General features: G+C 51.3%; 5 protein-coding genes across 8 annotated transcripts; 3 read left to right on the forward strand and 2 right to left on the reverse strand.

The window, feature by feature from the left end:
- Window positions 1-281: 281 nt before the first annotated feature.
- LOC103159367 (MIA SH3 domain containing) lies at window positions 282-2,137 on the forward strand. The gene is made up of 4 exons (XM_035449491.1): window positions 282-1,090; window positions 1,179-1,312; window positions 1,736-1,874; window positions 2,103-2,137. The coding sequence occupies exons 1-4, from the start codon at window positions 967-969 to the stop codon at window positions 2,135-2,137; spliced, it is 432 nt and encodes a 143-aa protein (XP_035305382.1). The 5' UTR covers window positions 282-966.
- A 1,106-nt stretch (window positions 2,138-3,243) lies between these two features.
- Window positions 3,244-14,754, forward strand: Rab4b (RAB4B, member RAS oncogene family). Of its 3 annotated transcripts, none has more exons than XM_027430415.2 (8): window positions 3,244-3,407; window positions 5,211-5,291; window positions 5,541-5,655; window positions 8,657-8,719; window positions 8,809-8,963; window positions 9,881-9,976; window positions 10,077-10,207; window positions 14,374-14,754. In XM_027430415.2, exons 1-7 carry the CDS (start codon window positions 3,392-3,394, stop codon window positions 10,190-10,192), a joined length of 642 nt encoding a protein of 213 aa, XP_027286216.1. In that variant the 5' UTR covers window positions 3,244-3,391; the 3' UTR covers window positions 10,193-10,207; window positions 14,374-14,754. The 3 variants fall into 3 exon arrangements, with proteins under 3 accessions (XP_027286216.1, XP_035305289.1, XP_027286214.1); XM_027430413.1 differs by lacking the exon at window positions 3,244-3,407 and adding an exon at window positions 3,725-3,821; XM_035449398.1 differs by lacking the exons at window positions 3,244-3,407; window positions 8,657-8,719 and adding an exon at window positions 3,711-3,821.
- A 1,890-nt stretch (window positions 14,755-16,644) lies between these two features.
- Window positions 16,645-24,890, forward strand: Egln2 (egl-9 family hypoxia inducible factor 2). Of its 2 annotated transcripts, none has more exons than XM_027430410.2 (6): window positions 16,645-16,739; window positions 17,779-18,899; window positions 23,161-23,280; window positions 23,612-23,748; window positions 23,967-24,034; window positions 24,344-24,890. In XM_027430410.2, the coding sequence occupies exons 2-6, from the start codon at window positions 18,015-18,017 to the stop codon at window positions 24,397-24,399; spliced, it is 1,266 nt and encodes a 421-aa protein (XP_027286211.1). In that variant the 5' UTR covers window positions 16,645-16,739; window positions 17,779-18,014; the 3' UTR covers window positions 24,400-24,890. The 2 variants fall into 2 exon arrangements, with proteins under 2 accessions (XP_027286211.1, XP_027286212.1); XM_027430411.2 differs by lacking the exon at window positions 16,645-16,739 and adding an exon at window positions 17,009-17,141.
- Window positions 24,891-24,985: 95 nt separating this feature from the next.
- Window positions 24,986-28,683, reverse strand: LOC113837201 (cytochrome P450 2F2-like). Its single transcript, XM_027430412.2, has 9 exons — window positions 28,359-28,683; window positions 27,782-27,944; window positions 27,345-27,494; window positions 26,933-27,093; window positions 26,303-26,479; window positions 25,949-26,090; window positions 25,666-25,853; window positions 25,259-25,400; window positions 24,986-25,167 (listed from the first exon to the last, which is right to left on the reverse strand). The coding sequence occupies exons 1-9, from the start codon at window positions 28,536-28,538 to the stop codon at window positions 24,986-24,988; spliced, it is 1,485 nt and encodes a 494-aa protein (XP_027286213.1). The 5' UTR covers window positions 28,539-28,683.
- Window positions 28,684-43,348: 14,665 nt separating this feature from the next.
- LOC100771787 (cytochrome P450 2F2) lies at window positions 43,349-54,111 on the reverse strand. Its single transcript, XM_035449208.1, has 9 exons — window positions 53,941-54,111; window positions 53,674-53,836; window positions 51,413-51,562; window positions 48,015-48,175; window positions 47,368-47,544; window positions 46,919-47,060; window positions 45,916-46,103; window positions 44,369-44,510; window positions 43,349-43,530 (listed from the first exon to the last, which is right to left on the reverse strand). Exons 1-9 carry the CDS (start codon window positions 54,109-54,111, stop codon window positions 43,349-43,351), a joined length of 1,476 nt encoding a protein of 491 aa, XP_035305099.1.
- Between the last annotated feature and the right edge of the window lie 13,348 nt (window positions 54,112-67,459).

The following is a 67,459-nucleotide window of genomic DNA, read 5'->3' on the forward strand; positions in this document are numbered from 1 at the left end:
GTGGTGTATGCCTTACCCCATCACCAGGAAGGCAGAGGCAGGCCGAAGGTCTCCTGTGACTTTGAGGCCAGCCTGGTCTATAACCCTGTCTCAAAAAAGGGTGGGCTAAAATGATGGCTCAGCAGTTAAGAGCAGAGCACTGGCTGCTCTTCTAGATCCAGGTTTAAATTCCCAGCACCCGTATGATTGGTGGCTCACAACTGTCTGTAGCTCCTGTTCCAAAAGATCCAGCACCCTCCTCTGACCTTCAAGGGTACCAGGCACACATGTAGTACACAGACATACATGCAACCAAACACTCATACACACTAAAACAAACAACCCCCCCCCCCCACACACACCAATAACAGCAACACTTGACAGATACTGTTTGCTTTCATTGCTGTCTTTGCAGATGAGAGAGTTGAGGCTCTAAGACTAGAATAGCTTAGCTCGTGCCTTCCCATGGGGAAATGAGCCTATGGGTATGCATAGTGAGTTAGATGGGACAGTGCCTAGCCTGAGACCTGATATTCAGTGTTTGTTCCATACCTGGGAGCTGTGGCCGTGGCCGCTAATCAAAGAACTGCCTTGTTCTCAGGCCTCTCAGCACAGGAAATTCCAAGGTAGTTTTCGATGCTGGCCTCTCTTGTTAGGTCTCTGGAGGATCCTGGTACCTAAAATGACTTGAAGAAGGATTCAGTCCAGCCTGCCTATCCGGGTTTCTGATTATTGAGGGGGTGCTCTATTTGGAGTGGCCTGTGTTGCTTTGGGCTCAAGTGGGCATTTTCTTTGGCCCATAGCCTTTACCCTGTCTCTGAAATGGTTCTGGCTGAATAACAACCTTGGGGGAGTGAGTGGGGGGTGTAATTTGGTTTGGGGCGGAGACAGGATTAAGAACACAGTTTTCCTTGTGACTCAGCACGGAGGGAGAGGAGGGCAGGAGGAGTCTGGAGACCCTGTTTCTCACTTTGGTCATTCTCGTCCATGATGGTGTGGCTCCCAGTGCTCCTTGGTGTCATCTTGTCTGTTTTCCCTGGGCCTATCGAGGCCGAACGTGACATGCCCAAGCTGGCTGACTGGAAGCTGTGTGCGGATGAGGAATGCAGCCGTAAGACTCAGGGATGAAGGGCAAGGGGCTGAGGGCTTGGGATGCTGGTCTGTGTTGAAATTGCTGCCATTCCCTTCTCCTTCTCCAGATCCTATCTCCATGGCTGTGGCCCTTCAGGACTACATGGCCCCTGACTGTCGCTTCTTGAACATATATAGGGGCCAAGTGGTGTATGTCTTCTCCAAGCTGAAGGGCCGTGGGCGGCTCTTCTGGGGAGGCAGTGTGAGTCTTCAGAGTGTTAGAGGGATGGTTATGGGGTATGAGGTATACTGTTTTCCATCTGAAGAGAAAGTTTGGGTGGGAGTGGGGAAAACAAAAATTTTGGGGATAAGGAAATTTTATCACCTAATGCATTTTTTACTTTAGCAATTACAGGGCAGCTTGGTTCCAAGCTCTTTTCCAGGCCTCAGACACAACAGTGAACAAACAGTCCCTTTCAATTCTATGGGTAGAGGCAGGTGACCAGAGTGCCATCAGAAGTGGCAACAAATATCCATTGTGAGGATTAGTTAGGGTGGCTGCATTCTGTCCGAGAGCAAATGATGTTTAAGTTGAGATTCAAGTTAGAGAGAGAAGATTGTCCCTGGAGTTCAGCAGGTGCGAGCACCATGTTTTTCCCAGATGGACTTATAAGTTCTTCTCCAGGTTCAGGGAGATTACTATGGAGACCTGGCTGCTCGCCTGGGCTATTTCCCCAGTAGCATTGTTCGGGAGGACCTGATTCTGAAACCAGCCAAAATTGATATGAAGACGGATGTGAGTGCCTTGTGGTGGAGATGGGAGTGTGTGTGTGGGGGGCGAGGGCTCCTTCATTTTCTCACCTGTAAATGAGAAGTAATTATTTTTGTTGTTAGTAATATATATATATATATATATATATATATATATATATATATATATTTTTTTTTTTTTTTTTTTTTTTTTTTTTTTCTTGAGACAGAGTATGTACCCAGGCTGGCCTCAAAATCACTAGCCTTCAGCTTCAGCCTCTTGAGGGCTCCTTCGTTTTCAGGCATGTGCAACCAGGCCCTGCTCAATGCAGAGTGATTTCTAATTGGGAAATGTAAAGGTTACAGGGCTTGAGAAGATAATTTGCTTATTTTTATGAGGTCAAATCTGATCTGTTCCCCCCCCCCCTTTTTTTTTTCCAGAGATGGGATTTCTACTGCCAGTGAGCTCAGCCTACTGCTGTTGTCCCTGGAGTTTACCTTCCCGGCTTTGGCTTTATGCAAATACAACAGCCAACTGCAAACTGTTTGTCTCTTTGGTTTTTGAGATTGGGTGGACATATGCAAAGGAAAATAGTTCTCGGGTTCTGGAATGTAACCAATCAGCAGTGCCCTGAATACGGTAACGTCAGTGGTTGCTAGGCAGAGTTTCAGTGTTGTAAGCCCTTTGCTCCCAGCTGGGGTAACCTCTGGGGCCCCCCGAGCAAGGGAATGAACTCAACAGTACAATGCATGCTCTCCTCCCTTGAGGAGGAGTCGAACTACTGGCAACGATCCTTCCTGACGAGGGCCCAGATCGCACGACAGACCTTTTTCCTTTTTTGAGACAAGGGTCTCACTGTGTGGCTCTGGCTGGCCTGGAACTCACTCTGTAGACCAGGCTGGCCTCGAACTCAGAGATCTGCACCTGCCTCTGCCTCCCGAGTGCTAAGGTTGAAGGAGGCGTGCGCCACCACCATGCCCGGCCGGCAGAGGAGGTGTCCTTGCAGAGATGGGAGGACACACGTGCGCGCGTGTCCTCTCACTTTCCCTCCATCCTGCCCGTGGAGTTAGAAACCGCACCCAGCGGCTTGCGATCCGCGGCGGGACCCACTCGGTCCACCCTGCCCTGGCTTGCCACTTTGGGCATTCGTGTCCCCACCCCCGGGCTCACGTCTAGCCAATCCCGAGTCTCGTCTCTGCGCCCCGAACCCTGACCAAATCCGTTCCTCCGCGGGGCGCGCAGCATCTCCGCCTCCGCCCGCCCCGCCCCCCGCACGCTGGCTCCGCCAATCGCTCCTCCGGGCCACGCCCCTTCGGGCTCGGCCCCTTTCGTGCCGCCAATCGGCGCGGTGCGCCACGCCCACTGCCCGCCGAGTCCGCCAATCCCGGCGCTGGGCGAGCGTGGCCTGGTCTCCGCAGCTCGGGAGGCCCGCGCGGGAGTGGAGTGGGGGGGGGGTGAAGGCGGAAGTGGCGGCGCCGGGTCCGGGAGTGGAAAGGAGCTGAGGCTGCAGCCCGAGTGGAGCGGCTGCCAGCCGAGGAGCAGGCGCGGCCGCGGCGCCATATTGCGGCCCTGAGCGGTCGCCGCCGAGCCATGGCCGAGACCTACGGTGAGGCCGGCTGGGGCGGGGGCGGGGGGGGTTCGGGGCGGGGGGCTGGGCCCGTAGAGGATGCGGATGTGGAAGTGGGGCGGGGCCTTCCGTCCAGTGGGCGGGGTCTGCGGCGATGCGGGGCAGGGCTAAGCGGCTCTGGGGCTGAGCCTCAATCCATCTGGGTGGAGCCTGGGGCGGGGGGCACGGCTGTGTGAGTCCAAAATTAGAAGATCGAGGGCGGGATTTGGGGGAGCCAGTCATGGTGGATTAGGGTAGGGGGGCTAGGCCTCAAGGAGGGAAGCAAGCCCTCCTGGGCGGAGCGTGAGCGAACAGGGCGGGGCTGGCGGTGAATGGCAGGGGTCCGGCTTCAGGGCGCAGACGCCGCCGTGAGCCGTGCACATCCCATCCTGTGGGGCCGATCGGGTTCTCCAGGTCTGGAGTTGGATTTGAAACTCAGCGTCCAAGGATGCCACCTAAGTTTGAGGATCGTGGCCAACTGTTCTGGGCAGAGGATGGGGAGAAGAGGAAAGCCATTACGGGTGTTCATGTGGGTGGAGGGAGGTCAGAGGGCAGTAGAAACCTGGGGCAAGAGGAGCTACATTCAGTCAACACACATAGAAAACTCAAAGACCCCGAGGAGGGAACCAGGCACAGGCCAAATGTCAGAGGCCCCGACGGAGTGAATGAGAGGGTTGGAGGGGGTGACGTGAAGAGGAATGGAGGCCAGATTTAGTCATCGATGAGATGGGTTTTGGAATGCATCGGCTAAGGTCTTGCATTGTGGAGACCTTTGTTTACTCTGGGTCTGAATCTTAGCTCTGCCTAGTTGTGTGGCCTTGGGCAAGTTGGTTAGCCTTCCTGGCCTCATTCTCCTACTCTGGAAAGTAGGGGTGCCTAATATGCTTCCCTCTTTAGATCTTTATTTGGGATTAAATGAGCTGTCGACAAACATAACGATCTTTAGGACTGTGTTGGACATATATGTATAATAAGGACTATTTAAGAATAATCTTGCCAGGCGGTGGTTAATCCCAGCACTCAGGAGGCAGAGGCAGGCAGATCTCTGTGAGTTCCAGGCCAGCCTGGTCTCCAGAGCGAGTGCCAGGATAGGCTCCAAAGCTACACAGAGAAACCCTGTCTCGAAAAACAAAAACAAACAAAAAAAGAATAATCTTGTGTGCTGTAATCACATTTGGGAAACTGAGGCAGGAGGACTGCTTCAAGTTACAAGTCTTCCCAGACTGCAGAGTAATATTCTTAAGAAAGAAAGAAAAGTGGAGTATGCTGGCACATTCTGTAATCCCAGTAGTGGGGAAGCTGAGGCAGGAGAATTGGAATTCAAGGCCAGATAATGCTACACAATGAGTCCCCGACTAGAAGAAAAAGAAAAGAAATACAGGCTATGGCGGCATATACCTGTAATCCCAGCATTCCTTTAGAGGCTGAGACAGGAGGATTGCTTGGAGTTTGAGGACAGCCAGGCCAGTCTGGAACATATAGTGAAACTTTTTTTTTTTTTTTTTTTGAGACAGGGTTTCTCTGTGACTTTGGAGGCTGACCTGGAACTAGTTCTTGTAGACCAGGCTGGTCTTGAACTCACAGAGATCCGCCTGCCTCTGCCTCCCAAGTGCTGGGATTAAAGGCACGTGCCACCACCGCCCAGTGTAGATTTTTTTTTTTTAAAGCAATGTTTTACTGTTCGTTATGTATGGCTGTTTCTGCTTCTGTGTGTATCTTTCCTTCTGACTTCCCATTTTTCTTCTTATTCCCTGTGTCTTTCTCTCCCTGTGGGTATCCTTGATGTCACCACCATCTGCTCAGACTTCCTCTTCAAATTCCTGGTGATTGGCAGTGCTGGAACTGGCAAGTCATGTCTCCTCCATCAGTTCATTGAGAATAAGTGTGAGTTTCTGCCAGGACCCTGGAAGCGTGGATGGGGCCGTGGTGTGGGTCTGTGGGAAGTAGGTGGGGCAGGTAGCTGGTGTCATTGGTGTAAAGCTAGGCTTTGCCTCTGATCTTGGTGGATGCCCTTTGCTGCGTTCTCTGTCAACCCAGCAGTGAGATTGGGCTTGCAGAAACGGAGGAGGAGGCCTGCAGGATGGGGGGAATCCCAGGAACCCCTGCACTGTCTCCTCTTTCCCGCCTACTCAGTTAAACAGGACTCCAACCACACCATCGGCGTGGAGTTTGGATCCAGGGTCGTCACCGTTGGGGGGAAGACTGTGAAGCTACAGATCTGGGACACTGCTGGCCAGGAGCGGTTTCGGTAGGTGGCCTGGGTTCCCAAGGAAGGGAGAGGGGAGGGCAAGGTGTGAGGAGCCCCTGGGGGGCGAAAGAAGAGCGAGGGGGTGCTGAAAGGGCAGGGCAGGCAGGTGGAGAGAGAGAGAGAGACAGGACCCCTTTTCACAGGGTGCATAACCCTGATGAGAGAGGAAACCCTGGAAAGGACAGGCTAAATGTGGGGGCTCAGGTCTGCAGTCCCCACACACAAGAGGCTGGGGCAGGAGGACTGTGAGCTGGAGGCCAGTCTGGGTTAAAGTGAAGGAGAAAGAAAGAAAGAGAAAGGGAGAAAGGAACAAGAGTTGGAATCCTAGTTTAGAGGGAGAGCACTAGCCTAAGTAGTAGAAGGTCCTGGGTTTGATTCCCAATTAGGAAAAGATGGAGAGGTAGCAAAGGGAATCTTGGGATGTGGTAGTGCTCAGAGCTAGCCTCAGGCCTAGAATCCCCCAGTGAGGGGCTGGGGGCGTGGCTCAGTGGTAGAGCCCCTGCCTAGAATCCCCCAGTGAGGGGCTGGGGGTGTGGCTCAGTGGTAGAGCCCCTGCCTAGAATCCCCCAGGGAGGGGCTGGGGGCGTGGCTCAGTGGTAGAGCCCCTGCCTAGAATCCCCCAGTGAGGGGCTGAGGTGTGTCTCAGTAGTAGAGCCCCAGTCTAGAATCCCCCAGTGAGGGCCTAGGGGCCTGACTGAGTGGTAAAGCGCCTGCCTAGAGTTCACTAGAACTCTTGCTCAGCTTGCACAAGACCTTTGGTGCTGTCCTCAGGACCAAAGAGAAGGAAAAAATAAATAAAAGGCTTAAGGGTGTAGATAAGGAGTAGAGTTTTTTTTTTTTTTAATTAGCTAATTAAGTAAATGTCTTTGTGTGTATGCCTAAGCATACTATGTGTACTATATATGTGCAGGAGCCCCCAGAGATGAGAAGACTGAATCAGATACCCTAGGGCTAGAACTATAGGTAGTTGTCAACTGCCATTTGGGTGCTGGGTATATAACCCATGTCCTCTGCAAGAGCAGTAAGCCTTACTAACCAACTGCTGAGCCATCTCTCCAGCCCCAAGGAGTAGTGTAGTGTTTGAAGAGGGATTTTTCTTTAAAGATTTCATTTATTTATTATGTATACAATGTTCTACATTTGCCTGCGTGTCAGAAGAGGGAAGAGGGCACCAGATTTCATTACAGATGGTTGTGAGCCACCATGTGGTTGCTGGAATTGAAATCATGACCTCTGGAAGAGCAGCCAGTGCACTTAACCTCTGAGCCACCTCTCCAGCCCAAAAGCAATGCTACCATACTGCTTCTTTTTTTTTGGGGGGGGGTGGGTGGGTTCAAGACAGGGTTTCTCTGTAGCTTTGGAGGCTATACTGGAACTAGCTCTAATAGACCAGGCTGGTCTCGAACTCATAGAGATCTGCTTGCCCCTGCCTCCCAAGTGCTGGGATTAAAGGCATGCGCCACCACCGCCTGTGATTTTTTTATTTTTCTCTCGAGAAAGGGTTTCTCTGTGTAACAGCCCTGGTTGTTCCGGAACTCACTTTGTAGCCCAGGTTGGCCTCAAACTCACAGAGATCCACCTGCCTCTGTCTCCCGAGTGCTGGGATTAAAGGTGTGCGCCACCACGGCCTGGTTTGAAGAGGAATCTTAAAACAGACAGACACTGAAACCTTACAGCCTTAGAGGGAAGAAGAGACATAGACAGGGGAGACGAAGATGAAGGAGTAATGAAGGCAAGAATGGGCACTGAGGGGATAGGTCAGAAGCAGAGAGGTTCCGGAAGGGTTGGACAGCTGTACTTGAGACAGAGAGGTGAGTGGATTGCAGAGGGGGGATGTATGGGCTGGGCACCTAGTAAGTCTGCAGATACAGAGAGAGAGAGGGACAGAGAGGGAGGGAGGGAGAGAGAGAGAGAGAGAGAGAGAGAGAGAGAGAGAGAGAGAGAGAGAGAGAGCGCCAACTGCTAAGTTAACTCATGTGCAGATTGACCATGTGAGGTACTGAGAACCCGGAGGCAGAGAGAGGGTGACAGAGACAGGAGTGTGACATGGCCTGGCTTTGCAGTTCGTGCATGCATTCCAGAGGGATCCAAATTGGTGACACAGGGAGTTGGCCACACAGGAAAGGGGGCCTGCATCAGACAGCGGAGAGGGCCATGTAGAAGTTGTGTGGCACTTGGCCAGGACGGGCAGACGGGAGACACTGAGAAAATGCTGACAGACTCACTGAAAGGAATGAATGAGGGAAGGCAAAAGTGAGCATGGGAGAGACAGGGTAAGAAAGACTGACAGACAAGAAAGAAAATTAAGGAAATTATGGAAAATTACGCTGGGTGTGGTGGTAGATGCCTGTAATTTCAGTTCCTTGAAAGGCTTAGACAGGAGGACTGCAAGTTGATGACATGGTCTTGTAAGATGGCTCCGTGGGTCAAAGTGCATGGTGTCCACCCGAGGACCTAGCTTGAGCTCAGGAGAGAACCAGTCCTTACAAGAGTCCTCTGACCTCCACGTACACACTGTGGTACAGTGCACACCCACACACCCACAGAAAAGAAATAACTAAGTAAGAAAGTTCCAGGCTTGCCTGGAATACAGTGAATTTGGAGTCGGCCTAGGTAAGTTAGCATGTCGTTGAATTAAACTGAACTAAAGGGTTGGGGTGTCACTCTGTGTGGAGCGCTACCTAGCATGTGCCAGGCCCCTGGGTGTGGTGGCTGAGGCAGGGGAGTTGCCTTAATATTGAAGCCAGGTGGGCTGCTTAGTCGGTTTCAGGCCAGCTTGGGCTAGAGAGTGAAACTGTCTCAAAAACGAACCCAAATCGTAACACTAATTGAGATAGGCTGTGAACAGAGAAACTGTATCTCAAGAGGACCAAGGTCACGTTTTAGGGCATGGGCCAACAGTAAAGGGGGGTCTCCGAACCATTAGCCTCTCTCCACAGAGGGGGGCAATCCCTGGGCAGATCCCAGCCTTGGGGGTGACTGGGTCCCCCTGGCCCCACAGGTCGGTGACGCGGAGTTATTACCGAGGGGCAGCTGGAGCCCTGCTGGTGTACGACATCACCAGGTGGGTGCAGGGTCTGGGTGGCACGGGAGAGGCTGGGCACGGATGGCCCCACTCCTGGGCTGCCTCCCTCTTCTGTCTGTTCTTCACAGCCGAGAGACATATAACTCGCTAGCGGCGTGGCTGACTGATGCCCGAACGCTGGCCAGCCCCAACATCGTGGTCATCCTCTGTGGTAACAAGAAGGACCTGGACCCTGAGCGTGAAGTTACTTTCCTAGAGGCCTCCCGCTTTGCCCAGGAGAATGGTGAGGGCTTTGCTGTGGACCAGGTGGAGGGATGGGCCAGCCCACTGTGGCCCACTGTGCCTCTTAGCTACGGGTGGATGGTGGTACCTTAAGCGCGGAGGCCTCAGCAGGCCTGCTTTCACTCGAAGCACCGAGTCACGTGACTGCCGTGGTCTTCAGGTTCAGGGAGAAAGAGGATGAGCAGTGTGCTGGCCACGGGAACTGCCCATCACACCCTTAGCTCCTCCTGGTACAGGGCAGCTGCTGGTCAGTCTCTTACACAATGGGGAGGCGACATAAAGCAGGGGTTGAAAGTGGCTACTGCAAACTCAGGAGGCGGTGGAGATAGAGACCTTTGTAAATGAAGGCTAGCTTCAGACTCACTCTGTTGCCCAGGCTGACCCGGCTCTCCTGACCTTCTGTGGGGTCTCTGCCTCCCCTGAGGACTGTAGAGGGTGTACAGGCATGGCCAATTCATGTCCTCCTGCCTTTCAGACCCCCAGGTTTAGAAGAAGTTTTGTGGCCAGGCAGCTGTGGGCTTGACGGGAGGCCCTGCCATGTGACCTCTGGGTGGCTGAGGCGGGCTTGGGGCTGTGCTCAGTGAGTCTGGGGTCAGTGCTCAACTCAGGCTCGTAGTGCAGAGGCGGGCCTGCACAAGAGCCCTTTGCTGACAGTGACATCAGAGAGAAGTCACTGCTAGGACAGGGGAGGCACGGGAGACTCAGGCTGGGTCCTCAGGGTTTTCTGGGGCAGAGCCAGGGGAGCTGAGTTGGGAAGGACGAGGTCGGTGAGCTAGCTACACGTGTAGGTAGGGGACAGCATTCCCCACAGGGGAACATGTGTCCAGTGTCTGAGGTAAGGGCAGGCACGGGTAGAGCTTCTAAGGAACCCGGAGCTGGAGTGGTGGGTGGGGACTGACAGAGCCCCTGCCCCTCCAGAGCTGATGTTCCTGGAGACCAGCGCTCTCACGGGTGAGAACGTGGAAGAAGCCTTCCTGAAGTGCGCGCGCACCATCCTCAATAAGATCGACTCAGGTGAGGCCCATCCGCTCTCTGAGAGCTTGGGGGCCGGGGGCTGAGTAAAGGCCGTCTCCAGGGCCTCTGAGGACCACTTCTGGCTTCTCCCCGACCACAGGTGAACTAGACCCCGAGAGGATGGGCTCAGGAATTCAGTATGGTGATGTATCCCTCCGCCAGCTGCGGCAGCCTCGCAGCGCCCAGGCCGTGGCCCCTCAGCCCTGTGGCTGCTGAGACCTGCAGAGCCAGGTGGGATGCTGAGGGCTCAGGAGGCAAGAGGGCTTTTTGTATTGGGTGGGACAGGGCACAGAACAGCCATCAAGACTTGGAAAACGGGACAAGAAAAAACGGTGACAAAGAAAGACATAAAAAGCTCACGAACCAAAGGAGCCACTTTCCCAGCCCCAGGGAACCCAGGGGCCCTGTGCACCCCAGACCTCTGCCAGCCTCAGCTTACACTTGGCCCTTCATTCATGGTTCTCACTGGTGGAATGAACCTATGTTGTGTGCTCAGTCCTGGTGAAGCCTCTGGGGAGACAGCAGTGGATAAAACAGACCCAAACCAAACAAACAAAAATCCTTGTTTGTAAGGTGCCTACATTGCCTTGGGAGAAGACACACCATAGATGAGATACGTACATAAATTATATAGGAAGTCTCTAAGGCTCTGGGGAGGGTCTCTCACCTGTACCCTGGATGCTGCAGTAGCCAGAGGGGACCTCTGAGTGGAACGGGGAGAGGATTAGACTCCCTGCGCCACAGGGTTCCTCTAGCTAGATGGAAGGGAGAGACTGGGGAGCAGGGCCTGCTGGCGACTGGGGACCTGTGTGAGGAGGGGTGGAGGGCTGGCGATGGAGTTCAAGTGGTAAGGGTGCTTGCCTGGTGGTGGTCATGGGAGTGAGTCGGAGGCCAGCCTGAGATCCCTCCCTTGCTGTGGATAGGGAGAGAGAGACATACAGCCTGGGGGAAGTAGAGGGAGCACTAGGAGGTGGCTGGGTTCTCTCTTGCTAATCTCTCTCCAGTCTCGTCCCCTTTTATGGCAGTCAGTGGCTCTGTTTAAAGCTCAGATCCGTCCATGTCCCTTCTTGAGAACCACGCGTGGCTCCTGCGGTCCACAGGACTCTGCTGAAGCTGCAGAGCCTGGTGCTTGACCCTCTGCAGGGCCTGGGCCATGTCACCCTGCCCCCAGCGGCTCTTCCACATTTCCTTTGACTGCCCCAGTCACAGAAAATTCTTTGTTTCTTTGGGTCTTTTTTTTTTTTTTTTCTCCCAGCCTGTGTTTTCTTCCCCTTTGCCCTGGTAACCTCCTCCTCCCAGAAGCCTTGTTGGTTTTTCCATGCATGGTCCAAACTCCTTGACAGACCTGCAGGACCCTGCAGGGCTTGGCCCCTTCCTTACCTCTGTGACTATGGGTGCCCTTGCTAATTCTCCCTCTGTACTTCAGGAAATCCAGCCCGTCCCCTTCCTTTCCTTCCCAGCTGCTAGCCAGTCTAGGATGGCTGTGGGGAAAAATCCTTAGGCTTGGATCTGTTTTACAGGGAGAGCCAGCATGATTTTCTCTTCTTTCTTTCTTTCTTTCTTTCTTTCTTTCTTTCTTTCTTTCTTTCTTTCAAGACTTATTTATTTATCATGTATACAACATTCTGCTTCTATGTATATCTGCACACCAGAAGAGGGCACCAGATCTCATAATGGATGGCTGTGAGCCACCGTGTGGTTGCTGGGAATTGAACTCAGGACCTCTGGAAGAGCAGTCGGTGCTCTTAACCTCTGAGCCATCTCTCCAGCCCCTCTTTCTTTTTTTAATTTATTTATTTATTATGTATACAGTGTTCTCTGCATGTCTATCTGCACACCAGAAGAGGGCACCAGATCTCATTACAGATGGTTGTGAGCCACCACATGGTTGCTGGGAATTGAACTCAGGACCTCTGGAAGAGCAGCCAGTGCTCTTAACCTCGGAGCCATCTCTCCAGCCCCATGGTTTTCTTTTCTTTTTTAATTTCATGTGCATTGGTGTTTTGCCTGCATGCACATTTGTGTGAGGGTGACTCCCTGGAACTGAGTTGCAGACAATTGTGAGCTGCCATGTGGGTGCTGGGAATTGAACTTGTGTCCTCTTGAAGAGCAGCCAGTGCTCTTAACCACTGAGCCATCTCTCCAGCCCAGCCCAGCATGGGATTTGAAAGAGAGGAAAGTCCAGGGTGAGCCCTTTAGACAGTATTCTTGGTCTGTTCACTTGCTGCTCTGGGCCTGTTTCCTAACCCCGTGTCTGTAGAGTGGGGCCAGTCGCTCATGGGCTTGGAGAAGAGTAACATGTGGAGTGTTTAGAGCAGAACCTAACATTTGCCAAAAGCTCTATCCTGCTTTCCTTGTTGCCCATCTTAAAGACTCTAGGAGGGTATGTGTATTGGGTGTGTAGCTCAGTAGCACGGTGCTTGCATCCCATGCAAGTGGCCTTCTTGGGTGTGGTCTCCAGCACCACACACACACACACACACAAAAAAAAAAAAAAAAAAAAAAAAAACAATAGCAGAAGGAAACAAAAGGAACATTTTGGCTGTGTGGAGATAAACAGGTATCCCAGAAATTAGCACAGAGTCTTTTCCACAGTTTGCCCTCAGTGGTCACATGTAACGAGTGCATTCATGTATAGTGTCCACTGACTATCATGTCATATGCTTGTCTAACATGTCATGCCTACAGAGAAACTCAAAAAAACTTACTTTACTTTTTTTACCCCCTCCCCTTGGTGTTGGGGTTTTTTGGGGGGAGGGGGCGCAGCATTCCTGTTGTGTAGCTCAGGCAAATAAGGAACTTGTATATACACTAGGATAGCCTCAAACTTGCATCAGTCCTCTTGCCTTAGCCTTTTAAGGGCTAAGATTCTAAGTTTGTACCACCATACCTGGTTACCAATAAATCTTTTATTATTTTCCAGACAGGGGCCTCTGTACATAGCCCTGACTGTCCTGGAACTCACTCTTAAGACCAGGCTGCCCTTGAACTCACGGAGATCCACCTGCTTCTACCTCTCCAGTGTTGGGACTGGAGTGTGACCATGTCTGGCCTGATATTTTCTTTTATTCTAAAAGTTTTATAAGAAAAGTATATTGCCCACACATACCCTTTCTTTCTTTCTTTCTCTCTTTCTTTTTTTTTTTTTTTACGCTTGAGACATATAGCTCAGGCTGGCCTCAGACTTAACTATGTATTAGTAGTCAAGGATGACCTAGAACTTTCAACCCTTTAGCTTTTACCTCCCAAGTGCTGGAATTACAGTACCTAACCACATTTATGGGGTACTGAGGATGGGTCCCAGGGCTACATGCAGGCTTGGCAAACAATACCAGATGAGCTGTATTTCTCCTCCTCCTCCTCCTCCTCCTCCTCCTCCTCCTCCTCCTCCTCCTCTTCCTTCTCCTCCTCTTCCACCCCCTCCTCTCCTTCAGTCTTCTTTGAATGTCTGTAGCACAGGCTTGTAACTTGAGGCCTCTAATTTACTTCCTGAGTGCTGGGATTATAGGTGTGAACCCCCACACCCTCTGATTTTACTTCATTTAGACAAAAAGTTAGTCTGGGCCCTCTTTGGAAATAGCACCCATTAGAATAAGGCAGGAAGAAGGTTTACAACATTACTATTACTGATGCCAGGATTTACGTCAGATAATTTCTAGACATGTCTAGGTAGTGTTGTAAGCAGCCAAAACCTTGACCACTTATCTGTCTCTCCAGTTTGAAAAGCATTGGAATGAGACTTAACCTGGACCATTAGGGATAAGGGAATACAAAAATTTACAAAGGTGGGGACATGTATTTAGTTTATGATTTGTGTTGGGGTTTTTCTTTTTTGTTGTTGTTTCTGTTTTTTTTTTTTTGGTTTTTTTTTTTTTTTTTTTTTTTTTTGTCTTTTGAGACAGGGTTTCTGTGTGTAGCCTTGGCTGCCCTAGAACTCACTCTGTTTGACCAGGCTGGCCTCGAACTCACAGAGATCCACCTGCCTCTGCCTCCTGAGTGCTGGAAGGCATGTAACCCCACTACCTGTCATGTTTTGTGTTTTGAGACAGGACCTCACTATGTGCCTCAGGCTGGCCTCAAACTCACCATCCTCCTGTCTGTACTTTCAATACTGCGATTCTGTGGGTGAACCACCGCCTGGCAAGGGTATTGCTTGTTAGATATTGAAATGCCCCTTTACAGATGCACACAGCTAGCTGAGGCAAACAGATAGGGAGATGTTCAGAGACGGAGACCCTATGTAACCTGCAGAGGGCCAACAGAGTCAGACAGTGCACAGACTGGGAGAAAAAAGGCTACAGGCAGGCACAGGTCATGAAGATACCTAGTAAGGAGACAAGAGAGTCTAGCTAGACAGACCCAGGACCCCTCCAGGTCATAATACCCTTCTCTTTCAGCTCATCTGTTCTCCTGGACCAGCCCTGCCCGAAGGCTGGGGCCCAGAACCAGGCCCCAAGAGGCTAGGCCCCAATCTGCCCCAGCCCCAGAAAAGCTGCCCCATCATCCATCCCCCTTCCCTGGCCTGGTGGGGCCTGGCGTTGGGGCAAGATTGAGCCACAGGGGAAGGGGGAACCCATACCTGCTGCTGTCTCCTCTGACTTGGCTAACTATTCCTCCTGAGCCCCTAACCGTACCTGAAGAACTCCCAGAGCTTGAGACCAGGGCCGTTTGGCCCCACCTTCCTGCCTGGCCCTGCTGTTGCAAGTCTGTGTTATTTATTACCGGGAGGCCTGCTCCATCCTGTCCCGGCCCTCCATAAAAGCATCGTTTACACCTGTGTTTTGGACTCTGTTATTCTGAGATGAGGAGACAGAAGAGGTCCTTGACAGAAGTCATATGAGTGGGTTTTTTCGTGAGGAACCATGTTCCTGGTGGGGCTTGGCTTGTGTCTATATTGGGGTATACACATACTCACTGAGGCCAGGGTTTGCCACTGTGTATGTCTTTAATTTGGTTTTTCCTACACCCACCCCACCCTGTTTCTTTTTTCTTTTTTGACACAGGGCCTTGTTATAGCCCAGACTAACCTGGAATTTGAAGTCTCTTTGCCTTAACTTCCCACATGCTGGGGTTACCAGTGTGTCCATCCGTGCCCAGCTTGTGTGCGTACTTCATGGCAGTGCACAATCGCTCGAAGCTGGTGTGTGCAGCAATGACATCCCTCTGTGTCTTTCCAGGATGGGACATGTGATGCACAGGCACATGAGTGGTCTTTGTCCTGGTGACTGTGTTGGTGAGGCTGCTGTTGTGTGCAGCAAGACCAAGGAATTGGAGACTATAAGGGGGGCTTGGTCCTGGTCCTGGTTCAGCTCCCATATATCTCTCCTGTCTGCAGGGACGGTGGGTGGCTCACTGTGTGTTCTGAGAACATATGACTCTTGAGATTTGTGTGTGCTCTGGTGTAGATTTGTTTCCGTGTGTGTGTGTGTGTGTGTGTGTGTGTGTGTGTGTGTGTGTGTGTGTGTGTAAACCTGTGTGCCACTGTGGTTTTTTTTGTGTGTGTGTGCAACCGGGACTCCTGCTCATACTCGCTGGTGTGTATCTCCTTGTGCCCTGAAGTCTTTATATGGGCTTTTGGGGACAGGTGTAGCCCCTCGGGACAGCTTCAGCCGCTCTCCCCAAATGTCAGCAACCCATTGATTGCCCACCTGGTAGGCCCAGGAGTTGGTGGAAGGGGTGGGGCGTTCAAGTAACCCTATCCACATCGCCCCCCAGGAACAGTGGCATCGATGGTATGTGCGTTGCCTGTGCGAAGCTCTGGATTCAGTTCCCTCTACTGCATAAACAAACAAAAAAAATCTGCCTGGACTACAGAGGAGCCCGTTTTTTTTTCGAATGTCTGCCCCAGGTGGCTTTAATGTGACTCCCACGTTGCCCTGAGGGAGCAGCCGCGGCGGAGAGGGGGTCATGCAAATAGTACACATTTGCTCGTTTGTTCCATCCGACTTGGCTTCTCTTGAGGACATCCGGTACTCGCCGTTATTTCATTTTATTTTTATTTTTTAAAGTGCTTATGTAAATTACTGACGTAGGAATTTACAGACACTTTCCAGCTAAGTGCGCAGCCGTTTCTCAGTGTCCCCCAGGGCTGCGTGGAGGCGCTGCCTATGTAAATGACACATTTGCATAGCAGACTCCGGCACTTTCTCGGTGAAGCGCCGTCTTTGCACCCCCCCCCCGTCCCCCGCCCCGATTCCAAGGCGCCGTCTTATTTTTTTTTTTAAATTTTATTTATTATGTATACAACATTCTGCTTTCATGTATATCTGCACACCAGAAGAGGGCACCGGATCTCATAACAGATGGTTGTGAGCCACCATGTGGTTGCTGGGAATTGAACTCAGGACCTCTGGAAAAGCAGTCGGTGCTCTTAACCTCTGAGCCATCTCTCCAGCCCCGGCGCCGTCTTATTAAAAAAAAAAAAAAAGAAAATCCACAGAACTCCTTTTACCCCCGGAGTCCGCTGCGTTCCTGCTTTCGGCGTGGAAGGGGCGGGGCGCGGAGATGCAAATGAGCCTGGCGGCCCCGCCCCAGCTCCCTCCGCTCCCGTGCGGGGGGGGGGTTGTGTGTGGTGGTGGTGGTGTCGCGCACGCGCAGTCTGCTCGGCCGGGGCCGCGGTCACGTGCCCGCGGGGCGAGGCGGGGGCGGGGCGTCGCGGGGGCGGGGCGGGGCGTCGCGGGCCGTGGGGGGCGGGGTATGGCGCGCTGCGAGGCGCAGGGCGGCTGGCACAAACGGCGGCGCCGAGGCCGGAGGAAAAAGCTCGGTGAGGAGGTGGCGGTGCGAGAGGGAAGGACCCGGGGAGGGAGGGAGAAGGAGCCCGAGATCGGGCCGGCCCGGGCGGACGGGCGGGCGGGAAGCAGGAAGCGGGCGGCGGCGGGCGGCGGCGGCGGCGGCGCGACCCTGCGCGGGCGGTGCGGGTGCGGGTGCGGGGTGGGGGTGGGGAAGGAGAGGCGCGCGCCCGGCGCGGCGGGGCGGGGCGGGGAGGGGCGGGGCGAGCCATTGAGGACGGCGGGGGCGCGCGGCGGCCACCGAGGGGAGGGCAGGGCAGGGGAGGGGCCGGGCCGCCGCCGCGGAGGGGGTTGGGAGGGAGGCCGTCGGGTCTGACCCTCCTCCCGGCCTCCCTTCCGTCAGTCCGTCTGTCCGGCAGGACCTCCCTTCCGTCCGGGTGTGTGTCGGGCCCCGGCAGGCTCTCCTCCCGCGGGGGCACGGGCCGACCCCAGCGGTCCTCCCGCCCCCCCCCCAGCCGTTCTCTTTGTCCCTGGACCCCCCCCTCCCCGCCGCTTCTCCCCGCCCGGCCCGCGGGGCCCGTGGCCCTTCCTTTCCACCCAAGCGATCTGGTCCCCGCAAACGTGCGAGCTGGCACCCTCGATCCCCCGTCCCCGTTTTCTGTGTCCTTCTCCCCATCTGTCCCGAGTGTGTCTATGGAGCCCTCGGGCAGGTACCCCCCCCCCAACGCCCTCCGTTGCTCACTGTTGCTCCTCTTCTTCCTCAGATCTCTTGGATCGTATCTGTAGCCTGATCGCCTTCCTCTCTCTCTGTGGGCCCTCCTCGCAGCGTTTCCCCCTCTGCACTTTCTCTGTCTTACTCTGTCCGCCTGCCATCCCCCTCTCTCAGATTCCCAAGTTCTGCGCCCCCCCCCAAACCCCAGTGTCGCTGAGGCCTCAGCGCGTGTGTGTTATGTGTTTGCTGTGGGCCCTGTGTTATGTCCTTCCTGCTGGCACCATCCCCGCCCCTTCCCACCTGCTTGTCCCTAACTCCTCTTAAGTCCTTTTTTTTTTTTCTCCCTCCTCTCTCCCTTCCAGCCACCCTCACCAGTCCCTCCTGGAGCTCTTAGGGACAACTGTGAAGTTGGGGACCAGCGAGGAGCATCCCCGGGGCACCAGAGGAGCCCCTGCTGCCTGCCCTGCCTCACCCTGCCCCTTGCCAGGCCCGGCGGCCCCCGGCTGCATCCAGTGGAGGAGGAGGAGGAGGCGGAGGAGGGTGGCACCATGGGCCCGGGCCGTGCCCTCCATGCCCGGGGGATGAAGACACTGCTACCATGGACAGCCCGTGTCAGCCGCAGGCCCTGAATCAGTCTCTCCCTCAGTTGCCGGGGTCTGTGTCAGAGTCCTTGGAGCCTAGCCGAGCCAGAATGGGGGTGGAGAGCTACCTGCCCTGCCCTCTGCTACCCTCCTACCACCGCCCAGGAGCATCGGGTGAGGCCTCGGCTGGCAACGGGACTCCCAGGACCACAGCCACAGCCGCAGCTACCACTACCACCGCCAGTCCCCTTCGGGAGGGCTTCGGTGGGCAGGATGGCGGTGAGCTGTGGCCACTGCAGAGTGAAGGTGCTGCTGCTCTGGTCACCAAGGAGTGCCAGCGACTGGCGGCCCAGGGTGCCCGGCCTGAGGCCCCCAAACGGAAGTGGGCCAAGGATGGTGGGGATGCCCCTTTACCCAGCAAGCGGCCGTGGGCCAGGCAAGAGAACCAGGAAGCCAAGGGGGAAGGTGGTGTGGGCTGTGACAGCGTTGGCAGCGGCAGTGGCAACAGCAACAACAACACTACCAGTAGCAGTGGCGAGGCAAGTGCTAGGCTGAGGGAGGAGGCCCCACCCTCTGCACCGGAGCGCCTGGCCCTGGACTATATTGTGCCTTGCATGCGGTACTACGGTATCTGCGTCAAGGACAACTTCTTGGGGGCGACACTGGGTGGCCGCGTGCTGGCCGAGGTGGAGGCCCTGAAGCGGGGCGGGCGCCTGCGCGATGGGCAGCTAGTGAGCCAGCGGGCGATCCCACCGCGCAGCATTCGTGGGGACCAGATTGCCTGGGTAGAAGGCCACGAGCCAGGCTGCAGGAGCATTGGTGCCCTCATGGCCCATGTGGACACGGTAATCCGCCACTGTGCGGGCCGGCTGGGCAGCTACGTCATCAACGGGCGCACCAAGGTAAGGCACTTTTTTGGTGAGTGCCTCGTGCTTTGGCGTGTGGGTTTGGAAGCAAGTTTCTGGGGTTGTGTAGAACACCATGGGCAGCTCCACCGGAGGGTCTACAGTTACCTGCCTGTGGGGACCTGCGTGTCTTCCTCCCACTGGACTTTGAGTTTTGTACCTGCAAAGTAGTTGAGCCTAGATGGCAGTGGTCCTTGCCCTCGGGAGATCAAGAGCGGCTGACTCGTCTTAACCTTAGACCGAGGGTGGTTGAGGTTGGCGGGAGTGTGTTCTTGTCTGCTGGCCCGCAGATGGCAGACCCAGGAGGGAAGGGTGGCAGTGTTGAGGTAGCCTAGGCTGAAGATGGGGTTTGGCTTGTCTGCTTGAGCACCTGGCCTGGGCGACATTCTGCCCTGTGAGCCTACTCTTGGCATCTGCACCAAGAGCTGCTTCCTGGAGGTGACACTGGATGCCAGTGTGCTGGTCCAGGTAGAGCCCTTGTCCACATCCTCCCCACTCCTCCCTGCCCTAGTCCCTGTTGTGCGCCCTCTGACCGTTGGTCACTGCCTCCCTGTTTTTCTCTGGTCCCTTTCCTTGACCCTCTGCCTTTGTTATGGTTTTTTTTCTTCTTGCAGAATGGTAGTTGTTGATATATTTGGAGCCAAGGCTTTTCAGATAATCCACCAGAAGCCATAGACCTTTTCAGGAAAGGCACGCATTTGGCTGGTGTGTGTGGGTGGTTGTCAGACTGTCCATCCAAGAACCAGGGATCATGTGACCTCCATGGCCTTTCAGGCCTGTTGACAAATCCATTCTCTTCATGGCAGAGTGTGAGTGTGAGGCTTGGTGTCATTTGTATGCAGTCTGTTGAGAGTACCTGCTGCTGGCCAACAGTGGCTCCTGGGCTGGTGATACTGTAGGCTGGGCTCTGCCCTGTGAGCGGGAGGCTGTGCTCCTTCTGATGGTCCCCTCCCCTGTCTCTCTCCTTCTGTCTTGGGTTCTGCCCAGGGACAGCTTTCTTTCCAGGCTGGAACTGGCTTGGGGCTCAGGGTCCCTCACCCCGGGGGGAGGCAGGCCTGTTTCCTCCCCACCCCAACTGGGACTTGCCCTGCTCCCCTCTCCCTCCTGTGACTTGGTAGCTGAAGAGCCAGAGCTGGCCCCTCCCCGGGTTTGGCTCCTGTGCAGGCAAGTTCAGTGTTGCTTCCCTGGCTCAGCAGCTGCAACTGGTGTCCACTCTCCCCACAGGAAGTCTGGGGAGACCAGGAGAGCTGAGTGCCCAGGGAGTGGCTCAGAGCACAGGAAAGCTGCCTGGGTGCCTGGCTATTAGCACTCTGGGAAAGGGGTTGAAGGAATAGGTTGTGTCCCTTGTGGCATCTCCTCCCACCTGGATGTGGTTGGTGACAGGAACTGAGCTAGGATTGGGGAGGGGAAGAGTCAGAGCCTAAGCTCTAAGTGGCCCTTATCCATGGGGAGGTTAGCACAGGTCAGGCTGGTGGGAAGAGGGAGCCAGTCACATTACTATACACAGCAACTCTCCCTGTGCTCTCCCATGTACAAAGGGCAAGGGCCACCTGTAGCTTCCCGTCTTGTGCTCTAGAGCAGAAGTGTGGGGTGTTGAGGTGATCTATGGCAGTGGCGGTGAGGACACCAGCTACCAGTGTGGCCTTGGCCAGCAGTGACCTAGCTCATTCCTGAGTGACGCTCCTCTGCCTTCCTACCTTCCCTCCTAGCGTTCTCTTCTCTGTGGACTCATAGCTGGAGGAGTTGACCCTCTGGCATCAAGGAGGAGCAGAGGGGACCCTGGGGAGGGTCCAGCTGCTTTGGTTTGCCCCTTTAAGAGCAGCTTGGAGGCAGGGCGTGCTGTCTGGTTGAGTCGTTGGCTTCTGATATGGTGTGTGTGGTGGTGGTGGTAGGGTCCTTGGCACGCTATTACCAACAGCAGTAACTCCGGAATTCTGGAGTGATCCCCTCTCCCTGCTTTTGAAGGGGGAAGGGTGGAGAGTAAGTTACCTTGTCATTCTACTGCTGTCCCTGTGGCTGAAGTTTTTCCTCAAGGGGGTGAGGTTCAGAGCAGCACTTTGACATAGCACTTTGACTAGCAGGTAGTACCCTGGGAACTCTGGCTTGACCCAGAGACCACCACATGGACTCTCATAAAGACAAAAGGAAAGGCTTTATTGCTGGCCAGTAGCTGCATAGGGAATGAGCCCAGATCATGCAGCCCAAGCCCTATAGCTTTGTCTTATGCATAAAAAGCACATCCTGGTTGTTGCATTTAACTGGTTGTCACAATTAGCAAGAAGCAGAGCTGCAGAAGCCACAACCGAAGGTTAGTACAGTTAAGGACTTTCCTAGAACTATGGACTGTCGTTGTTCCCACTGCAGCAGGTATTGGGACCTATGTGCTAGGTTTTAAGATCAAAATGGTATCTCTAACGTGGCCTCAGCTGTGCTAAGGTCTGGGGACCCGTTAGAGTAGCACAGGCAGGCGTGCAGGCTTGGAGTTGGGAGGAGGTAGGTGTGTTGAGGCTTAGAGCAGAGGAGGGGTCCGGCCCTGCAGGTTGGTGGTCTTGGTGCCTGGGTGGGAAATGTACTTTCCCGGGTGTGTAGTGCTGTGTGGTGATGGTTACATCAATGCGCCCTGTCTGCCTTCGTCCGCGTGCAGAACCTCTTGAGCGGGGATTGGATTCGCAGCTCAGGAGGCCTTGCCCATCTCTAATCGGTGACTCATTGATTCCCGGCCACCAGGGCCACAGCCACATTCTTTCCTCCTAGTGAGTGGTTGCTTAGCATGCCATCCCATCTACAGGAGCAGTGCAGAGAAGATTCACTTGCCCTCCTGCGCTCAGAGGCCAGGGTTTTCCCCGGGGGCCTGCTCACTTACTGTACCCTGGGGCTGAAGCTCTCTACTGCTTTGTAGCCTTAGCTGGTGGCAAGCCCTCCTGGTGTCTTTGCAAAGGTAGGGTCTGTGGTGGATAGGTGTAGAGATGGGAGGCAGAGGCCATAGGCATGGATGGATGCGGGATGGATGAGCCCTGGGATTACAGTTGAGAAGATCCTTGGGAGGAGGATGGAAGGCTGAATCAGCCTGACCTTCATGGAGTGCTGGGTAAGCCTTTTGTCTTGGCAGCAGACAGTGATGTGTCTGATTTTGCGTGTTTTTCTATGCTTGTCTTGCTGAGCTAGACTGGACCTAAAAGTATAGCTGAGCATTGTCAAGGAGCCCAAACTTGCAGAGTGGTACCCTGGATGGCAGGGTGGGGTCAGACGGTTGCTGGGGGGACAAAACCCAAAGCGCTTTTGCTTAGTGTGAACTTTCCCAGTGGGTGTGGGTAGAGGGGCGGCACAGGGACCTTTTCCTTTAAATAGCATTTCCCCTCGTGCTCCAGTTCACTCCTCACAACAGCCTGTGAAGTGAAGTGCTGTCACCTGAAGTGGGGGACTTGATTTACCTCCCCAGTGCCACAGCTCACTCACTACAGACACTTGCCCCGTGGTAGCTGGGCCTTGTCCTGGTAGGGCCCGGGCTGCCTGGATGAGAGGTAGGGGAGTCTGGAACTCCAGCCAGACCCGTGCCCGCAGAAACCAAGCCCGGCAGAGGCCTGCCTCCAAGATGTTGGGAACGCCTGGTCTCAGAGTAGTTAATGCTGGGGATGGAAGGTGTTTACCAGCCCCACTGTAGAGTGGGGTTGTGAGGTGTGCTCAGGCATTGGGGCTGCCAGCAGTGTGCAGGGTGCTTGGAACTGGCACTCCGGGTCGGGCTCCTGCCGCGTGTGCATGGGACAGGTTATGTAGCTGGGGCGTCTGTAGTCAAGTGTAGCGGCTCTCACATGACCTCACATGACAATACCTGAGGGCGCCTTTAGAAAATCCAGAACTCACTGGGAGGTTCTGTGCTCTCACTGAGTCGTTGAAGCTGACCTCGAACCTGTGTATCTCCTGCCTCGACCTGCTAAATGCTGGGATCACACGTGTGCACCGCGCTGCTTCTCTGCACCTGGTTAGGGTTAGGATCTCTTCAGAAACCAAAGCCATGGTTTACACACTGAGTCCCTCTGGTTCTGGGCTGGGGCGGGGGTGGGGGTGGGGTGGGAGAGTGCAGTGTTGAGCCCAGAGAGGATGGGGTGTGAAAAGGGTGGCTTAGGGAAAAGTCTTTGGGCTGGAGCTCACATAACATAGCCTAAGGTGGTCCAGGCCAGACCAGGGGCAGGAATGGTGAGTCTGCTTCCTCCCGGGGTCCCTCTGGACTCAGTAAACCACCTCCCTCCATGTCTACCAGGCCATGGTGGCGTGTTACCCAGGCAATGGGCTTGGGTACGTGAGGCACGTTGACAATCCCCACGGCGACGGGCGCTGCATCACCTGCATCTATTACCTGAATGAGAACTGGGACGTCAAGGTAGGGTTTGCGCAGGGATTCCAGCTGGGAGTCTGTCCTCCACTCCCCTCGGCTCACAGGGCAGTGACATCTCCAGGCTCCCCTGTAGCGCACTGTGGGCCCTCCTACTTAGCCGTCCTTAGCCCCACCCAGACTTGTACACCCCCTCCCCTTCCTGTCTTTAGTGGCTCCCTGCCCATCTCCATGGCAATGCAGACTCTGGGCTGTCATTCATTTTAAGCGCCCGCCGAGTGGTGGTAGGGAGTGATGCTGGTGCTGGTGCTGCGCCCCCTGCTGGGCGCGTGGGTGTAGTGTAAGGCAGAGGCTACAGGCTTGTCTGGCCTGCCCCCAGGTGCATGGCGGCCTGCTGCAGATCTTCCCTGAGGGTCGGCCGGTGGTAGCCAACATCGAGCCACTCTTTGACCGCTTGCTCATTTTCTGGTCTGACCGACGGAACCCACATGAGGTGAAGCCAGCCTATGCCACCAGGTATGACCTGTGCTTTAGGAATGTGCCCAGCTGCTTGCCCTGTGCCAAAGATTCTTCAGATTCCCCCAGCCAGCCAGCCGTCAGAGTGACAGGGGAGTGAGGAGATGCTGAGGGGGCCTAAGTGGGATCCAGAACCAAGTGGCCTAAAAGGGAGGATGTGTCACCGGACGTGGCGACTAGAACTGCAGAAGACTGATTCTAACTGCCTGATGTCCTAGGTACGCCATCACGGTCTGGTATTTTGATGCCAAGGAGCGGGCAGCAGCCAGAGACAAGTATCAGCTAGGTACCTCTTTTCCTTCCATCTTTATCCTTCCTAGTCCCTGTGTGCTGCCAGGTCATAGTCCTTACTCTTTTTTCTGGTGCTGGGAGTGGTACCCAGGGCCTTTGGCACACTAGGCAAGCACTGCCATGGCCCACACCCACGGCCCTTTCTCTGTCCTTTATACCCAGCTCTTGCCTGCTTTCCTGGTGTCTCCAACCCAGAAGTGGGTCTTCCCCTCTCCTCTCAATGTTCTCCCCATGTCCCCAGCGTTCTTTTGGTTTCTCTGTCCCTTCCTAGTGATTCAGTGTCTTGTCTTCCTTTCGTCCTTAGCATCGGGACAGAAAGGTGTCCAGGTTCCTGTATCACAGCCAGCTACACCCACCTAGTGGCCAGCCCAGAGCTGCGTGGATTAGCAGCTCCCTGCCTTCGGGGGAGCCCCGGGCCCGCTCCTCCCTGCCACCGCTGCTGCTTCTGGCTTGCCTCCGTACTGGGTGGTGTGCTGTGGTGTGCTGTGGAGGGTGTCAGCGTCACCGAGGACCAACAAGGAGAGACCTCTGCTGCCCGGTGATCAGGGCTGGGTTGTGACCGAGGCAGTGGCCGGTGTCCCACCATGTCTGGTCCATTGCTTGTTGAGCTGACAGGAGGCAGGATTTGGGGTTGAGGTGAGTCATGGCCTCTTGCTGGCAGAGGTCTGGGGGGGAGCATACTCACCCCCTACCCACTCCTCCAGCCTGGAATGTGAAGTGACTCCCCAACCCCTTTGGCTATGGCACTTTATGGACTGGGCTGCCACTGATTGGGCAGAGTAAGGTGCCATGAGGAGCATGGGTATGGAGGTCCTGCCAGCCAAGAAATAAAAGTTTACCTCAGAGCTGCACACATTTGTATTCTTCTCTGTAAAGAGATTTACACATACAGTTAGGGCAGCTGAGGAGATCAGGGCCACTGAGATCAGAATAGGGGAGCCCAACCTCAGCGGGCCTCCAGGCGGAGCTGGAAGGCTAGTGGCATGTTGCCCAGGCCAGTGCACTGTGGAGTAAGGTTGATGTTGGCGGGACTTCCCACGGGGAGCAGGCAGAACTTCTGCAGGATGGCGGTGAGGAAGAGGAAGATCTCAGAGCGGGCCAGGCCAGCACCCAGGCACATCCGCTTTCCTGTGGAGATGGGTGCAGGTGTGGGGTGAGTGAGCACCTCCTGCCAGCCCCCCAGCGGTAGCCACTCGGGTCCCTCCCTCCTGGCCCAGACCTGGGGCAAAAGGCATGAAGGCATCGTTGTTCTGGAACTGGCCCTGAGCATCCAGGAAGTTGGTGGGATTGAACTGGTCAGGGTCCTTGAATTGGGTGGGATCCCGGTGTGCAGACACAAGCAGGGGAATCACAAATGTGCCCTGGGGGGGGTACACAGTTACCCACAGACTGAGTGTGAGCACCTTACCAAGATCCTTTCTGTTCTTGTGCTTGGCACCTAACCCAGGGCCTTGGAGGTGCGGGACAAGTGCTCCCACAGCTGCACCCCAGCCCCTGAGATGATAGTAAGAGCCCAGGAGAGGAGCCCTCAAGCTTCTGATTATGTCAGCCTTCACGGAACCTAGTCTCCGAATGGACGCTTATGCTCCCTTCTCTCAGTGCAGAATTCCAAGGCTCCCTGTGCACCTTGTGCAGGAAGTGGTCCCTGAGGTGTGTATCCCGGGTGACAGCCCGGGGCAGCCCCAGTGGCAGCACACTGACAAAGCGCTGGATCTCGTGCAGCACGGCGTTGGTGTAGGGCAGGCGGGCACGGTCCTCCAGGGTGGGGGCGCGGGTCCGACCTACGGTGGCGTCCAGCTCCTCCTGCACCTTGGCTGGGGTCATCAGAGGCTCTGAGATGGGCCTTATTAAGTTCTGCCCCAGCTACCCTCTCCTCACCCAGGCTCTGGGGAGGACCCAGTTCCCTAACCTGCCACCTCCGGGTATTTGAGCATAATGAGGAGCCCGTAACGCAGGGTGGTGCTCGTGGTCTCAGTGCCACCGAAGAAGAGATTGTGAGTAGTCATCACAAGTGTCTCATCCTGGAAGTGACTTTCCAGGTCCTGCTGCTCCTGTGGACGGAGAAAGGTTCTGTGTTAACAGTCCTGGCTATCCCGGAACTCACTCTGTAGACCAGGCTGGCCTCGAACTCACAGAGACCCATTTGCCTCTGCCTCCCGAGTGCTGGGATTAAAGGCGTGCGCCACCACTGCCTGGTTGGAGGAAGGTTCTTTAAAGCTGGTTGGCGGGATGGGTAGGGTTTAGGGCAGCAGGAACTTTGTACCTTAGCCATTTGGTCGAGAAAACGATCAATGAAGTCACGGGGTTGCCCGGCCTGTCGTGACTGTCGGTGCCACTGAATTTGCTCAGAGATGAAGAGTCGGAGCTCTTGGAAGTTTTTGAAGATTCGATGGTGGGGACCAGGGATCCAGTCCATGAAAGATGGGAACATATTGTATGTCTGGAGAGACAGATTTCTGTTTTTTTGTTTCTGTTTGTTTTTCAGACATCTCACTGTGTAGCCTTGGCTAAACCTGGACCTTGATATGTAGACCAGGATAGCCTCAAACTTAAGAGATTCTCCTATCGACAGGCGTTGGTGGTGCACGCCTTTAATCCCAGCACTCAGGAGGTAGAGGCAGGTGGATCTCTGTGAGTTCGAGGCCAGCCTGGTCTCCAGAGCGAGTGCCAGGATAGGTTCCAAAGCTACACAGAGAAACCCTGTCTCGAAAACCAAAACAGAGAGAGAGAGAGAGAGAGAGAGAGAGAGAGAGAGAGAGAGAGAGAGACTCTCCTATCTTTCCAGTGCTAGGTTCACTGTTTCACCACCCCCTGCTGAAAGTCTTAATATATGCCCCAGGGGTTTGGCACGAGGCTGTTCCTAAAAGGCAAAACTTGGAGCCCACCCTCTCACCTCACCCCATCGGGAGCTCATGATGCGGAAATTGTCACTGAAGAGGTCTAGGAGCCTCAGGAACTCCGGGTCCCCATAGTTATAGCGCTTTCCGAAGACCACAGAACAAATGACATTGGATACAGCGTTATCCAATAGCTGCCGGGGGTCAAATGGAGCTCCTGGGGGCGAGAGCGGCTGTGGGTTAATAAAACTGTGGTCCCCTAAAGGCTACAAAGATCTGTGGCGGGAACCCCTTACCTCACTCTCAAACCTCCGAATAAGATGGTTTGATGCCCTCATGGAGAAGCTGTGCTTCCTCCACCTAGCTCCCTGGGATCTGCATTGCACCCAAAGCATTTGGCGGTCCATCCGTCTACCTTCCCCCCTCCTCCCCCAACCAGGTACTTAGTCTTTCCCTGCCAGGCCGCACCCATGGTGGCTTGGAATTCATCCAGCAAGCATGCCGCCTCCTCCAGGATGCGGTCTTCGATGGTCCTCGTACCCACACCAAGCTCTTTCAACACCCCAAGTGCGAAGTTGCGCAGCGTCCGCCAGCGCGGTCCGTTAGAAAACACTATGCCTACAGCGGGGACCAAAATTCAGGTTGGCCCCGCAGGGTCCAGTGGCTCGCCACTCTGAGCACTTGCTTTGCTGGTTTCCAGGCCACATGCCCTGATCCCGCCTTTGTGGGTCCATCCCTGACCAGCGCTTGCTCGCTTGCTCGCTAGGGCTTAGGTATTAGGATGCTTAGGTACTTAGGCAAACCACAGGCCTGGAGGTTCGCTCTCCTTAGCAGCGTTCTCTACTAGGCCCCACCCGATTTGCCCGGCTGGTCTAGGAGTCCCTTCCACCCACCCCGAGCCTCACCGTTTCCGTGGGTGAAGCGTTCGAAGACAGCCATGGCCCCGCGGCCAGAGAATGCATCCGCTTGCAGCACCAACGCCTCCCGCAGTGCCTTGTAGCCGCACAGCACCACCGCAGGGCGCGGGCCCAGCCACACGGTGAACACCGGGCCCCAGCGGCCGGAGAGCTGTGGGGAGTGATGCTCAGCAGGACTCAAACCAGGCTTCTGATCTCCATGGAGACCTCAGCTTCTTCAGACCCCAAGTTTCCGTCTGGGCCTCTCATTCCACAGGCCCAGGAGGAGTTCTAACCCCCCTGCCCCCTTTTCAGACCCAGGAATCTAGGTCCCAGTTCTCGGACACAGGGGAACTAGACCCTGAGACCAAGGGATCCAGCCACAGCTCTCCTCCCTCAGACACAAGGGTCCAGGCCCCACCCTCCTCCCTCAGACCCAGGCGTCCAGGCTTCGCATCCTCTCAGCTGTTGCCTTTCAGGGAACCAGGCTTCCTAACCAACCCCTCTTCTTCTCGGCCCAATAGCGCCTTCACAAATCCAGCGCTCTGCTCTCCCAACCCACCGCAGCTGGAAGAGCAGGAGCTACCTCCATGAGCGCACGGTCCAAGCGTCCGGACGGCAGCTGCAGCAAGTTCCCCAGCAACGGGAGCGGCTTGGGCCCAGGGGGTAAGTCTCTCTGCAGCTGAGCTCGGCGGACCACCCAACCCCACCAAGCAAGCGTCAGCGTTAGGATGGAGAGCAGCAACGTGGCCAGGCAGGTGACCATCGTGTCTGAGATCCTCGATGCCTGGAGCCTTTGGCAGCGGTTTAAGTCTTCGTAGGGGATTTTAAGGGGCGGAGGGGGGAAAGGAGCAGGGCGGAGACCCGGGTGGGAGGGGTGAGAGTCTGGGGCTTCTCTGTTCCCTAATGCCTAAGCCCACAGCTCCACCCTGCACCGTGTGTGTGTGTGTGTGTGTGTGTGTGTGTGTGTGTGTGTGTACTTAGCCAGGTGCTGCATCCTCCCGAGACCCCAGTACCTGCAGGCCTATGTGTTCTTCTGGACCTTAGTTTCGAATGACAGACAGGTGTATCTCTTGCTTCCTGGACACACCCCTGACTCCCAAATCCATCGCTAACATCACCGGCCTGCTACGCCTGTGCTCTGGGCCCGTGGGCCCTAGAAACTCACACCTGGGACTTTATCACTACTGTTGATTTTTGTCTTTTTTTTTTATGAATAACTTCTTTTTTATGCGTATGGGTTTTTTGTCTACCTACATGTCTATACACCCTATGTGTTCCCGGTGCTCAGGGAGGCCAGAGGAGGGCCTCGGATTCCCTGGAACTGGAGTCACACATGAGTGTGAGCTGCTAAGCTGGTGTTGGGAATTGAACACCCAGAGGTTGGGGTCCTCTGGAAGAGCAGTCAGTGGTCTTAACCACCTTGCCCCGTTCCTCCTCCTCCACTTCCCCTTGCAAAAGATTGGGTCTCATCATATAGTCCAGACTGGTCTCAAATTCATGATCCTCCTGCCTCAGCCTCTGCAGTGCTGGCATTAAAGGTGTCTGTACCCCACTATGTCTGGCTCTTCGCATTGCTCCTGGAAGCCTGCATGCTGTCTGTTCCTGTACTTGTCCCCCTGATGCTCGCTGCTGATCCCTAGGCTCCTGGTGCCACCAGCCTTGTAGCTCCCGGGGGCCTTCTCCTACGCAGCTTGGCTTACACTTGCCCCAGAACTTGGGCCACCTCTGCCTCCAGGCTCTGGCTTTCATGCCTTGCCAAGGTCCCAAGTCACCTGGTGTCCAGCCTCACAGAACCCTCAGGAGAAACCCTATCTGAGGCAAGGCCAAGATAGCACATGTCTCCTCGTTATCCCCCTCACTTGAGCAACACGGGCCGGCAGCAGCCCCTGGGTGGGGCCGTGGTCAGTTCTTGAGGACAGACTGTTCGGGAATGTGGTCCACCTTCCTGCCCCTCCCTTGCCGGTTGGATCCAGTTTTCCTGCCTGGCAGGGAGCCCAGACGTGGGGGGTAAGGTAGGGGCCCTGTAAGAGGCTGGGGCTGATTTGTTTCTGGGAGTGTCTCTGTCAGCATCCCTGTCTTCAGGTCATTTCTCACTTCATTCCCTCCAGTTTCCGTGTTCCTCTTCTCTCTATACCTGCTTCTCTCTCTCTCTATCGGCCTCGATTCTCTCTCTCTATGGGCCTCTGTCTCTGTCTTCATTTTCTCTCTCCTTCTCCTTCATCCCTCCCCCGACCCCAACGTGTCTCCTTCTCCGTATGTCTCCAGTTTTATCTATTTTTTCCCCTTCCAGATATTTATTTTATGTGTGTGAGTGTTTGCTTGCCTGCGTGCCTGGTGCCTGGGGAGGTCAGAAGAGGGCATGGAAGCCCCGTGGAACTATAGCTACGGATGGCTGTAAGCTGCCAAGTGAATGCTGGGAATCGAGCCTGGGTCCTCTGTAAAAACAAGTGCTCTTAACTGCTGAACCATCTCTCCAGCCCCCACCCACCCACCCCCTTTTTAAGACAGGGTCTCAGGTATCCCAGGCTGCTTTGCGACTCCTCATGTAGTCAAGGATGACTTGGGACTCCTGATCCGTCTGCCTCTACCTGCTTACAGGCGTTGTCACCACAGCGCTGGGTAATGGAGCCCTAGCGTCTCTGCGTGCTGGGCAACGGTTCCGCCAGAAGAGCAGCATCCCCAGCAGCCAGTCTCCACCTCATGTTCCTCCATGTGATCTTTGCCCCTGCAGCATCCTCCTTTTGAGGGGCAGCACCCTTACTCAGGGGGCGGGGCTAACTGCACTGAAGGATGAGATATTCTTCCTGCCCAGCCCTGTCCCCACGGGTCAGAATGATGGCTTCTCTATGTTAGAGTCTGGGTTTCTCTCCAACTCCTGGTCCCTCTTCTCATTGTGTTGGGCTGCACACTGGAGTACCAGCTGTTCAAGCCCAGGATTTATTCTGTACTTTTTTGTGTGTCTCTCTGTGTGTGTGTGGGGGGAGGGGGTTCAAGGCAGGGTTTCTCTGTGGCTTTGGAGGCTGTCCTGGAACTAGCTCTTGTAGACCAGGCTGGTTTCAGACTCACAGAGATCCTCTGCCTCTGCCTCCCGAGTGCTGGGACTAAGGGCATGCGACATCAATGCCCAGCTCCACCTGATTTTGGAGACATAGCCTCTTATGGAACCTCCTAGACTGAGCTAGATTGATTGGCCAGCAGGCTCTGAGGGTCCCTTGTCTCTGCCGTCTCAGCACTGGGAATATAGGTATGCGCCACAGTGCCTGACTTTTACATGCCGCTGGGGATGGAATTCATGTTCTCATGCTTACATAGCAACTTTACAAATTGTCCCATCTCAGACCCAGTCTTGATCACTTTTTTGGGGGGTGAGGGAGATTCAAGACAGGGTTTCTCTGTGTAGCCCTGTCTGTCCTGGAACTCACTCCGTAGACCAGACTGGCCTTGAACTCAGAGATTCACTTGCCTCTGCCTCCCAAGTGTTGGGATTAAAGGTGTGCCCCCACCCCAGACCACTTTTTTTTTTTTTTTTAGATTTTATTTATTTATTACGTATACAACATTCTGCTTCCATGTATATGCACACCAGAAGAGGGCACCAGCTCTCATAACGAATGGTTGTGAGCCACCATGTGGTTGCTGGGAATTGAACTCAGGACCTCTGGAAGAGCAGTTGGTGCTCTTAACCTCTGAGCCATCTCTCCAACCCAGTCTGGACCACTTTTAAAAACACTTTTTTTTTTTTTAAGGTGGGAGTCTATTGTATAATGCAGCCTGGCTGTGAATTCTCCATTCTCCCATCTTAGCCTATCAAGGGCTGGCATCACAAATACGACCCACTGAGCCAGGCTGGTGTCATCCACTTTTGTACCTTGAGTGTCTAAAATAGGGCTCCGTGCAAAGTAAGTCTCTTGTGAGATTCTAACTCACACTCCCATCTCTGCTTCAGTCTGTATCCCAAGTCTCCATCCGTATCAGTTACTTTTCTGTTGCTGTGATAAAAACCACCGTGACGGCCTTGGCGGGGAAGCATGGCAGCAAGCAGCAGACATGGCATCTAGAGCAGAAGCAGAAAGCTGGTATCTTGAACACACTGGGACCAGTGCCGGTCTCTGTGCTTTCAAAGCCCACGCCAGTTACACACTTATTCCAGCAAGGCCCACACCTCCTAATCTTTATCCAACAGTACCACCGCTGGAGGAAGTAAATACTTATCCAAACCACTGCATTTCATTTTGGTCCTTCTCATCATTTGGTCTCTGTTTTAGAATGTCTATGTCTCCCTTCTCCCTGGGCATCCCTGTTTCCCTTTTCTCAGTGCCTCTCTTTGTCCTCTGAAAACCCTTCCTCGGCAGCTCACACCCAGTGTAACAGGGCAGCTGTGCTGGGGAGTGTTTTTTTGGCAGAGTCCTGCAGGGTTGTTGCTCCTCACTAATCCCTTGTCTGAACGGGGAGCCCAACCTAGGTGTTTAAGATGTGAACTGCTAAGTCTTTAAATCTTTAGATGTGCTAAACCCAGAACTTTTGTTACCCTTTATAACCCCTTGTAATAATCCTTAGAGTTTTCTTCCCATACCAAGAATAGAGTCTAGGGCCTCTCTCTCTCTCTCTCTCTCTCTCTCTCTCTCTCTCTCTCTCTGACTCATGGGGGCTAGAGATATGGATCAGTGGTTAAGAGCACTGCTGAGGAGGACATAGGTTTGGATTCCAGCATCCACATGGTTCTCATAACTGCCTGTAATTCAATTCCAGGAGATCTGACCCCCTCTTCTGGCCTCTGTAGGCACCAGACATGGGCATGGCACACATAAATATATGAAGACAAAACACTCACACCTATAAATAAATCTTAAAAAGATGATGATGATGATTTTGGTTTTTTGAGACAGAATTTCTCTGTGTAGCTTTGGAGCCTATCCTGGCACTCACTCTGGAAACCAGGCTGGCCTCGAACTCTCAGAGATCCACCTGCCTCTGCCTCCCGAGTGCTGAGATTAAAGGTGTGTGCCACCAATGGCCGGCCCAAACTCTTTTGAGACTCAATCTTTAACTTAAAACACCTATGAAATAAAAATGTAACGGGCTGGAGAGATGGCGCAGGGGTTAAGAGCATTGACTCTTTTTCCAGAGGTCCTGAGTTCAATTCCCAGCAACCACATCTATAAATGAGATCTAATGCCCTCTTCTGGTGTGCAGACAGAACACTGTATACATCATAGATAAATAGATAAATCCCCCAAAAGATTAAAAAGCTGGAGGTGGGGGTGTGGCCTTTAGAATTTGGACACCCAGAATCCATGTTGATGCTTGGTGGTTGTGGCAGCCCAGGTGTTATCCCAGGGCTCAGAAGGTGGAGATGGAGATCCAGGAGCAAGCTGACTAACTAGACTAGCTAGACCCACTAGCTCTAGTTTAAACCGAGAGACCCTGCATCAATGAATAAAGTGGCCTATGGTTGAGGAGAAGTCCCAGTGTCAGCCTTGGAACTCCACACACATGAAAATACGGGTACACACGTGCACACCCAGCAGGCACGCAGATGCTTGCCAAGAATATTTTAGAAACCCAACTCACATATTTTTCAACATACAAGGGCATATATTAAAATTCACCATCTGGGTGGGGAAACAAGAGAAGATTGGACCAAAGCAACACCCGGACCCAAGAAAGGACCTGCTAAACTCTGAGGCTCCATGTTTAGCATCTAGGGCAGCGGTTGTCAACCTGTGAGTCTCGACCCCTTTGGAAGGTCAAAAGACCCTTTCACAGGGGCTGCCTAAGACCTTTGGAAAGCCGGGCGTTGGTGGCGCATGCCTTTAATCCCAGCACTCGGGAGGCAGAGGCAGGCGGATCTCTGTGAGTTCGAGGCCAGCCTGGTCTCCAGAGCGAGTGCCAGGATAGGCTCCAAAGCTACACAGAGAAACCCTGTCTCGAAAAACCAAAAAACAAAACAAAACAAAACAAAACAAAACAAACAAACCAAAAAAAACCCAAAAAACAAAAAACAAAAAACAAAAAAAAACTTTGGAAAACACAGATATTTACTTTATAATTCATAACAGAAGCAAAATTACAGCTATGAAGTAACGATGTAAATAATTTTATGGTTGGAGTCCCCAAAGCATGGGGAACTGTATTAAAGGGTTGCAGCATCAGAAAGATTGAGAATCACTGCTAGAGCTTGTGGTGGTATCTTATGGACCTCAAGGGTGTGGTCATCCCACCCCTCTAGTTCTGGTACCCGCTGCAGGCTGGACCCCATATCTGCCCCATCTCAGCATCCTGGGAATAGATACCACAGCCACTTGGCTCTTCCCTTCAGCCTCACACAGTGGCCTCATGGGGCCTCCTTGCAGGGAGTCTGACCCTGCTAAGAATTTCTTGCCTTCTGTGGCTTTCTGGAACCTTGGTGCAGGCCTCTGTGAACCCATAACTCATGTATTCTTGAATCAGGACCCAAATCAGGACCACGTGGTTGATTCTGCCAAATTCTGCTGCCGGATCAAGGTATTGTCTAAGTGAGGGTTTCTATTGGTGTGATAAAACTCCATAGCCAAAACCAGCTTGGGATGTAAAGGTTTTCGTTCAGGTTACAACTCTGAGGTCACAGTCCCTCACGGCTGAAAGTCAGAGCAGGCGCTGAAACAGAGGCTGTGAGGAATGGGGCTTACTGGCTTGCTCTCCATGCTCAGCCAGGAGCAACTGCCCGGGGCGGGGTAGGGGTGAAGTATTACCTACAGACCCTCTCACACCAATCTGATGGAGGTGGCCTCAGTTAAACACCTCCTTTTCCAGATAACTCTAGCTGTGCCAGGCTGATGAGAGACTACCCGCCCTTTCCAACAGCTACAGTGGCCTCTGTGTGCCTGGGCTGCTGAACCTGGCCAACACTTGTCCAGATGGTTGCTTCCCAATTCTCAGTCGCTCTCCTTTCAAATGAATTCATAGTTTCTCAAATTGGAGCCTTCAGTGAGTGGAGTTTTACATTCAGGGCACCATTGGTCCATTTGTCGGGTGAAGTTCGGAGGTTTCTTCTTCTTTTTTTTTTTTTTTTTTTTTTTTTTTTTTTTTTTTTTTTTTTTGGTTTTTCGAGACAGGGTTTCTCTGTGGCTTTGGAGGCTGTCCTGGAACTAGCTCTTGTAGACCAGGCTGGTCTCGAACTCAGAGAGATCGAGAGATCACCACCACTGCCTGGCCAGAGGTTTCTTCTTTAATGGCTCTCATGGATTACCTATGTAGCTGGATGATGGTGACGCTTGCCTTTAATCCCAGCACTTGGGAGGCAGAGGCAGGCAGATCTCTGTGAGTTTGAGGCCAGCCTGGTCTACAGAGTGTGAGTTCCAGGACAGCCAGGGCTACACAGAGAAACCCCATTTCAACACCCCTCCAAAAACAAAACAAAAATAAAACAAAAACAAAAAACTCCAACAATTACCGATGCTTTGTCTGTACCCTCCTTGTAGGGGACTATAAACTCCCCCATTCTTTTCCTCTGCCTAACTGTACATTTTTTTGCCATGTATTTTTTAGTTTGTGCCATTGTTGATATGAGTAAGCGCAGTTTTCACACTACAGTGGAATGTTAATACTATCTTGGAGTTTCCTTCACCAAAGTAACATATGACTTTGAAAAATAGAAACTTATTCATTTATTTGTTTACTTGTTTTAAGACAGGGTCTCACTGTATAGATGAGGCTGGCCTTGAACTCAGAGATCCACCTGCCTCAAACTTCCTGATTGCTGAGATTAAAGGCATGAGCCACCACTGGCCTGTTTTAATTTTTTAATTTTTATTTGATTGTTACTATTATTTATTTTAGTTTTGGTTTTTCGAGACAGGGTTTCTTGGTGTAGCCCTGGCTATCCTGGACCTCACTATGTAGACCGGGCTAGTCTCCAAATCAGAGATCTGCCTCCCGAGTGCTAGGATTAAAGGCAAGCACCACCACCACTCAGCCAGCTGTTTTTAGTTTTATTTATAGGTATATTTGTGTGTGAGTATGTATGTCATGTGTGTGCAGAGCCAGAAGAGAACATCAGAGCTCTCATAGCTGGAGTCACAGAAGATTGTCATCAGCTGTCTGGTGTGGGTGCTGGGAACCCAACTTGGGTCCTCCGTAAGATCAGGACATACTCTTAGGCACTGAGCCATCTCTCCAGCCTAAGTCTATTGCTTTTGAATTCATCCGCATTCAAAATGTTAGGGTCTGGGTAGAATCCAGTCAGATTCTTTGATGGAATGCATCTTAGTTAGGGTTAATATAGTTGAGATGAAACACGATGACCAAAAGCAACTTGGAAAGGAAAGGGTTTGTTTGGCTGACCTATCCAGAGTCACAGTCTATTGAGGGGAAGTCAACGGAGGACCTCAAACCGAGTGGGAACCCAGGAGCAGGAGCTCATGCAGAGGCCACGGAGGAGAGCTGCTCACTGACTTGCTCAGTCGTCTTCCTTATAGAACTTAGGACCACCAGCCCAGGGATGGCACCACCCATAACTGGCTGGGCCCTCCCCCATCAAGCACAAATTAAGAAAAATCCTATAGGCTTGCCTACAGACCTTATGGAGACATTTTCTCAATAAAGGTTCCCTCCTCTCAGATGACTTTAGTCTGTGTCAAGTTTACATAAAACTAGTTGGCACGGAACGAAATACAAATGGCTTCCAGCCCGGTTCCCCTCTGAAGCGAAAACAGACCTTTAGAAACCGAGTTTGCTGAAAAGCATCTACTGTCCCGGTTGGCCTACAAGGGCCTCACTGCCTTCATTTCTCCTCTGTCTCCTTTACTTTGCCTGAAATAGCGGGCTATCATTGTCCCTCACCTTTCTTCATGAGTCACCTTCAAATCTCATCGCAGGGATCATCCTTCAAAAGAGAGTGATTATTCGTGAGGGCTGTACTCGGGGCCAGGAGTGACTGATCATCTTGTAGGTGTCAGGTCGCTCCGGTCAAGCATGACAGTGAGGACTGCCTTGCAGAGGGAGGATTGAGACAGTGATGAACAAGACCACACCTTGGCCAGGTTAATAGTGCTATAGTTGAGCCAATTTTGATCTTTGCCGGCCCCTCCCCCTGCCCCGTTTAAACCTAAAGCTAAAGTCAGCATAGTATGCCAATGACAGACTTAGAGAAAGGACTGCCAATGACAGACTTAGAGAAAGGACGCTTGAAGCCTTCCTTTATTTGCTCCTTTTTCCAATGTGGCCACATGGAGTAAAATCTCTCACTTTCATTGTGGAACAGTGTCTGAGCCTAGCTTCTTTCCTTCCTTCCTTCCTTCCTTCCTTCCTTCCTTCCTTCCTTCCTTCCTTCCTTCCTGCCTTTCTTTTTTCGTTCTCTGCCTCCCTCTCCCCCCAAGACAAGGTTTCACCATGTAGCTCTGTCTGTCCTGAACTCACTATGTTGACCAGGCTAGTCTGGAACTCACAGGGATCCACCTGCATCTGCCTCCCAAGTGCTGGGGTTAAAGGCGTGCTCCACCATACCAAGCTGAGCCTAGGTTTTGGGGGCTGCTGGAGCCCAGGCTTTGCCAGAAAGAACTTGCTAGGGCTGTGGACATGGCAGCTCACAACCATGCATGACTTTAGTTTCAGAGGATCGGATGTCTTTTCCTGATCTCTCTGGGAACCAGGCACACACGCGTTGCACAGACACATGAAGGCAAAACACCCATGCCTAAAACAAAATAAATAAATATGAGAAAAGCGAAACAACAAGAGCCCCAAACTGAGAGCTTGCTAACAAAACTTTGTGCACCCAGCCTCCATTACTGTTTGCCTTTCTCTCGGCAGTTTCGTCTCCCAAGCTCCCTCCAAGAAGATTCTGCTTCAGGCTCTTCCGAATTCCACCCGAAAAGTAGTTCACAGGGCCCTTGAGCCACGAGTCCCAGTTTGTCAGAGCATTAACCCTGCTCCGTGCTAAGTGACCTTCTGTTTAATTTTCTTGTTTCCATGACCAAATATCTGGGAAGAAGCCTCCCATAGAGTGACAAGGAAGTATAGCGGGAAAGGCATACAGGAACTAAAGAAGCCGTTAGGTGGGGCCTTGGTGGCGCACACCTTTAATCCCAGCACTCGGGAGGCAGAGCCAGGCCAATCTCTGAGAGTTCAAGGCCAGCCTGGTCTAAAGAGTGAGTTCCAGGACGCCAAGGCTACATAGAGAAACCCTGTCTCAATGCCCACACGCCCCCCCCAAAAGAAATAGCACATTCTAGACATAGGGGAAACAGCTGTTGGGCAGTTCTCCTCCTTCTGTCTGTCCTTAGTGTGCCAACCGTCTGAATGCTCTTCGATCAGTGGTTTACAACCTCCCTGGTGCTGCAATCCCTTAACACCTCTCCTTGTGGTGACCTCCAGCCATAAAGTTATTTTCGTTGGTTCGTCATAACTGTGACTTTGCTACTGTTTTAAATCGTAATGTAAACATCTGAAATGTAGGATATCTGATATGCCACACCCTTGAAAGGGTCTTTCGACCTCCAGGTTGAGAACTGATGCTCTTAGAGGCAGAATGTGTTTCTTTCTCGGACCAGGCTGTTGGCCGCGGGGCCTGACCTACACCTTGAAAGACGCAGTCCATCGCGGTGGTAGGAACATGGTGTGAGCTGTCACACTGTTCACAACCAGGAAGCTGGAAGAGAAGGATGCTGGTGCTGGGTGCCCTCCCTCACCGATCACCAGCCCCACGGGATGCATCTCACATCCAGGAGGGGCCTCAGTGAATCCTCCCTCCCTGTGTCTCCTGGGACCAGTTATAAATCTCATCAATTGACAGTTGGGGTTTGGATGTGTGAATCCCTCAGAGGCTTGTGTATTTGAACGCTTGTCCTCCAGCTAGCTGCTAGGTGGGGAGGTGTATCACTGACAGGCAGGGTAGTCTTGTGGGATACTTCCTGTGGATGCAATGTCACCAGCCAGGCTCCCATCCTGCTGCCAGGCCTATCCAACTGTGATGGAATGTATCCCCTCAAACTGTAAGCCACAAGAGCTAGACCAGGCTGGCCTCAAACTCACAGAGACCCTCCTGCCTCTGCCTCCAGCGTGCTGAGATTAAAGGCGTGCGCTACTACCGCCCAGCAAGTTGCTTCTTAGTAACTAATTCCACATTTGAGATTGGTCATTAGAACCAGGCACTGTGGTGGTGCACGCCTTCTATCCCAGCACTTGGGAGGCAGAGGCAGGCAGAGCTCTGTGAGTTCCAGGCCAGCCTGGTCTATGGGGCTACATAATGAGATCTTGTCTCCAAAAACAAAACAAAACAAAACAAAACAAAACGAAAAACCCAAATAAAATAAATAAATAAAAATAAAAAACATGAACTATCACATCTTCTGTTGTGTGATTATGTCTTTCTGAAGGAGACAGACTTTATTAAAGTCCCTTGTCATGTTTTGGAGAGAAGAAAAGAGAACACAGGCCCCGGATGACTAAGACCTGGCTGAGTGCCATAGCCTTCTTTCTGTACCTCCTTCACCCTCTACAAAATCCTCTGTGTCCTTGAGCCCCTCAACATGGAGCTTTCAGATGACAGCACCGCTTCTTCTCAATATTGCTGGCCCTTGAATAAACTTGTTTTCTACCAGCTTTCATCTCCTGAATATTTTCCTTGGTGTGGCAGGCAGTCAGATTTCTAATTCTAGAATAGCAGACTTTTTTAACCAACATCTCTCTCTGCTGTTCCTATGACTTCTTGTCTCCATCTTTTTTAGTCCCCCCCTGCCTCACCCAGTACTAGGCATTGAAGCTAGAATCTTCATAAGCTAGACAAATGTTTTATTACCTAGTCACCCAGCTCCTCATTGGTAAACTCTAGACAAGCCCTCCATCACTGTGTCACTACTGGGCCCCTCACTGGTAAATTCTAGGTAAGTGCTCTTCCATTGAGCCTCACTTCTGGCTTTTAAGCAAGTGCTTTACCACTGAGCCACACCCCCAGCCCCTCACTGGGGGATTCTAGGCAGGAGCTCTACCACTGAGTCACAACCCCAGCCCCTCACTGGGGGATTCTAGGCAGGGGCTCTACCACTGAGCCAAGCCCCCGGGCCCTCACAGGGGGTTTTTGGTAAAGGCTCAGCATTCTTTTTACATTTTTCTTTTGAGACATGGTCTCACTATGTTGCCCAGTCTGGCCTTGAGCTTGTGACGACCCTTCCCCAACTTCCTAATATCTGGGGTTGTAGGCTTGCATCAACAGACCTGGTTTATGAGAGTGAGCCTCACTCACTCTTGTAGCCCATGCTGGCCTTGAAGTCAGGACCACTTGTCTCAGCCACCCAAGTGCCAAGATTCTAAATGTGTACCACCACGCCTCATTCTCTTTTTAGTATCGTCATGGGTTTCTCTTTGTCTCTCTTCCAGAGCTTCTTCGTGCCTCTTCAGGTTCTGAACTGGACCTTGTGATCTCCCTGTAGGGATTAAGAAGTCAATGCCCCATGTCAAGATCATCTATAGGCCTCACCCAGGCCAGCCTCAGGCTCTGCAGAGCATGTCCCAACTTCTGATGGCTTTGGGGAGACTCTTTTCAAGGCAGGCCTCTACCTTAGTGATGCCTGTGGTTGGGAGCCAGACTCACTGTGCCTGCAGCTTGGGAGGAAAGCTGTCATCAGCAGAATGTCAAGCTGTCAGGGCCGGTACTAAGCCGTGAAGCTTCATGCCTGAGATATACCATCTCAGGGAGATACCCCACCCTACAGGGAGAAATTGCAGAGCAAAGGAATTGGCCTCTGTGTGTGTGTGTGTGTGTGTGTGTGTGTGTGTGTGTGTGTGTGTGTGAGTGTGTGTGTGTGAGTGTGTGTGTGTGAGTGTGTGTGTGAGTGTGTGTGTGAGTGTGTGTGTGTGTGAGTGTGTGTGTGTGTGTGTGTGTGTGTGTGAGAGAGTGTGTGTGTATAGCTGAGGGGTGAGAGTTTATCTTCCTTCATCTCAACACTTCCACACATGGTTCTTACCTTTATTCTTTACCTTTATCTTGTGTTTCCAGTACTAGGAATTGAACTTAGAGCATTGCACATGCTAGGCAGTGAGCTACCGCTGAGTCACGCCCCCAGCCCCTCACTGGGGGACTCTAGGCAGGGGCTCTACCGCTGAGTCACGCCCCCAGCCCCTCACTGGGGAACTCTAGGCAGGGGCTCCACCGCTGAGCCACACCCCCAAGCCCCTCACTGGGGGACTCTAGGCAGGGGCTCCACCGCTGAGCCACACCCCCAGCCCCTCACTGGGGGACTCTAGGCAGGGGCTCTAACACTGAGCCACACCCCCAGCCCCTCACTGGAGGACTCTAGGCAGGGGCTCTAACACTGAGCCACACCCCCAGCCCCTCACTGGGGGATTCTGGGCAAGCTCTGTACTGTAGAGCAGCATTTCAAGCCTCTGTTTTCTGGGAGGTGGGGCAGGGTCTTATTATGTAACCTGGGACTCACTATGTAGACCAGGCTGGCCTTGAACTCATAGCTACCTGCCTGCTTCTACCTCCCAAGTTCTGGGATTAAAAACTATGCTTAGCTTCCAAGCCCTTTTACTTTTTGAGACAAGATCTCACTAGGTTATCCAGGATGGCTCTTGAGCTCACTCAGTAGCCAGGCAGGCTTTGACTAGTGATCCTCCTGCCCCAGTCTCTGGAGCATCTGAGATTGTGGGCCTGGATTTCCAGGTCTGCTTTTCTTTCTTTCTTTCTTTCTTTCTTTCTTTCTTTCTTTCTTTCTTTCTTTCTCTTTTTGAGACAGGGTTTCTCTGTGTAGCTTTGGAACCTATCCTGGCACTCATTCTGTAGACCAGGCTGGTTTCAAACTCACAGAGATCACCTGCCTCTGCCTCCTGAGTGCTGGGATTAAAGGCATGCACCATCAATGCCCGGCTGCTTTTCTTTTTCTTTGCTCTTTCCTCCTCTACCCACATCTTTGGTGTTCTCTCCCTTTCTGTCTTCTTTTTAAAAAATCTTTGTGGGGCATAATGGCGCATGCCTTTAATCCCAGAACTCAGGCAGGTGGATCTCTGTCATTTGGGGGCCAGCCTGGTCTAGAGAGTGTGTTCCATCCAGGACTGGCAGGGCTACACAGTGAGACCTTGTCTGGAAAAAACAAACAAACAAACAAAAACCCAAAAACCAAAACAAACAACAACAAAACCCCAACCAAACAAAAACTTTATTATGTGTATGGTTGTCTTGCCCTGGTTTATGCCTGGGTATCACATACATGGCTAGTGCCTGTGGAGGCCAGAAGAGAGTGTTAGATCCCCTGGAACCGGAGTGAATAACTGAGTCACCACTTGAGTACTGGGACTCGAACCGGTATCATTTGGAAGAGCAGCAAGTGCTCTTACCTGCTGAGCCAGTTCTCCAGCCCCTGTTTATTTTGTTTTTAATCTCTCTACTCTCACCCATGGTTGACAGTGTTTCCTTCTGTCTCTCTGCACCCTCTCTGGTTTATTCAAAGGCAGTGGTTAGAGCAGTGATCTCTGTGGCCATTGCCTCAGTGTTCAGACCCAGCTCTACTCATTTCTGACGCTGTGATCTGGGGCAAACCACCTGACCTTTCTGAGTCTCAGTTCGGTGTGTGAACAGGTAATAACAACACTTCTTTGTTCCATAGTGAGGCTTAAAGGCGGCACCTAGAACCGTTTCCTTAGGAAGCACTGTGTAAGCAATTGTAATTGCTCCTCAGTCTCTCAGGTTCTCTGGCTCCAATCCCACAGGCCCCTTGCTTAGTATCTCTCCTGGTAGCCTTTGCCCTCTTCCTTGGTTTCTCCGCCTCTCTACTCTTAGGACCCCATATCCTTTGCTTTCAGCAGGTCTTCAGAAAACATTACCCTCACCCCTTTTGTTTGTTGTACTGGAGACCAGACCAAGGGCCTCACCCATGTGGGCTATATCTTCAACACTTTTTCAAAAACTTAACTGAGAGACAAGGTCTAGTTGAGCTGGCTTTGAACTCAATCTGTAGCCCAGACGAGTCTTTGATTTTGTAATCCATGACTCCAGGAGCGGTTTAGGGTAGGCAGAGCTTAGGATGGGTGAGGCTTAAGGAGAGCTGTGTCTCCAGACCTCCTCTTCCTCAGCACAAAGCGGCAATTTTCAACCTTCCTAACGCTGAGGTCCTTTAACACAGTTCGTCATGTTGTGGTAACCCCAGCCATAAAATTATCTTCAGTGCTGCTTTATAACTGTAATCTTGCTACTGTTACGAATTGTAATCTAAATATTTGATAGGCGGATGGATGGATCTTAGGCGACCCTTGTGAAAGGAAAGGGTCGTTCAGCCCCCAGATTGAGAACCGCTGCCACAAAGGGTTTTTCCTCTTCTATGAATTCAGCCAAGTCAGGTACAAATCTATTGTGAAGACATTTATTAGGAAGCGATACAAAAAGCCTGGAAATGAATACATTACAGAATAGGTTCTGTGGGTACAAGACATGCATTTCCGCTTGGCCCTGTTATTCTTTCCTCGAAGACAGGCTTAAGATAGGAGGGGTAAAGGACAGATACGTGGCAGGCCCAGTGTCTAGGGAATGTGATAGAGACACGCATGGAGGCCCACGACAGGGAAACCAACGGGAAGCGGGACCGAGCAGGCCCCTGGTTCTCAGCGCATGCGCACACACAGCTGGAAAGGCCTTGGCAAATTGCCCAGCCCTGAGCTAAGCGGGGTCAGGTCAATGTCCTCGGGCTCCACCAGGGGATGCAACGTGAAGTTCTGCAGAATGGAGGTGAAGTATATGAAGAGCTCCATGCGCGCCAGTGGCTCCCCCAGACACAGTCGGCGTCCTGCGCGGGTGGGAGGGCCGAGAGCAAAGGTGAGCATTCCCCAAATGCTCAGAGGGAAATATTTGGGTGTGAAGAAAACGGTTGGGGATATCACCGACAAAGGCATTGAATTGGGGTGGGGGTGTGTGGGGGGGAATGAAGCCAAAGTAGCTGCCGATGCGAGTGCAACTGCCTGCGTTCAAATCCTGTATTTGGGGCTGGAGAGATGGCTCAGAGGTTAAGAGCGCCGACTGCTCTTCCAAGGGTCCTGAGTTCAATTCCCAGCAACCACACGGTGGCTCACAACCATCCCTTATGAGATCTGGCGCCCTCTGCTGGTGTGCAGAGATACATGGAAGCAGAATGTTGTGTACATAATAGATAAATACATCTTAAAAAAAAACCAAAAAACAAATCCTGTATTTGAAGGTTCCCACAGCTGTGACACAGCTGGGGTGCAATCCAGTATGATCTGGCTAGGGAGCCCAACTCTCAGCCGCTGCCCTTCTCAGAGGCAGCATTTGGCACACAAAAGGTAGCTTATCTGACAGTATCCCTCATTTCCTCCCCCAGGCTGAGCAAATAGGATTCCCGCTCTCTTTCCCCTTCCCTACCGGCTCCCTTCTCCCGGCACTGCCAGCCAGGCAGGGTAGTTAAGGAAAAGCAGACCCAGCATCGCCACCTAGTGGCGAGTCTGATAATAACCATTCTTAATGAATTTGGTTTCCACCTGGGTGTCAACAGGAGCCAAACTGGAAAAGGGAAATCCCTGCATGCAGAGATAAGAAGGGCGTGGGATCGAGAGGGCTTGGCGAGTAAGGTTAGGATTATAGTCCAGAGCAGTGACTCCGTCTCTTACCAGCCGAAAATGGCATGAAGGCAGGGCTCTTCTTGAAGGATTGATTGGCATCCAGAAAATGCTCGGGATTGAACTCCCGAGGCGTCTTGAACTGTTCCGAGTCATAGTGCACGGTGTTAAGAAGCGTGATGACATCTGTGCCCTGTGTGGGTGAGGGGACAGAGTCAGTGATGTAGACTCACTGAGCATTTTTTTAAAAAAAATTTATGTGTGTGAGTGTTTGCCTGCATGTATGTGTTTGCACCATGTGGGTGCAATGGCCAAGGAGACTGTGAGTTGCTATGTGGGTGCTGGGAATACAATCTGTGTCCTCTGGAAGAGCGGCCAGTGCGCTCTCTCTCTCTCTCTCTCTCTCTCTCTCTCTCTCTCTCTCTCTCTCTCTCTCTCTCTCTTTGGTTTTTCGAGACAGGGGTTTCTCTGTGTAGCCTTGGAGCCTATCCTGGCACTCGCTCTGGAGACCACGCTGGCCTCGAACTCACAGAGATCCGCCTGCCTCTGCCTCCCGAGTGCTGGGATTAAAGGCGTGCAGCGCCACCAATGCCCAGCGCGGCCGGTGCCCTTAAAGCTGCTAAAGCGTCTCTCCATTCTGGAAGAGGGTTGCTTTGTTTCCCTCAAACTCAAGTTTCCATGCTGCAAAGATGGAGCTTCTAGGGGCTTGAGAAGGAGGCCAGGGTGGCGCACAGACTCCATCCAGGGATCCTAGGGTGCTAGAAGCTGTGGCTGGGGTCTGAGAAACGGGAGGGGGCCACCCCTGGCCTTGTAGAAGCAGATGTAGGATTTCTGAGGGAGGGGTCCTCCAAGAATGGTATTTTAGCCTCTGAATATGTTCAGATGAAGTCCCAGACCCTGGTGCTTCTGGAGAGGGGTCCAAGGAAGGGGCTTGAGGTAGGGAAGGAGTATGGCATTCCAATCCCTTCTGGCATGGATGGGGTTCTGGGAAAGGACTCTGTTTTTAAGAGTCTAAGGTGGCTAAACCGGGGGTGGGAGTGGCCTACGCTTGTAATCCCAGCTCACAGGAGGTGGAGGCAGGAGGATCAGGAGTTCAAATCCATCCTTAGTCACATAGGGAGGCTGAGGCCAACCTGGGTTGCAAGAGACTTCTGCCTCAAAGTTGTAAAAAACGGGGCTGGAGAGATGGCTCAGGTGTTAAGGGCACGTATTGCTCCTGAAGAGGACATGGGTTCGATTCCCAGCACCCACAAGGTGCTGCCCAACTATATGTAACTCTAGCTCCAGAGAGCACAACACCCTCTTCTGCCCCTCCCCCCACCCCCGGGCACTGCACACATATGGTGTACAGACATACTTTTAGGTAAAACACCCGCCACACACATACGAGATAAAATTAAAAATCGGAAAAAAATGTTAAAAAGTCTTCAGAAACAAAGCGACTTCTCAACTCTGCAGCTCTGTACTCTGGGAGCAGATTGCTAAGGCCAGGGGGGACCGTTTAGCGGATCACAAGAGCCTCTTCGTGGGTTACCCCCTCTTCGTGGGTAACCCCTCTTCGTGGGTTACCCCCACGTCGTTTCGGGGACCCGGCGCACCTTGGGTATCAGGAAGCCACGGAAAGGCGTGTCTCGAATGACGCGATGCGGCAGGTTCATGGGGATGACGTCTGCGAAGCGCTGCACTTCGTGGATCACGGCGTCTGTGTAAGGCATGCTCGCACGGTCCTCCAGCGTGGGCATCCGCGAGCGCCCCACCACGCGGTCGATCTCTTCCTGCACGCGGGCTGGAGGGGGTAGGGGGAAGGCGGTGGGTGATGGTTCCCGAGGAGCGGCGGGGACCGCAACAGGTTTGTGCGAGCGCACAGGGGGGCGACAGCCTCAAGTCAAAGCTTTCCTAACCGCAGGGAGTGGCCTGTAATCGCTGCTCCCTCCCTCCCCCCCCCCGGGAAGCTGAGGCAGAAGGATAGCTGCGAGTTCGGGCTAGTCTGGGGGGTCTCCAAGCGTTCGTTTTCGAGAGAGGGCAAATAATGGTGGCTGCAAAGGTTTCTGGGTGTGGGTTTATAAAGGTGGGCTTGGGTTTGATTTCTAAAAGGGCTTTGAGGCTCACGGACCCAAGTGGATGGACTGTGCGGGGAGGGTGGGGGGCGAGGCGAAGGGGGGGGGAAGCTGGAGATATCCCCCAAAGCCAGGGAGATACCCAGGGGGTGGATATCTGGGGAGGAGGCTTGGTTCACAGGTTGTGCTAGAGGTCACGTTGTGCAGGAGAGGTCGCTGTCCTCAGCAGGCCTTGTGGCTGGGGCTCAGGGGTGGGGTTTTGAGAGGACAGAGGGAGCAGGACTCAGAGGCCTGACAGCCCCGTGTGTTGCCAAAACTACACTGGCAAGATCTGAAAGACGGTCACCAGGCAGGGTGTGGGCCCCGAGGGCTGTGTAGCCCGGGTCAGCCTCTCAGTGGGTTTGTCTCATGAGAAGCTGCGCTTGGAGAGGGCTCTAATAGACCCTCTGGACGGGGGTGGGGTGGGGTGGGGTGGGGTGGGTGGCGGGGTGGGGAAGGGAAGAAGAAACGGGGCGTGTAGAGAGGCCCTTTGCTGCCCCTGTACCTTGTACTTTGGGGTACTTCATGAGGATAAGGAAGGCGTGGCGCATGGTGGTGCCCACGGTCTCGGTGCCACCGAACAGCAGGTTGTGTGTGGTCATCAGCAGAGTATCCATTTGGAAGTGGCTCAGTGGATCTTTCTTCTCCTGTCGGGGTTAAAGAGTCGGGCTATATGAGCCAGGGCCTGGGGGAATCCTACACTTTGGAGCCTGTGTGACCCGCTCGACTGCTACAGACCAGGCACCACCAGTTCTGTCCCTTCTTGAGCTGACTTCTCTTCGCGGGAGCAGAGGAGTGTGAAGGAGAGATTAAAAGTGGCAAGGCCCTAGGTGAACAGCTAGGCAAACCACAACCGCTTAACGGGTCTGTTCATTGGCGGTGGCTCTGGGCAGCAGTTCAGCAGGGCCAGGGGCCACAGCTTCCCCTCCGGGAATCCAGAGGGACGGTTTTCACCTGTGCCATCTTTGAGAGGAAGCAATCGATGAAGTCCCGGGGGGAGTTGGGATCTAGGGAGTCCTGGTGTTCACGGACACTGCGGGCGATGAGCTCTTTCATGCCTCGAAAATTCCGGAACATGCGTCTGTGCGGCCCAGGCAACCAGTCCAGGAGACTCGGGAAGATGTTGTACATCTGGGGACCAGAGTTGGAGGGGCTTCGTGAAGCCGGCCACTCAGCAGGGTGTGTGACTGGGGGCTCACAGGCTAAGTGAGGTAAACAGATCACACAGGCGCTGACTGGGTCTGGGCAGGGACAGCCAAGTTCTGAAGGGTGGAAAGACAGTGGCAGGGAGGGTCAGGGTAGAGGGGGATGGGTGGACTGAGCAGCTGGGGGTCGGATTATAAAGTAAGAATGGGGGGCAGGGCGGGCCAGTTACATCTCTTCTCTGTTGGTTTTACTCATTTTTCTGAGCCGTGGTCTGGCTCTTCAGCCCTGGGTCCAGGTTGATCTGGAACGCATGGCAATCCTGCCAGCCTCAATCTCCTAGGTACTGAGATGCTAGGCACGGTTGACCTCACCAGCCCCTGCAGCTGCTTTCTCCATGGTTGGGCCCTGTGGACACCCCCTATCCGTCTCTGGTTAACCGACCTCTGAGTACTGACCTCGCCCCAGGGGCTGCTCATTATCTGGAAGTTGTCGTTGATAAATCGGATAATGGTGAGCAGGCGCTCATCATCATAGTCAAAGCGGCTTCCAAAGATGACGGAGCAGATAATGTTGGACACTGACCGGCTCAGGATAAACACAGGGTCGAAGGGTTTGCCTGAGGAGCGCGGTGGAGTGCGTCAGTGTCTAGCTTTGGCAATGCAAAATTTGCCACAGCCAGGCCAAGTGCTGTCTCAACTCCTGTTTACTCAGAGTTCACCCACCCATGACACTGTGTCCTGCAGTCCGGAACACTCACATGTGGCCACTCAGCGTGCAATATGACACTTCCAAAGTATTTGGCAATGTCACCCACCACACAGAACTCACCATATCTTGCAGAACTAGAATACCTATCACCCAAGGACGGGCTGTTCTTGGACACATGACACTTCCCACAACACAGCACGTGGCATCGCTAGGTATCCCAACAAACACTTGCTCACAAAACCACCAGTCTTCCAGGGCAGCAAGCACCTGTAACCCCAGGGGAGAGGCTGATGCAGGAGGATGGCTGCAAGTTTAAGTTCAGTCTGGGCTACATGCTCAAAATTGTCTCAAAATCAGACAGTTGGGGACTGGAGCTTTGACTCAGGTAGACTACACCAGGCTGTTAGCAATTGCCTGCAACTGCCTGCCTCCAGGGCATCTGGCACTTCCTTCTGGCCCTCCGTGGGCACCCCCTGTTCCCCCACATACTTGGCATACATTCACATAAACACATGTACACATAAATAAATCCTAAACAAACTAGACGTTTGCTTACAATGTTTGACATCTGCAATTTCAACTCTTAGGAGGTAGAGGCAGGATCAGGAGTTCCTGGTCAACCAAGCGGACAAACACAACAAAGGCCAACACAGTCAGCCCACAAACATCCCAAGAGACAGCCACAATGTACTGCCTCGTGATGTCTGCATCCAGCTCCATCCTCCTGCCTCACAGCACAGAATGGTAATTCATGGCAGCTCACTGGATAGTGCAGAACACACTGTGACATCATGAGACACACAGCTAGGCCACAGAAGAGGTGACACACAGGAAGTCAACATTGAATCTCAGCAGACTTCACAGTGCAGTCCCACACACAATGCCTGAGGACAACCTTACCCCAGTATAGACCACAAACATAGCCTCGAATCAGCTAACAGCCAAGCATACTACGGGGTACAATAAAAGAAACAAATGCTAGGACTGTAATCCCAGAACTTGGGAAAGCTGAGGCAGGAGGTTCCTTACTAGTTCTAGGTCGGCCTGGGCAACAGAGTTTCTGTTTTGAAAAACAAACAAACCAAACCCAAACAAACTCTATATTTCAACACAACATCTAAGACATAAGGGCACAGTCCAGAAAGTAGGATCTGAAGGTAGACTTTGCTTCCATTCTGGTGTGGACTTAGTTTTTATGTTCGAGGCCAGCCTGGTCTACAGAGTGAGTTCCGGGACAGCCAGGGCTGCACAGAGAAACTTGTCTTGAAAAATAAAAAGTGTGTTGATGGAGAAAAGAAGGAGGAAGAAGAAGAAGAAAGGGAGAGAGGAGACAGAGAGAGAGAGAGAGAGAGAGAGAGAGAGAGAGAGAGAGAGGAGAGCACAAGAGAGCATCCTACCAACCCATTGTTTACTTCAGACCTATAGAACCGTGTAAGAGAATGAAAGGTGTCTCACACCTTTCATCCAAGCACACAGGAGACTGAGGCAGGAGAACTTCTTTGAACCCAAACAGACTGGGTTACAGAGTGACAACCTAGCTAAAAGAAACACGCAAGCAAACAAAACCTGCTACATTATTTGTGTGTGGTGGCATGCAAGTGTGGGTTTTGGGGATTGAACTCATGCTGAGTGCCTTTGTTGAGCCATTTCACTGGTGCCTTTGCAGTAATGTCAGGGCATTAAAAAATGATATAAGCAGCTATGATTTCACTTATATCACATGTAATCCCTTTATCATCATGTGCTATGTTATCATTATTGGTTATTTTCTCCAAAGCCAGTACGATTTGGAGAGCAAGGAAAAGGTTGCTATTTCAGCATTCTGCATTTCACTTCCTTCTGGAAAATGGGGCAGATAAAGAGACTTCATCAACTTACACAATTTTTTTTCCTCCCTCAGGATCTTGATGTGTAGTGAAGACTGGCTTTGAATTCGCCATCCTCCTGTCTCAGCCTTCTGAGTGCTAATGAATTTTCAGAGATAACTATCCCCAAGGATCTTGGTGCCATAGGCGACTGTGATTTTGTTAGTACTTTGTAGTGCTGAGATGGAACGGAGGTCTTGTGCACACTAGGCAAGTACTTCACCCCTGTGCCAAGTCCCCGCACGGTTACTGGGGATTCTAGGCAGGTGCCCTACTACTGAGCTACACTCAACTGCTCACTGGGAGATTCTAGGTAGGACCTCTACCACTGAGCCACGCCCCCAGCCCCTCACTGGGGCATTCTAGGCAGGGGCTCTACCACTGAGGCACCCCAGCCCCTCACTGGGGGATTCTAGGCAGGGGCTCTACCACTCAGCCACGCCCCCAGCTCCTCACTGGGGGATTCTAGGCAGGGGCTCTACCACTGAACCATGTCCCCAGTTCTGTGGTAGTTGTGTTTTCCTTTTTCAAGATTTTTTCTTTTAAATAGTAAAATAACTAATGAATAGAGGGGTGAACCACACGAAGCCAAAAGCAAATGCCCAAAGATATATTGTTCTGGTGGGGTGTCTGAAAAACAGAAAGTACCTGGTATATGTGAATGTATGCTGTATGCTAGAGGTTTCTTTTTGTTTTTGTTTTTTTTTCTTTTTTTTGTTTTGAGATAGGGTCTCATGTAACCTAGGCTGGTTTCAAACTTACTACTTAGCTAAGGATGATCTTGGACTCCTGGTCCTCCTGGCTCTTCCTGCTTTTTTTCCCCGACATTTTAAATCAGATTTATTCATTTTATTTTGTGTGTGAGTGTTTTGCCTGCGGGTATGTATATGCACCATATGCATTGCCTGATGCCTGTGCAAGTCGGAAGAGGGTACCGGATTCTCTGGAATGGGAGTTACATTTGGTGGTGAACCACCATGCAGGCGGTGGGAACTGAACCTGGGTCCTCTGCATGAGCAACTGGTCCTAACTCCCGCACCCCTTCTCCAGCCCTGTAGTGAGTTTTTGAGAATGTTGTCACCATCACGCACTAGAAACAAACAAGCTGGGCTCTGAACGCGTCAGACAACAACACACCAGAGCCCTGACCATAACCCCATGCCCCGGGAGGGATAGTTCTCGTTACGGACAGCGTGAGAGGCCTCCAAGAGTTTTCTGTTCACACCCAGGCTCTCGAATCTCTGAGTAGGATGGATGTGATCCCCGGGGTGTGGTCTGACCTTCCGTTTTGCGTAGCACCTCCAGCAGGAAGCTGCTCTCCTCCAGGATCCGCTCCTCGATGCTCCTTTTCCCCATGCCAAAGTTCCTTAGGATTTGGACTGAGAACCTTCTGAGGGCCTTCCAGCGCTCTCCATTGGAGAAGGCAATGCCTGGGAAGAGGAAGGAGAATGGCAACCTCAACTGCCGGTCAACCCATCCCGAACCACAGCCACGATCTCTTCCTGATGGCCTGCCGGGAGGAGGATTCGGTTTAGACTCTCTGCTGATTGTTCCAGCAAATCCTTCTTGACCCTTGGGGCTAGGCCAGATGCCTCCTTTGGGTTCTGCAGCATCCTGGACGTTTATTACCTGATCAGCGCGCCTCTGGACATTTGTTACCTGATATTACCTCTGTATCCACCTGAAAAGACCTGGTCACTCTGGGCTATCAGAAAGGCAGGGTGAAGACCTGCCACTGTGACCTTGGTATTGCCAGTGGACCTTCTGATGATTGATTACTGAGTTCGCAAATAAGAGAGATAAGCAAGAAAGAATAAATACCAGACACCGGGAAATCACCCCAGAACAAACCTGGTCTCTGAGCTTTTGCACAACCCTCCACAGTCAGATCGCCCCCCACCCCCCAGGCTTTTTGATTTTTGGTCCTAGGATTGATTGAACCAGGGGCCACACAGACCTCTGTCACTGAGCCAGTTCTCAAACACCCCTTTTACTTTTTTTCTTGACATTGTCTTCCTATGTAGCCCTGGCTGGCCTGGAACTCATCATGTATAGACCAGGCTGGACTCGAACTTGTGAAGATTCCTGTGTTTCTGTCCACTGACTGCTGGGATTACGTTTGTTACCATGCCTGGCTTTCTTTTTTACTTCTACTTTTATCATTATTACTTTTTGTTACATTTATTTAGTGTGTGTGTGTGTGTGTGTGTGTGTGTGTGTGTGTGTGTGTTCGTATGTGCCATGAAGGCCAGAGAATAGCTTGTAGGAATCAGTTTTCTCTTTCTACCATGTGGGCTCCAGGGATTGAAGTCAAGCAGTTAGCCTTGGCAGCAAGCACCCTTACCTCCTGAGCCATCACACTGGCCCTATGTTGTTGCTGTAGTTAAAATTATTACTATTATTAACATCATTGGTTTTCCCATTTGCAGCAGTGCCTCTCATTTGAGTCCAGAGTCTGCCAACCCAGCTACTCTAGCTCTCCAGCTCCGGGGACCCCTTATCTCTGCCTCCCATGTGCTGGGATTATAGACAGCAGCCTTGCCCACTTGGCATTCATGTGAGTGCTGGGGATTCGAACTCCCGACCTCAAGCTTCTGTAGCAAGTGCTTTATCCCCAGCCCTAGAACACTTTCACTCCCTCTTGACCTGACTTCATCATTTAAGCATCAGTTAGGAGGGCTTCTGGGGCAGGAATTCCTCCCTGGATGGGTCAGACACTTTTTTTTGGGTTTCTGCAGCTCCCCCGCCCAGTCCTGACCATGTTGGGATGTCACAGACTCATGATGGCCTGTGTTTCTCATTGAACTAGGAATCATGGGGTAAAGTCTTAGATTTTTTTATTTTATTTTATTTTCGAGACAGGGTTTCTCTGTGGCTTTGGAGGCTGTCCTGGAACTAGCTCTTGTTGACCAGGCTGGTCTCGAACTCACAGAGATCCTCTGCCTCTGCCTCCTGAGTGCTGGGATTAAAGGCATGCACCACCAACGCCCAGCTCCCTGGATTTCTTTTGACCTCATCAAGAATTAGCCATTGAGGAAGAGAAGATGATGAAGGCGGAGGAGGGTAAGGAGATGGCTATCACAAGCATGGGGACCTGAGTTCTGTCCCCTGCACCCATGTGTGCTGGCTGTGACCATGACTGTATTCCCAGTACAGGGGCAGGGAGACAGGTGGAGACCGACCCTGTCTCGAACAACATGCAGGCGAACACCCCTCCTCTTCCAAATGAGATGGGATTTGAATGGGGAACATGGAGGTAAGCCAGATAGAGACTGGGGTTGGGTTGAGGTAGACAGATGGGTCAAGGGTCAATACTTGGCTATTTGACTGAGCGGAAATTTGAAGATGTAATTGAGACAGAGTAAAGCTTGGGATGATGGACCCAGCAGACATGGAGGGGGAGAGTGGGAGTTAGAGTCAGGACCACTCGTCAGTAGTGATATCAGCTGCTCTGAATGTCATGGAGACGACACTCTCACCCTTGCTTCCTTCCTCCATCTGCAAAAGACTAGAGTCTGGAGGAGGTGGGGGCCAGGCTTACCATTGCCCTTGGTGAAGTTGAAAAAGACGGGGTATGAGCCACGGCCACTGAACTCCTCCCCTTTGTCCACAAGAGCCTCCTTCACAGTTTGGTATCCGCTGAGGACCACCACTCGTCTGGGCCCCAGGTACACCGTGTACACGGATCCATACTTCTTACTTAGCTGGAGGCAGAAGAGAGAGAATTTACAAGGGGAACGGTGCTCATGGGTGCTCGGCGCTCCCTTTACTTCCCCGTTGCCTTATACCAAAGGCGAGTTCCCTGCACCTTGGTGAGTGAGGTCAGCAAGTCTTGGGAGCGAAGCTGCAGCAGGTTTCCCAGGAAAGGGAGAGGTTTGGGTCCTGGAGGTAGCTGGCCCTTGCCCCATGAGTTGAAGCTCAGGGCTAGAGAGATGACAGCCAGGAGGAGAAGCAAGATGGCTGTGCTCACACCATCCATCCTGAACGCAGATACGGTGCCTGGAGGGGGTGGGGGGAGGGAGAGAGAGAGAGTGGAATCCCTCTACTTAGATTTTTCTGCAATTCTCCTCCCCAGGGTCCGGGCAATGGGGGTAGTGGAGAGAAGGAGGCACAGAGTGAGATCAGAGGAGGGAAAAAGGGAGAAGGGTGTTTGAGGACACAGGCAGATTGCCAAAGTGCAAACATGAGAAAGGAATGTATAGACAGGTAGCAGACAGCTACCAAAGAAATACAGATAATGAATACACAGATAGTGAAATGGGAAACAGGGGAATCCATCTTATCTCTTTGTGTAGCTGTATTATCTATCTATCTATCTATCTATCTATCTATCTATCCATCCACCTACCAATATATCTATTAATCCAATATATCTATCTAATCCATCAATTGTCTGTCATCTATCAATAATCTTTTTATCATCTAACATCTATATCTATCACTTGTCAATTATCATCTAACATCTATCTATCTATCTATCTATCATCTGTCTATCTTAAACCATCTGTCAAAGCACTGGCTCTCACAGAGAGAACAACAGATAAACACACAGACAGGTACAAATAAATGAAGACCTAGAGATAAAGTCACAGGAGAGAGACCAACAGATAGATAGATAGATAGATAGATAGATAGACATACATACATACATACAGACAGACAGACAGACAGACAGAGAAGGGAGATGGAGCGGAAGAGACAGATACACACTTTTTTTTTTTTGCTGGTCTATTAAGATAGCGTCTCACTCTGTAGTCCATGCTGGCTTTAGATTCATGCTAATCCTCCAGCCCCAGCCTCTTGAATGCTGGATTACAGGCATGCACCTCTATACCTAGCTCAGAGATGCACACCAAGAATCAGAGACAGGCCAAACATAGAGCTGCATGCTTGCAATCCAGCCCCGGGGAGGCAGAAGCATGATGATCACGAAAGGCTTGAGGCTAGCCTTAACTAATATAGTGGGTTTCCAGCCAGTCACGGGTTTCCAGCCAGTCAAGGGCTATGCATCAAAACAAAACAGAACAAAGCAACCCCTTCAAATAAAAACAACAATAATAACCCCCAAACAAACTAGCTCAAATCAAACCAGAAAGCAACAACAACAAAAAACCAAACCTCCCAGAGATAGATACTGCAAAATAAAGGTTCCTAAAAGGCATATATTAAAACCACCACACGGTATTGCTGCTTGTCAAGTTAAAAAGAAGAAAAAAAATCGGGAATAAAATAGAGGGACGGACGGGAGAATGAGAGAGTGAGAGACCTGCTTGTGACAGGACCCGAGGGAAGGACAGACGGCAAGGTCCACACACAAGCTGAGACAGGTACAAAAGTCCCAGAAGAGATGGGGTCAGCGCCCTCTCTTGGGAGCTACCCTTCACCTGTGTCCCAGTATTCTGCAAGGATGATCTGGAGCTCTTGCGTGTGCTGGGGCGAATGGGGGGGGGGGGACACTCCTGCTCTTAAGTTGTCCTTTTCCACGCCCCTCCTCTGCCCTGCCCCCTGGCTGACTCTTAAAGTGAGCTTAATCCCTCCTACCATTCCATGAGACCTTCCTGTAGACCCTGGGCTCTCAGCCAGCTGGCATGGTGGGGCCAGTGGGCGCCACACCTCTGGAGGCCTCTGTCGCTTGCGGCCCGAAGACTGACCTTAAATCACACTGTGACCAGTGCTTGCTATTTGCCTTGGAATAGGGCAAAGGCTTCTCAACTCTGGGCCTGGTTCTCGAGGAGGAGGTGGGGTTATGGGGTGTTGGCCAAGAAAATAATGGGCCGGGGCGGGAGGGTGTGGATCCAGTAGTCCTAGACCGAGGCCTATTTTGGGCTCTTCTGTTCTGAGTTTCTAGGTTCAAGTCCAGTTTTGCCACTCCAGCCAAGAGGCCTTTCGTAAGATCGGTTCGCTCCCCAGAGTCCTCATTTCACCGGACTCCTCTATGGTTCCCTCCCCAGAGTCCTCATTTCACCGGTCTTCTTGTAGTCCTCTATGTCTTGTGGTTTGTCTATGAAATTTTCTATGAATTTTATTCTTTCTCTCTCAGTGTCACAATAAAGGATCCTGAAAGGTGTGTATTAAAATGACGCGCGCGCGCGCGCGCGCGCACACACACACACACACACACACACACACACACACACACACACACACACACTATTGCTGTTTGTCAACTTAAAAAAAAAAAAGAAATAGAGAATAAAAGGAAAGACATTGAGGCCAAGGGTCCGGGAGGCCCTTGGAAGTGTATCTAACTTTGTTGTCCTTCTGGGAGGGTGGGAGACGAAGCACTTGGAGGCCCCCTTTCTCTTTAAGATTTGTTTTTAAATTTTGGTGATGGGTATGGATGTGGTGTGTGCATGTGAGCGCAGTTGCCCTCAGAAGTCAGAAGAGGGCTTTGGACCCCCTGGAGCTGGAATTCTAGGCAGTTGTGAGCCACCAGATATGAGTGTTGGAACCAAACTGGACCCTCGGTGAGAGTGGTACAGGCTCTTAACCACTGAACCATCTCTCTAGTCCATCTCCTTTTTTGAGACAGGGTCTCATGTAGCCCAGAATGTCTCCGAACTTGCTATGTAGCCAAGGGTGACCTTGAACTCTGAGTTTTCAGCTCCTACCTCTGGACTGATGGTAGGTACCACAGGCATGTGCATTCACATTTTTTTTTTTTTTTTTTTTTTTTTTTTGTGGATATTGAGGATGAAAGCTAGGGCTCCCTGCATGTCAGACGCTACCAACACAGCCAGGTCCCCAGTCCTGCCTTTCTTTCTCTTCGTTTCTCCCATCCTTATCCCCCAGTAAGTTCTTCTAGACAGCTGCCTCTTCTTGTCTTGTCTCCATCTCTGTGACTCACGCTTCTGTGACTGTGAATACACTTGGCCCAGGATGAAGGACAATTAGGGAGAAAGGCAGGGCCACAGAAAAAGGACTCAAATCACACTCTCCCTCCTTGTCTTATGTAAGGTCCTATAAGGTCCTCCTTCCCCTCTCCTGAGCCACCCCCCACTACCCATGTCTGTTCTTGGCTCTCATTTGGGAAACTGGCCTAAGTTTCTCAACTTCTGTCCAGGTCAGAAGAAGAGTTGTGTTGAAGCCAAATCTTGGACAGGGCCACCGAGAGATTCAATGAGGCCAAGGGTCTGGGAAGCCCTTGGAAGGGCTTCCAACTTGGCTGTCCCTGTGGGAGGTGGGAGGGGACGCAATCCAACACCTCAGGTCTCAGGCACGTGTTGAATGGAGGTGGAAAGGCTGGTTAGGGCAGGTCCTGGGAGAGGGGTGAAAACTTCCTTGTGGGATTACGGGGCCTCCTGTTTCCCATGGCATCAGCCCCTACTTCTGGGGTGGGGGTTGGGGGGTGGTGTGCTGAATCCACTCCAGTCCCTTGACTCTGAAACTGGTTTGTTTGGGAGGCATCTCATGTGATGGCTTTCGGGGGGGGGGGGGGGAGGGGGCCGGGGCGGGGGGAGGAGGATTTATGAAGGGTTGTTTTCAGGGACTTTGTGTTCTTGTGTTCTGACTTGACAGCCTGTTCCAAGTGGATCTTGGCCTCAAGGAGGGATATACTGTATTCTCTGAACTTGGTCCCATTGATGTTTTGGGGTTACTAATTCATGTGGAAGGCTGTGCCATGTTGGGTAAGATTCTAGGTTTCTGGATGCTGAATCTATTTCTCCATCCGTCCAGTCGTGATAGCACCAAGTGGCCCTGGAGGGTTTTTGTTTGTTTCTTTTTGTTCTAAATATTCCTTTAGATTTATTCTATTTTACATGCATGAGTGTTTCTCCTGTTTGTGTATCTGTGTAGCCCACACGTGCCTAGTGCCTGGGGAGGTTAGAAGAGGGTGTTGGATCCCCTGGAACTAGAGTTATGTATGGTTGTCCGCCACCATGTGGGTGCTGGAAACTAAATTAAATCTGCAAAAGCAATTTCTACAGCCCTAGGTATATTCTTTTTTCTTTTAAAATATTTATTTATTTATTTATTTATTTATTTAATGTATATGAGTTCTCTATCTTCACATATACCTTTATGGCAGAAAAGGGCATCAGATGCCACTAGAGATGGTTGTGAGCCACCATGTAGTTACTGGGAATTGAACTCAGGACCTCTGGAAGAGCAGCCAGTGCTCTTAACCACTGAGCCATCTTTCCAGCCCCTCTTTTTCTATTCTTGTTGTTGGAGCTCAAACCCAAGGTCTTGTGTGCTAAACAAGAACTCTACTGAAAAGAGTTCTACCACTGAGCCACGCCCCCAGCCCTCACTGGGGGATTCTAGGCAGGGGCTCTACCACTGAGCCACACCCCAGCCCCTCACTGGGGGATTCTAGGCAGGGGCTCTACCACTGAGCCACACCCCAGCCCCTCACTGGGGGGGAGACCCCAGCCCCTCTGGGGGCAGGGGCTCTACCACTGAGCCACACCCCAGCCCCTCACTGGGGGATTCTAGGGAGGTGCTATGCCACTGAGCCATGTCTCCGAAAAACCTCACTGTGGGATTCGAGGAAAACACTCTACCAATGAGCTATGCATTCGGCCCATCACTGGTGGATTAGACTTATTCTTGCTTTTCTAAGACTTTGAGGTGCATCATTAGGTAATTTAAGACCTCACCAACATTTATTTATTTGAAACAGGGTCTCACAATGTAGCCCTGGCTAGCCTTGAACTCACAGAGATCTCTTTGCCTCCCATGTGCTGTGATTGAAAGTATACTCCCCTTTACCTGGCAATTTGACCTTAACAATATTTATTTTATCGTTTTTAATTTTGAGTGTGTATGTGTTTGTGTACATGCACATGAATTCTAGTATCTTCGGAGGCTAGAGGCATCAGATTTCCTGGAGCTGAGTTACAGGTGGTTATGAGCTGCTTGATGGTCACCACACTTGGGTCTTCTGCAACAGAATGTTTTTTTTTTCTAATTAAAATGTCTTTCATACACTATATTTTGATCATGTTTGTTCCTCTTTCCAAATCATTCCCTGATTCTCCCCACCTCTCTGTCTACTCAGCTTTACAGTCTTTCTTAAAAACAAAACAAAACAAAAAACCCAAAAAAGTAGGAAACAACCCTACCTCTTGACAAAACCCATAAAGTCAAAAACCAAAACAAATGCAAAAGATCAATGAGAAAAAAACCAAAACAAACCAACCCCCCCCCAAAAAAAAAACAAAATGCCCCACCAAAGAAAACCCCAAATGCAAAATGAAACAAACAAACAAAAAAACTACAGAAAATACAGTCGAGTTCCTTTTGTGTTGGACAACTATGAATTCCTTTGGCCTGGTTTTCTTTCCTCATCAGTTATGACAGAGAGCTTTGCTGAGTATACCAGTCTGCATTGGTAGTTGTCTTTCAAAACTTGAAATGTGTCCTTCTTAAGCCCTCCTAGAGTTTGAAGTTTGAGCTGAATCACCAGCTGTTATTCTGATGGAAATTTTCTATACTTGGCTGTGTGCCTCCCTCCTGCTCTCTCTTCCCTTTTCTTTTCTTTTTTTGAGACAAGGTTTTTCTGTGTAGCCCTGGCTGTCCTAGATCTCACTCTGTAGACCAGGCTGGCCTCGAACTTACAGAGATCTGCCTGCTTCTGCTGGGATTATAGGCGTGTGCCACCATGCCCAGCACTGTTTTCAGTGCTCTTGTTCATTGCTCTGTACTTTAATGGCTTAGTTGTAACAGGATGAGGTGAGACTCTGTCTTCCATGTTTGATTCCATGTCTGGCTTGGCATCTTGCTCCTTAATGTCTGGGAATTTTCTACCATGATTTTTTTTGATTGATTGATTGATTGATTGATAGATTATGTTTACAACATTCTGCCTCCATGTATGCCTGCACGCCAGAAGAGGGCATCAGATCTCATAACGGATGGTTGTGAGCCACCATGTGGTTGCTGGGAATTGAACTCAGGACCTCTGGAAGAGCAGTCAGTGCTCTCAACCGCTGAGCCATCTCTCCAGCCCAGATTTGTTCTTTTCATAGTGTGTGAAAGCCCTTATAGAGCCTTATTATTTTGAGTCTGTTCTTGTTGGAGAGTTTTAACTCTTCTCTTGTCTTCAGTCTCAGATCTTCTGTCTTTTCTTGGATCCATTCTGTTGGCGGGGGTTTTTCCATGGAGCTTTTGCTCCACTTTTCATTTCCAATATTTCAGTTTGTATTTCATCAAGATTTTGAACTCTTTATTGAATTCCTCTTTTATATCTTGTGTTGACTTGTTAATGCATCCAGCTGCTTGTGTCGTTTTTTTGGAATTCACTCTGAAGTTAATTTTATTTCTTTTAAAAATTTCTTTGAGCGTGCTTATCATAATTATTCTTGAATTCTTTGTCTGAGATTTCATCTAAATCCTTCTCACTGGAGGCCATTCTGTGGTACTGACAATTTTTGGAGGATTTATATTGCCTCTTTTTTTTCATGTTAATTATGCTTTTATGTTGGGACTTGGCTATCTGGAGTTAGGTAATTGGTTGAATTTATTGATTTTAAGATATTGATTTATTAAAAATCACTACTATTATTTTACAGGCAGTATTTGCACTTTCTCAAGAGGTACTTGGGTAGGGGCTGGAGTGGCTCAGTGGTTTAGAATGCTTACAGCCCTTGTAGAGAACCAGGATTTGGTCCCTAGCCCTCATGTTAGCTGGCTCACAAGTGCCCACAACCCCAGCTTCAGGTGATTCAACCATCACTTCTGGACTCTGAGGACACCTGCGCTCTTGTGCGTGTGTGTGTGCATGTGTGCTTGCACAAGCACATACAACTTAAACAAATGTTCAAAAAACTAGAGAGACTAGGATGTAGGGCTGTGGTGTTATTTTCCTTACCTAGAATGGTTGCTGGGTTCCGGCATGACCCTCAGTGTAATTTATTGTTTGAACAGCATCTCAAAAATCAATGATTACCAAAGGCCAAGAACATAGTGACAGGCCAGGAACAAACAATAAAGTTGAATCACTTTTTTTTTTGTGTGCCAAGCGTTTTATGATGTAAAGGGTTGCTGAAGGTGCTGTGTGTACTAACATTTGAGTTGCTTTAATTATAAGTGGAAAGACAGTAACAAAAGAGAAAGAATAAAAGGGGGAGCCGGAGAGATGGCCGTGCTCTTCCAGAGGCCCTGGGTTCAATTCCTAGCACCCATAATTCGGCTTTCAGTCATCTGTAGCTCCAGTTCCAGGGAATCTGCTGCCCTCTTCTGACCTCCAAGGCCACCAAATACACATAGTGCACAGGCATATACACAGGTAAAACACTCAGGCACATAAAAAAAATATTTAAAAAGAGAGAAAAAAAAACTCCATCAACAATTGAAAAATACCAGACCCCAAACAAGCAGATGAAGAAACACACACACACAAAAGCCCTTATTGCTGTGGTTCTCAATCTGTGGGTCATGACCCCTCTGGAGGGGGTTGAATGGCCCTTTCACAGATGTCATATATTAGATACCCTGCATATCATATAGTTATATTGCGATTTCTGACAGTTATGAAGCAGCAACAAAATAATTTATGGTTGGGGGTCCCACGGCATGAGGAACTGTATTAAAGGATTAGGCAGCATTAGGAAGCTTGAGGACCACTGCCTTACTGGAAGGCTACAGATTAGTACTGGGATAACAGAGAAAAGGTGGATGGCCTAGAGATATGTGTAGAAAGAGCTAAAGGGGCAGAAAAGGCCAGTGAGGCAGTCTTGGCTGAAGGTTGACTGAAAAGGGAGAAGTAAAAAAAAATATGCTCAAACAATGTCTGTCATATTTAGTTCTCAGGAAGCTTTGGTACAGATATCCTATAAACGTGACCATCCTATACTCTTGGTTAAAGGAAAATGGGACAGGAAAGAGTAAGGAGAGAGAAAGGGATCTCGGAGGGCGCCTCAGAGAGCAGGAGCAGTCTAGTCTGTGCTTTGATTCGTTGGAGTCTGTCTTGAGTGGTAGAGTTCTGCTGTCCTGATTCAGTTCTGAGTTTCCCAAGGAAGTACGCAGAGGAGTCCGGGCTGAATGCATGCTGGATGCAAATGCTCCACCCCTGGCCTGGCCTCTGCCCTTGGTGAGATCGTTAGCTGCATTTGGGTCTCTCCAGATGGCTCTGTTGATGCCAGGCAGAATGTGGAAGTCCCTCAAAGAGCCATCCCCACGTTTTCAAGTGAAATGGAGCATAGTTTGGAGGCCCTGGATGCTGAAACAGCCACAACAAGGCCAGTCCTATGGAACTAAAGTCTACAGGCTTCAGACAAGCTGGTAACTATAATGAAGGGAAACCCAGGCCCTCTGGAAAACTGAATGTTGTGTATGCATCCCAAAAAAGCTGAAACTAGTCAATATCACCTTTATTTGCAAAACCAACTGCAAGCCTGCCCAGTGTTTGAGAGGCTACGGAGCAAAATCCTGTCTCAAAAGCCAGCCATCCATCCATCCATCCATCCATCCATCCATCCATCCATCCATCCATCCCACAGACAATAGCCCAACTAAAGCTAATGGACCACTTAGAAGAGGACCCCTGGGATTCTACAAAGAAGCCATGTTTTCCAGGACAGTGTCTTCCATGGCAAGCTCTGATAGTAGCCTTTCAGGGGTTATTCTGGTTCTTGGTCTGTGCACCACCTGTATTTACTGTAGGTGTTGGTTTTGTGTTTAAAGTGTCTCATAAAGCTAAGCCAAAGGAATTTACACGTGACCTCACCTTTCCCACATTCAGGAGGAAGACGCAGTAGGTATGTGAGATTGTGAAAGCCAGGCGGGTAAGTGGAGAGAGCAGGTACCTCTAGTTCTGCCTTCCATCCTTCATGTCTCCCCCTCCTCTTTCTTCTCCCCCTGTGTTTGTGCTCAGGGCTTCCTACACGCTAAGCACATGCTCTACCACCGAGCTACATTCTGTTTTACAGCCAAGTTGTGGAGTGGCTTGACCATCCTGTGATCTGCCGGCTTTATGCTTTCCCCAACAGGTCTGAGCCCATGCTTGAGCCTTGAAAGGCAGGATCTAGGTTGTTCCAAACACTTAAAGAATCTGGCCTGGTCCTGAGCCAATCTCTTTAAGCTTTCAGATAAACCCCATGATTTATCTGCTTCCCTCCCTGAAGACACACCTAGGTCATTTATTTTGCCTTCTTTATCCATGGCAAGAAGCTGCAGGGCACTCAGTCAGCAAGTCCCTTAGTCTCTGCTTTCAGTGCGTCTCCCTGGTAGTTAATACTTCTCTGGCATTTCGGTGGGATCCAGTTTGGGAGGACTGAGGCTTTCTTTTGTGGAAATTCCCACAGTACTGATTTTGTGGCAACTCTATCCACTAGGTATGAAGGCTATTGACCTAACAGAACTGTATGAAGATAATAGGCCTTCTCTTTCTCTGTTTTTGTTATTATTATTATTATTATTATTATTATTGTGTGGTGTTGGGTACTGAAACCAGGTCTTGTGCACTCTAGCACTACTGAGCCACGCCCCCCAACCTCTCACTGGGGGATTCTAGGCAGGGGCTCTATCACTGAGCCACACCCCAGCCCTCACTAGGGGATTCTAGGCAGGGGCTCTACCACTGAGCCACGCCCCCAGTCCCTCACTAGGGGATTCTAGGCCATCACTCTATGACTGGACCATACTTCCCAGCTCCTCTTTGATGGGTTTTAGGCAAGTGTCCTACTACTAAGCTATAACTCTTTTTTTTTTGAGCCCTTGAACCACACCATTTTTTAACTTCTGTTTCATTCTCTGAGCTTCTTGCTTCATTATCTCTGCCTTTTTTTTTCTTTTGGTTTTTCAAGACAGGGTTTCTCTGTGTAGCTTTGGAACCTATCCTGGCACTCGCTCTGGAGACCAGACTGGCCTCGAACTCACAGAGATCCGCCTGCCTCTGCCTCCCGAGTGCTGGGATTAAAGGCGTGCGCCACCAACGCCCGGTTATCTTTGCCTTCTTATAGTGAACATTTTTAAAGAACATATAAAAGTGAGAAAAAGTACAACAAACATCCATGATTACATCACCTGGATTTTTTTTTTAACATATCACCAGCCAAGTTTTATCTTTTTCTTTGTATGTTTCTCCCCAATCTTCCAGCTAGACTATTATACATTTCTTTCTCTATTTAGAGATGAAGCCTTGCTATGTTGCCCAGCTCCAGTGATCTTCCTTCCTCAGCATCAGGACCACAGATGCTTGCTAGCACACTTGGCTTAATTACCACACACCTGTAATCACAGAACCCTAGAGCCTGAGGCAGGGAGACCATGAGTTTGAGGCTGGGCTGGGCTTCATAGAAAGACACTTTGTATATATGTATGAATGAATGTATATGAACATACAATTTCCCAATATTCTTGAAAATTACTAATAGAGTAAATTTTGCTTGTTCTTTATACATTCAGAGGGACATGAAGCAATGAATATTAATTTGATTTAGTCAATCCATGATGTGCATAATCTTTAAAACCATCATTTTACACGTGATAAATACACATGATAGATACACAGGATAAATATACAAAGAACAAAACCATGGGCTCCTGAGATGAATTAGTGGGTAAATCCTGACTTTCTGAGTTTGCTCTCGCAGAACTATATAGAAGGAGACAATCGGGGCTGGAGAGACGGCTCAGACAATAAGAGCACTGCCTGCTCTTCCAGAGGTCCCGAGTTCAATTCCCAGCAACCACATGGTGGCTCACAACCATCCGTTATGAGATCCAGTGCCTTCTCTGGTGTGCAGATAGACATGGAAGCAGAATGTTGTATGCATAATAAATAAATAAAATCTTTAAAAGAGGAGACTTTAATCTACTTTCACAAGTTTTCCTCTGCCTTCCACAACTGCACACACACACACACACACACACACACACACACACACACACACAGCATCTGTGGTTATCTGCAGAAGATCAAGCTAGACAGAATTCCAGCATGGGTTGGGAGGAGCCCCTGAGGCTCCCTATTGGAGGAGATACTGGTGGTTGTTGATTGCTGGAGGAAGAAGAGTCACCCTTTTAGGGATGTGGCCCCTGGTAGGTTGCTCATGTCTTAGTGGATGGCTGGCCACACACCCATACCATTGAAGGCTAAAGCAAACAACCCAAAGGACAAGGAGCGAGTTAGTTATGAAATTTTCATACATGTGTGGAAGGTAACCTTTGACCTCATCCCCATTGCCAACGTCTTCCCTCCCTTCCTTTCTGGCTGATCTCTTTCCTTTTTTCTAATAGAATTATTCACAACAACTGATTCATGGACTCAACCTAAGTGCCTGCGGAGGTTTGAGTGAAACTCTTCCCCACAGGCTTATGTATTTGAAGGCTTGGTTACAAGTTGGTGCTGCTGTTCGGGGAAGTTTAGGAGGTGTTGGTCTCTTTGAGGGAACTGTGTCATTGGAGGTGGGCTTTGAGAGTTTCAAGACCTCCCTTCCAGTTAATTTCACTCTGCTTCATGCTTGAAGTTGAAGATCTGGCTCTGAGCTTGCCTCTCCATGCCTGCTGACTCCCTACCCTTATCTCTTTGCACCTAAGCCCAGATAAACTCTTTCTTCTTCTTCTTCTTCTTCTTCTTCTTCTTCTTCTTCTTCTTCTTCTTCTTCTTCTTCTTCTTCCTTCTTCTTCTTCTTCCTCTTCCTCTTCCTCTTCCTCTTCCTCCTCTTCTTCCTCTTCCTCTTCCTCCTCTTCTTCCTCTTCCTCTTCTTCTTCCTCTTCCTCCTCTTCTTCTGTGTCTTTTTATTATTATTTAATTTTTAATTTAAATTAGTAACAAGCTTGCTTCACATGGCAATCCCAGTTCCCTCCCCCTCCCCCAGTCCCCCACCAACGCCCCCAAGCCTCCAGCCCATCCCCCCTTGGCTCCCCAGGGAGGGTGAGGCCCTCCATGGGGGAATCTCTAAAGTCTATCATATCATCCCCAGGTGGGGCCCAGGCCCCTCCCCCAAACTCTTCTATAAATTGCCTTGGCCAAGTTGTTATTTAACAGTAGCAGGTAAGCAACTAACACAGTGCCCATCAATGGATGAGAAACTGTGGGTTTAAAATTTTTAAAATGATTCCCTTTTATTTTTTATGTACATTGGTGTCTTGCCTGTGTGTATGTTTGTGTAAGGATTGGATCCCCTGGAACTGGGGTTACAGACAGGTAGGTGCTGGGCATTGAACCCAGGTCCTCTGGAAGAGCAACCAGTGCTCTTAACTGCTGAGCCATCTTTGCAGCCCCAAGAAACTGCGATTCTTTTTCTGATGTTTTTTTTTTTTTCAAATTTGAATTAGAAACAAGATTGTTTTACATGTCAATCCCAGTTCCCTCTCCCTCCCCTCCTCCCCTACCACCCCCTCCCAACTAAAACCCTACCTATTCCATATCCTTTCTGCTTCCCAGGGAGGGTGAGGCCTTCCATAGGGTGTCATCAGAGTCTTTCGTATCCTTTGGGATAGGGCCTAGGTCCACCCCTGTGTGTCTTGGCTCAGGGGGTATCCTTCTATGTGGAATGGGCTCCCAAAGTCCACACCTATGCTAGGGGTAAGTACTGAACTACTACAGGAGGTCCTGTAGATTTCTGAGGTCTTCTCACTGAAACCCATGTTCCTAGGGTCTGGATCAGTACCAGGCTGGTATCGCAGCTATCAGTCTGGGGACCAAGGTCAGCTGTTTCTGTGGGTTTCACCAGCCTAGTCTGGACTCCTTTGCTCATCGCTTGTCCTCTGCAACTGGATTCCAGTTCAGTTCAGTAGAATAGTTGTGGGTGTCGGCTTCTACTTCCACCAGCTGCTGGATGAGGGCTATCGGGTGGCATATAAGACAGTCATCAATCTCATTATCAGGGGAGGGCATTTAAGGTAGCTTCTCCTTTGTTGCTTAGATTGTTAGCTGGTGTCATCTTTGTAGATATCCAGATATTTTCCTAGTGCCTGATTTCTCTGTAAACCTAAAATGCCTCCCTCTATTATGGCATCTCCATTCTTGTTTTCTTCTATTCTTCCCCCAACTCAATCTTTCTGCTCCCTCATGTCCTCCTCACAGCTCCTTTTCTCCCTTCTCATTCTCCTAGCTCCCTCCCACCTCCTCCCGTCTCCCAATTTGCTCAGGAGATCTTGTCCCTTCCCCTTCTCGAGGGGACCATGTATGTCTCTCTTAGGGTCTTCCTTGTTTCCTAGCTTCTCTGGCAGTGTGGATTGTAGGCTGGCAATCCTTTACTCTATATCTAAAATCCACATATGAGTGAGTACATACCATGTTTGTCTTGTGATTGGGTTATGACGATCAGAACGGGTTTCTTCTAGTTCCATCCATTTTCCTGCAAATTTCAAGATTCCATTGTTTTTTTTCTGCTGAGTAGTACTCCATTGTTTAAATGTACCACATTTTCGCT

The sequence above is a fragment of the Cricetulus griseus genome, chromosome 9, assembly GCF_003668045.3.
Source record: "Cricetulus griseus strain 17A/GY chromosome 9, alternate assembly CriGri-PICRH-1.0, whole genome shotgun sequence".
NCBI lineage: Eukaryota > Metazoa > Chordata > Mammalia > Rodentia > Cricetidae > Cricetulus > Cricetulus griseus.

Excerpts from the sequence above, each read along its gene's own strand:
- LOC100771787 (XM_035449208.1), bottom strand. The coding sequence starts at position 54,111 with ATGGATGGTGTGAGCACAGCCATCTTGCTTCTCCTCCTGGCTGTCATC. Across the intron at positions 47,061-47,367 it reads TCCTCTCAAAGATGGCACAG|GAGAAGAAAGATCCACTGAG; the intron begins GTGAAAACCGTC and ends TAACCCCGACAG. Across the intron at positions 44,511-45,915 it reads GTGGCTTCCTGATACCCAAG|GGCACAGATGTCATCACGCT; the intron begins GTGCGCCGGGTC and ends TCACCCACACAG.
- Egln2 (XM_027430410.2), top strand. The coding sequence starts at position 18,015 with ATGGACAGCCCGTGTCAGCCGCAGGCCCTGAATCAGTCTCTCCCTCAG. Across the intron at positions 18,900-23,160 it reads TCATCAACGGGCGCACCAAG|GCCATGGTGGCGTGTTACCC; the intron begins GTAAGGCACTTT and ends CATGTCTACCAG. Across the intron at positions 23,281-23,611 it reads ATGAGAACTGGGACGTCAAG|GTGCATGGCGGCCTGCTGCA; the intron begins GTAGGGTTTGCG and ends GCCTGCCCCCAG.
- Rab4b (XM_027430413.1), top strand. The coding sequence starts at position 3,740 with ATGGCAGGGGTCCGGCTTCAGGGCGCAGACGCCGCCGTGAGCCGTGCA. Across the intron at positions 3,822-5,210 it reads GGGCCGATCGGGTTCTCCAG|ACTTCCTCTTCAAATTCCTG; the intron begins GTCTGGAGTTGG and ends CCATCTGCTCAG. Across the intron at positions 9,977-10,076 it reads CCTCAATAAGATCGACTCAG|GTGAACTAGACCCCGAGAGG; the intron begins GTGAGGCCCATC and ends CCCCGACCACAG.
- LOC103159367 (XM_035449491.1), top strand. The coding sequence starts at position 967 with ATGATGGTGTGGCTCCCAGTGCTCCTTGGTGTCATCTTGTCTGTTTTC. Across the intron at positions 1,091-1,178 it reads TGCGGATGAGGAATGCAGCC|ATCCTATCTCCATGGCTGTG; the intron begins GTAAGACTCAGG and ends CTCCTTCTCCAG. Across the intron at positions 1,875-2,102 it reads CTTGTGGTGGAGATGGGAGT|GCATGTGCAACCAGGCCCTG; the intron begins GTGTGTGTGGGG and ends CTTCGTTTTCAG.
- LOC113837201 (XM_027430412.2), bottom strand. The coding sequence starts at position 28,538 with ATGGTCACCTGCCTGGCCACGTTGCTGCTCTCCATCCTAACGCTGACG. Across the intron at positions 26,480-26,932 it reads TGAGCTCCCGATGGGGTGAG|ACATACAATATGTTCCCATC; the intron begins GTGAGAGGGTGG and ends CTGTCTCTCCAG. Across the intron at positions 25,168-25,258 it reads CTTCATGCCTTTTGCCCCAG|GAAAGCGGATGTGCCTGGGT; the intron begins GTCTGGGCCAGG and ends CCATCTCCACAG.